Source organism: Pararge aegeria, chromosome 5 (genome assembly GCF_905163445.1).
Source record: "Pararge aegeria chromosome 5, ilParAegt1.1, whole genome shotgun sequence".
In the NCBI taxonomy this organism is placed as follows: Eukaryota; Metazoa; Arthropoda; class Insecta; order Lepidoptera; family Nymphalidae; genus Pararge; species Pararge aegeria.
Window position 1 is genome coordinate 7423853 of NC_053184.1, and position 72089 is coordinate 7495941.

The window sequence follows — 72089 nt, forward strand, 5'->3', positions numbered from 1 at the left end:
AGAAGTTACACTTTTGCCGTGTGTGAATAAATTGCACAATATTTGTTTGACTTTTCAATGCCTGTTATTGTTATATACAAGCTACTGAAGGAGGCACCACTGACGCGCGCACTCAATGTGTAAGCCGAGACGACGGATTTATTTTGTTGCGCTCTGAGTGAACTCACATGGGAATAAATAAATTAATATTATATGTCCCGTCTATTTCCACTAAGTTTTCTTTTTCTACTTAAGTTAAATTTTCATCTGATTTTGTTACATATTCTATCCGATTTCTTTATATTAAGCATACTCAGGGTATATACTGGCACTGCGATAGACTTAACAAGAACCAAACATTGTAGGACCCGGTCCGGTGCTAAATCCAGCACTTCGTTTTACACACTAGACGGATATATGATGACTGTATCACTCCTAGATTAATGAGGCATTGGAGGCTTTACCAGATATGTAAAGATAATTATGTCTGTCTAACCTAATTCCTAGTGTGTTACGAATAAAACAAACTGTTTTATTACTAATGTTTAATGAATGTACGCAGTGTTGATAAAAATAATACCAAGAGTACATAAAATTACAGCAGTGTTATTTGTACTCTTCTTCTCAGAACTCTCTCGTTATAACATTCCGAGCTTCAGTCATCACGCTGACTGCTCCATTACAGGAAATTTTAGTAATAGTGGAGCTTTTGTGACATACCTCGGCCGGGTATGTAATATAGCAGCATTGTTGCATGAGTTTTAACACATACGCCTAAAGATGATGGACACAGGGCGGTATGTTGCAGAACGTGCTCCTTGCATGCCCTGTAAGGTGTTGCTCTGTTTATAGGCGAAGGTTTTCCATTTACCATTAGAGCCATCTGATTGGTCCGTCAACTACCTACTATAAAAAGAAAAAAAAAACAGTTAGTACCAAATTAAGTGTAATCATGATAAACAAGAAAATATCTGGACAAGGAAACGCTTATTTCTGAAATCTCTACCAGTGACTCAAGTGGGAGAGTTAAAGAAGGATAGAAAATAGATATTATTTTTGTTGGGTTCAGATCGGCTTGGCTTAGGTTAGGTTGGGACGACAATTGTGGAAGATAATTTGTGTTTTAATAAACAAAAAAATGTTTTACTTTAGTCATAAAGAAACATGTTAATGTGTCTTTATCAGAACACACACGAAATAGCCTTGAGACTAATTAGTTTTAGTATTATTCTAATCTTAACCAACCCGCATTAGAGCAAAATGGTGGGTCTTTGCTCCATTTCCGTGAAAGAGGATAACAGCAATAAATAATTAGGCTAGTGATCAATACGAATACAGATTTTTTTGTGATTAAACTATGGTTGTCATGTTCAGTTGACATTTTTTACCTGTGCTTTACTGTAATAAATATAATCTTTTATTGAGCACAGATAAACCTATTATAGGGCTTACCTGTCAAGGGCATAGCAATAAATTGTGAAAGCATACATGGAGTATAAACTGAGTTCATTCACTGTATATCGAACCGACTAAAACCTAAAAACAGTTTCGAAAAAACGAGTCCAAAACGAGTTTCGGTGTTTATCAATATCAAAACTTGTATTTTAATCAGCTGTTTATAAACCTATATCAAAATAATTTGAAATCATACTTTAATATAATATGAGGTGTTTGTGAGATCATATTTTAATTATAAGAAGACCCGAAATTATTGTTTACGGGGTTCGACTCCATCTATTTTCATCTCGCGCAATGAATTTTGGAGTATTGATCTACACGAATTATTGTGTAGGTGTCAGTTCTGATTATGAGAAGGAAGGACGAAAATGAATTTAATAACTTTGATACAATAACAAAAATATTATTAACAACTATAATATCTAACTAACTCTTAAATATCTAATTTAAACATTATATTATTACGTTTTATATCCTGAAGATCCCAATTCATAGGTTTTGAACACATCACTGAGTGGGGATTACTAAGCCAATAAGACAAATTCTGGTAGTAATCTGCACTGCATTCGTCGGTTTATTAATTTTTAAAGTAACTCTGGAATACTAAGCTACCTTTTTGTCGATAAAATATAATTTCCTAAATTATCTTTTGGGTAACGTAACCATCTACTTAATTATTTATCCACGCCATTTGATGGACTGAAGTGCCGTATGGTGACGGAAGATCAGAATACTGTTGTCACCATCCCTCCTCTTTCCGCGGCTGTCGTACGTACTCTGTGCTACTACTACCATCTACTGCTGTTTGCACAGTGTGGTGATTAAGAGCAAAACCTCCCGTTGGGACAAGTGTGTGGGTATGTTCAGTATAGGCTCCGAAACGGCTGGACTGGTTTCAATGAAACTTTCAGGGAATCTTCCGATTGAACTGGCGAGTAATCCTGTAAAGTTTGGTGACGATCGGAGAACTCCTATTTTTGAACTGTCAAACTGTCAAATACAGCTTTTTTTTTACTATGATGATATTCTATTGTTGGGTGTACATGGGTGTAGATAATGACCTTCACCCGCTCGAGAGGAGAATAGAAGAGAATGAATACGGAGAGAAATAAATGATTTAATATATTATGAGACTTAAATTAAAAATTTAATGATGTAAGTTTATTGTTTAAATAAAATAAAGCAAAATCTAGCCCGGCGAAGCGGGCTGGGTACGCTAGTAATATTATAGAAATAAATAGCGCAAACAACACAAACGTTTCCGAGAATCAACTACAACCCAGCAACTAAGATTGTGCGATCCGTATATAATGTTCTTCTATTCATTATAACATAGTCGAAAGAGTTTAAACAGAACTTTAAAACAAACAGACCATTATATTTATTTTTGTTTTTCAAATTTATAAATAATGTGGACAAAGATCATTAATTAGTAAATCTAATGCTCTCAACTAAATTAGTGTTACTTGCACTTGGCATTGGCAATAAAGACGGTAAATGAGTAAATGCTTGTATTTATGAGTCGCTGATAAGATAACGTACCATCAAACATAGTGACTGGAGTATCATAAAGCTCTTGTTTCGGACTGGCGACACAGTGCCACCAAAGATCCGATACGCGATGGACCGTGCCACCGCGCCAGAGTTAGAGAAAATAAACGCGAATGATCACGAATATGGAATCGCTAATGAAAACCCTAAGCATAAGGTTTACAGTGAAGTTCAGCCGACATATTTACCATTTTGGAGACAGGTGTGTGACATAAAGTATGTATTACTTCACATCTAGGTTGTTTGATATAGATAGTGAGTTATTCATATCATTATTTACTTTCGCAATCATAATTTGTGACAAAAATGTTTTCTTTTAATATCAAGATTGATTTGTGGATGATTAAATATTTAATTTAGGTTTAAAATATACGGAAAATGTTTAGTTAAACAGTTGACAGATAAAAGTAATATGTTTGAGATGAAATTATATATGTAGACGTGCGAAATCCATGCGTGTTACGTCGTATTTATATATAATAACTTAACGATTTTATGAAAATTATCAATTTAGAAATATCGATTAATGTAACATTGTTCTTATTTTAGTTAGCTTTTGTTTTTAAATATAGTTAATTTAAATTTTATTTCAAATTTATTTATTTTATGTTGATACAACCAGATATACAATTGTGGTTATTAGGTACAAAGTGAGTATTTTCGTGGACAAAATCAAAAATTGCTCACAACAATGTAAGATAATAAACTTATCTCATCATTTCTATAAGTACTTGGTATAGTACATTTTGTTTATTGTCTCACAATGCGACTTAGAGAGCAACCTTTTAAGCCGATGTTTTATTTAGTTTTATTGTTTATAATATGTATTCACGAAAATGAAATATTTTCGTCAGTGAATTCTTGTGCTTAATACATTTAGACATGTGCAGTGACAACCTTAAAATCAGCTGTGTTTAAATTGGGAGTGGAGACACAGTTTAATATGACAACAGCAAACAGGTAGCGTTTCTAGAAAATATTAAAACCACAAATTACCCACTCCTTCATATACAAATATATACACGTTGAGATACGGTTTTAAGACATGTTATTTTTTTTAAAAATTATTTATAAATGAAAATTGAAATGCACGTTAATTGGAATTATTTATCTAAAATGTAAGACAGTCACAGTCTAAGTCTTGTATAGGTGTTACTTTTGTTCTTGAAAAATGTGTGGGACCTGTAAATGTATACCTTTTCCCTTTTTTGTTTTATGTATATTACCTACATACATTGAGAAGCGGTGATAACCCAGTGGGTAGGACTTCGACTTCATTTTCGTAGGGGCAAGTTCGAATCCCAGTACGCATCTCTAACTCGTTTTGTGCGTTTTAAGCAATTCAAATATCACTTGCTTCAACTGTTAAGCAAAACATCGTGAGGAAACCTGCATACCTGAGAGTTCTCCATAAAGTTAACAAGGGTATTTGAAGTCCACCAATCCGCACTGGACCAGCGTGGTGGACTGCGACCTTAATCACGTCTCATTGTGAGAGGAAAACCGTGCTCTGTAGTGGGCTGGTAATGCGTTGATAGAATAATGATGATGATGATGAAATTACCTAGCTAATAGTATTTTAGTAGTCCTTTTGTTTAACAGAGAGATTTATTTGATGGTTTTTATCTGGTTTTTTCATATTGTAAAAACTGGGTTCTTTTAATACCAGTTCAGTCTTTTACGTACGTAATTAAAGTAACTTTTATAAGTCGTATCGAAAACATATTTGAGCGCACTAAATTCTGGAACTACCTGTCGGTTTTAAGCGATATACCTTTTTAAATTTTTACCACTAAAGGGGTTTAAATATAGAAGATGAATTTTTGTATGAGAGGCCGTTATTTTTCAAGTTATATCGACGAAAATTGGTGTTTAGGTTGACATTTAAAATAGTTAGGTACCTACATTCAAGTCTGAGGATTCATCAAATTGCAACTCCTGAAGAGTTTATAAATAAAGAAATAAAATAAAAAAGCCATTTATTCTACTACCATAATTATAAATAACTCTTAATATTAGTATTATTGTTGGTAATTCACAACTTTTTTATAAACATGATACACAATTACAATACTTACTCGTACATAAAGGAATGCACTAACTTATAGCATCTACACTAACAAATTTAAATTATTATTACTTCTGCGTTATTTACATTCTGGACCTTAGAAATAAGATTATATAATTATAGTTAGGTCTCTGTGATTTAAGTTTTTCCGTTTGGTACGGTGACGGTAGCAGTTGCCTTCTTCAGGCGTACGCCCGAAGAGATTAGGCGTGAAAAAATATTTGTTAGAACCCACTAAACTTAGGAAATAACAGTACATAAAAAAATCGTATTCGATAGCACATTTCTTGAGGAAAGCAAGCGGGTGTGGCTACGCGGTGCGTTGGGGGTTTTTTTTGCATTTCAAACTTATTAGAGGTGTAGTAAACATACGAAGTCACGGGGGGCCGCTAGTAGGTTCAATAATAATGGATTAGGTACTGAGTTACCTATTTTATTTATGACTCTATGCATAATAAAATATCAACTTAGATACAGCGCAATCTTATCAATATCAGTTTATATTCTTACACCGATCCTCTCAAAAAATTCCGATGAACTCTGTTTTTGTAGTTTAATGTAAGATAAAACCAGTTTCGTTTGTTTTCGTTTATTTAAATTTCACGCAAATGTTTTAGTGAAAAATTTTAATCGAATGTGCTATCCAATATGCTACCGATACCAGGTTATTGTAAACTAAGTTTAATGGCCCCGATTTTATTCCGCATCTTTCCGTTTGGAAAATTCGTACCTTGTCAATGGATCGATTTTGTAAACAATATTGCATTTTTGTCCTTATTTATACTTTTTTGTTCCTCGGGTTTTATAGGAAGAAATTAATACCAGACTGAGCAAAGCGTGGCCTTGTTTAGCTGTTTTCAAAAAATCCGTACTAAGTAATATTAAAAAAAGCGAAAGTGTTTTTGTTTATTTAATTTTTTTCATAATATAAATTTTACCGATTGACTAGGTAAATTCAAAATTCATTTATAGTAGTTAGTTTATAAGCACTATTGAAACGTGAAACAGTCTGTGTATAGTGACTCTACCACCGGTTCGGAAGGCAGATTCTAGGCAGATAGCAGATAGCGTGAAACTGAGCAGATTGCTTGTTTAGTTTGACACTCCATCGAATTTTTCTTTCTTGCGAAAGATTAGAGCGTTCTGCTTCGAAGCCAACCCAAAACTCAAAATCACTCACTTGGTATTTTTAAAAGACCATAAATAATGTGTACAAAGTCGCGGGCACCAGCAAGTTTTAGTATAATGGAGTTTCAATTAATTTTAATTCAATGTATTATCTATAAATAAGTTCTTATACGTACAAGGTAGAAACAATTGTAAGCGATATCAAATACAAGTAGTTTACAAGTTTATTCAATGGTTATAAAACTATGTCGCACCTTAAACAAATGCCGTCAATAGGTACGTTACGATTTAAAAAAAATTACGTTGTCTATTTTAAAAGATATTCTTATAGATACCATACTTACATTCAGTAGAGCACCACGTTCCCCCTATTATTAACCACGTTTCCACTATCCTATCCCACTGATTGGAAATGGGCTTAAGTTTCCAGTCTCATTACTGCTTAGACCAAAGACGTTGCTCCAAGGCGAGTTGCCGGGTTTTCCAGCTCCCTCACGCCTAGCTTAAAATAATTATATCTTCTCCCATTGTTTTATTCACTCTTTGAGCATGGGCGCTTGGATGAAAATAATATCCGAATTATATAACGTGTACAATTATATAGTATCAAACAGGGGTAAACTTCTTTTTTTCTCAGTTGCCGTGCTTTGGCAGGTGGACAAGTAAAATTTATCTTTCTCAGTTGATATAATTGGGAGATAATTGCTTTTCTACGTGTCTGTGCGGAATACACATAGATATATATATATACACAGAAAATTAACTACAGAAAAATTGCTTTTATTTTTTTTATTCGACGGGGAATCGGACTCATGGCCTCGTGATCTGTAATCAAACATGTTTACCACTAGCTGCAGTTATTAATTATAAGTTCTTTGTTACATTATTTACATTAACAAAATAATTGTAAATAAAGTTATTAACCTTATTGGATTTCATAAATTAGATACCTATTTTTGATATGTGTATGTGTATTGAAATTAAAAATGCACGGAATGAGAAAATCAAAAAAGAAACGAATTAATAAAAAGTTGTGTGTGAAACAAAATAAAAGTTACATAGGGTCTTAGGCCTACCACTCCATTGCAATAGTAATTGACAGTTATTCGTGGAAATGAAAACAGCAAAATGATTGTGGTTCCAAAGAATAAAGCTTGAATTCAATAAAATATACCTCATCAATCACAATTATTTATGTATATAATTATATAATTTAGAGAAACCGGCTGGGGCCACCAATGGTTGGTGTCTAATAAATCCTAGGTAGATACGAAATTATAGATATGACCATGGGCCCCAAGGCTGCTATTAGAATTGTGTCTGTGGTCGATCAACGACAAAAAAATTAAATGATAACGTATATTATCGCTAAGCCATTTTACAATAAATAAAATATATATGGTATAGATAGAGTGATATCTAGTGACAAGCCTGTTTCCCAGTACTGTAACTAGATGGCGCTATTTCGATACAATATAAATCGAAGTTAACTTTCACGCGATCGATTAAGTACATGTATGTAGAAAATCTGACTAAATGTGGTTAAGGTTAGTTGCCTTTAGAAATTAAATAAAAGGTAAATGAATTATGAAAAAAAAACAGAAACATGCTGCAATCAAATCTCTTTTACTATTTGATATACACATAGTATTTTACAGTAATTAAGGTGATTTGTTTCTATTTTTTTTCTTAGTCATTTGACCTGGTCAGTAGTGCGTCTAACCTGTGCCTCGAAGATTATTTAATGCTTTTGTTCTCCGTACTTATTATCGCTATCTAATAATAATCGTTGAAGCCCACCGACCCGTATAGGAGCAGCGTGGTGGGTTTATTCACTAAAACCTTCTCTCAGACGAGAGACCAGAGACTTAAATAGAATGCGGATGATCAAGAGCTAGTTCGTAAAATTTAATTAAAAAATAAGTACTTCTTGATTGATGAATGTTTTTTTTAATGTATAGTTTAAATATCGAAATAAGGTTTTTAATTAACTCTGAAAGTATGGTAACCTGGTTTATAATATTAGATACAAAGTCGCTTTAGTCTTGCCGCGGAAATTTGATATACGCGTATCAGATAATCTAACAAGCACATTGTATTTAGATTTGTATTATATTTGTAATGATCTCCGATTTTGATATTTATACGATGTTTTTATAATATGAAAAACGTATTATCGGCAGCATACTATTTTAACAGTAATTAACGTGATTTGATTAAATTTTTTGTATTAGTCGTTTGACCTGGGGAGTAATGCGTCAAACCTGTGCCTGCCGGTCAAAAATCGACCATAATTAATTTAAATTATAAGTTTAAATAAGGTTCTATTCTGAAAGACAATACTTTTATAATCATAGATTTAGCCAGAATACTTTTAATTTGTCTATTCTTTCAAACAAATTAAAAAAAAAAGAGTATATACACGCATGTGTGTAATGTTTATTTATTGATTTAATATATGTTTTATAAATCACGTAGGGTTCAGCCTGCGAAAAAGTTTAATTATTTACGACATCAAAAATAACAGTTTTTCTTCACTATTTAATGGATGTTATTAATACATAGAAACCTTCCTCTTCAATCACATCTTTTAAAAAACCGCATCAAGATCCGTAGCGTAGTTTTAATAGGGATATAGGGACAGAGAAAGCGACTTGGTTTATACTATGTAGAGATGCGTAGTTTTTAAAAAGTATTAGCATTCTGCACTAATTTCTATATAAACTGCAAGTGTGGGAAATTTCATACTCCTCCGTCTGCGCATTTTTTGTATAATGTAGAAAAAGCTTTTGCTTCACGTATTAAGTAGATCTTTATAATTATTTCTAGAAATAGGTACATACTTTCGAACTGACAGGAGTCGAACTCGTATCTTTGTCTATCGCAGCCGGAGTGCCTTGACTAATTCGGCCAGGGCTTATTCTCCCAACAGTGACGAAAATGTAATACGTAACTATTTTCTTCAATCTTTTCGATTGTGATAAACGTCTAATGTTAGTAGTGTATCCAGTAGCGTGCATAGAGGGTATGCATAGGGTATGCAGATGATATAAAATGAAGAAAATCTCCAATAAGAGTTATTAATAACTTAAGAATAGACATTGTTAGAGTTATGAAAAACCTACCTTTAAGTATTTACCTACCTTTAATCATTTTATATCGTCTGCATACCTTGTGCATACCCTCTATGCCCGCAACTGAGTGTATCATACATTAATAAATATAAGTAACTATGTTTTATTGTCTCAACATCATTATTATTTAGAGCACTGCTCTCATGCGAGATGGCGGGTTTTAACGAATTATTCTTGGTTGTTAGATATTCGTCTTGTTATCACTATAATATAATAATTTATATAATTTGCTATAATATAAAGTGGTCTTACAGGCACAGTCCTGGCAAGTTCCACAACCTTGCCAGTTTCGCAGCTCAGGGTGAGAGATTTTTTTCAGTAGTAAAACCAATACGCAAGAATTAGACTTTTTGACCTGTAGTTAAACAATTTTTTTTACTGCTTCTGCTTTATACCTGCATCCTCCTTTAAGACTGTTATTTTGTCATAATTTGAACTTCTCTTATATTTGGCGGTCTTCGTATTTGATATATTTTTTTAATTTAGCTTGCTTATAATTTTAACGTTTAGAGAACCTTCCAAACTTTAACACCAAAAACAAGTTATATTTAAATTATCTTAATTAATATATCATGTTTTGAGCTCGTACTAGATGAATAAACGACTATATCAACTCGTTTATTTTTCAAATTTATAACTTGTACCTATCAATCTCTGTTATACTAAACCGATATAATACTTATGTATTTTTTTTATATTGCTAACTAATGAATTTAAATAAAGGTCTTTAAATAATAAAGGTCTATCAAATCTATGATATTTAGTGTTGATGAACTCATATAATTTACATTTATATTGTAATTATATTAAAATATTTTTATTTCTCATATCTCTGATAACGGTTGGCAACATTGATTGAATCACATATCCGCTGCTCTTTGATCTATTATGCAGTATCGATTCTGTAGGTATATAAATATTGCACATTAACACGCGTTGCTAACAGTGTCATTATGCCATTAGATTTTAAAAAAGAAAATTAAATTGTTTACTTCAAGTCAACTACACTCCCATGTAACAAATGTGTGATTTTTTATCTACGTTATTCAACCACGTGAAATTTAACTTCGATGTATATGGTATCGAAGGAGTACCTACCCTCTAGTTTCATACTGGCTCTAGGCCATAAAGTTGGTACAATGTACTATTAATAAATACTTGAACTGTGTCCTGCTATTATCAGCTGTCTCGTATTAAGTTCAAATATTCTAAAAGCAGAGTGGTTTATAAAATAAACAAGATTTTTTGCATATAAATTTACAAAAAAAAATATAATTACATTTATAAAATTAGTTTATTTAATTCTTTGAATTATATTAACCCCATAAAGTTGCGTGCATAGAGGGTATGCACAGGATACGCAGATTATATAAAATTATAAAAATTTCAGTTATAAAAAGCCAACCCTGACTTTTAATAACTCGTACTGGAATAATATAACTCATTTTATGGCATTTGCATACCCTGTGCATACCCTCTATGCACGTTACTGACCCCATACTGCCTTCATTTCTAAATAAGAGTTATTAGGAAAAAAGCAATATTATAACTTTGCCGGGGTCTGAACTCGGCCCTCGAAAGTACTAACCACTGGGCTATCACCGCTTTGATATTATCATTAATTAATTGTTTATTGGTCTCTACCTCATTAATTTCTCTTTTATTTACATTATAAACATTCACGAGCTAGATGTTTCATATACCTACCTAATTTCCGTGTCAACCGCTTTCGAAGAATCTTTTAACTTTTTAAAACCAGTAATATTATAGGACCGTTAGACGGAATGCAGTATGTCATTGATTAAAGAAAAGTTTTAAGCTAAAACTCGAAAAATCAATAAAGGACACGATTTGTGGACCCATGCGCTGGTCTAGGGGTCTAAATATATGTGCAGCAATAATTGTTTTATGTTTGGATTTTATATATTTTATATTAGTTTTTATTGTTTATAGTAGTTTCTAGTCATGTCCATTGCTATATTTTTTTACAGAAAGAAATCGTTTAACAGTACAAAGTACAGAAAACAGAAAAACAATCACAACACTGCTTATACAATGTGGTCTTTATCTATAATTTGATAGAAAAATATCGTGCCATCTAAGTTTTGCTGATACAAGTTTGTAAGTCTTTCCTTTACGCCTTCACTAAGAAACCTATCAACTTGATTTTATAGATAGAGTTATTCGAAAGAGTAGTTCCCACGGGATTTGAGTAAACCGCAAAAAACGTGGACTAGTTAATTAAATTGGTCAAATATTCAGATATGTTTTACTTTTGGCCGCGACTTCGCCCGACTTTGTTTCCCATGAACCGCTGAGCTGTACCATATGAACCATAATTGGTAGAGTTTATATTTGTGTTGCCGCTTGAAATAATTCATAATGTTCGGGCAAAATTATCGTTTTGCTTTCTTCCTTAAATTGACCACCCCCTAACGTATTCTTGGTTTTTGGTCGATTAGTGTTGCATAAAGCACCTTGCTAAAATAACCTTGGGTCTTATAAATGAACGTGGCATAACTTCGAAAAGTCGTGCATTGTGTTTTCTCGCTCTGCACGGCTATCATGGGCAGGAGACAGTTATCTCCCCGGGATAAGGATAAAAATGTCTTCTCCCACAGCTTTATCAACTGTCAGAGCACAGGCAAACAAATGGAAATAATTATGTGTAATAATAAACGGGGTCAAACTTCTGCTATTGTATGTTCCCGTGCTTCAGCTAGTGGACACCAGTGGCGTGCACAGGGTTTTCGACCAGGGTATGCATAAAGCCGGTACATGGCATAAAATGGAAAAATTCCCCTCCAATACAACTTTTATAAAATAATTTGGGTATGCAGTGCTTTTGTGCATGTATGAAATGCACGCCACTGGTGGACACGTACATTATATCCCTTGGGGATATAAGCGGGGGATATAATTTTTGTCTCCTTAAAAGGTAGACCATCTTTCAGTTGACTACCTCCCAGTCGCACTTCGTCTCCTTAAAAGGTAGACCATCTTTCAGTTGACTACCTCCCAGTCGCACTTCGTCTCCTTAAAAGGTAGACCATCTTTCAGTTGGCGACCTCCCAGTCGCACTTCGCAGTAGGCAGCGCTGTGGTTTTAAGTGGGAGGTACCTACTCGTATGATCCCCGGCAGTGCAATTTGGGAATTTATAATTTCAAAATTTTCCCTCGTCTGGGTTAATGGGAGACGTACCGCTTAGCGATTTAGCGTTTGGGTACGATTTCTTGTAGAAACTGATTAGGGTTATATAATATAGCTGCCACATCCCTTAAAGGATAGCCCTTAGACAGTATTCAGTAGACTGTATCACCACTTATCAGCCAAAAAATAACAAAGACGTCATCATCATATCAATCCATTACTGGCCCACTGCAGGGCACGGGTCTCCTGCCACAATGACCAGGATTTTGGCCGTATTCCACCACGCTGACCCAGTGCGGTTTGGTGGACATCACACGCCTTTGAGAAAACTCTCAGCTTTCCAAACGATGTTTTCCTTCACTGTTGAAGCAAGTGATATTTTAATTGCTTAAAACCCAAATAATTACATTCTGCACAACTATTCCGTTATGCCAGGTAAATAAGGCCTTTCGTGTGCAAATGTCCTACTCTCAATTAGCTGATTATTTCTCGTCTCGTCAGTGGTCTGTAAACTCATAGATTAAATATAACTGCTATTCCTCTAACAGGCTAACCCGCTGTTATCCTTGTCGGCATCACTACTGATCACTTTCTATCAGAAGAAATAGCAGTAACGGGCTTATTTTAAGGTATAAAATCGCAAAATATGAAACGCGTTTTCACTCTCGAAGTTTGGACTTATGTTAATTTTATAACTGATTATAGATAACCAACGATATTCTGCGTTCCAAAGTCGAAAAAGAAAGGTGCCCGTGACATAAATATGTCACGCAATCATTGTATTTAAATATGACACCCGCAATAAATAGATCGTCAAACGACATTATATCACTATTGGATATATATGATAGGTAGGTATGCATAGTTAAAATATACATGTTAACCTCTACCTATACCTACTAGAATCATGTGAATGCAGTTTTGCTTTTAATTATTTTATATTGCAAATTAAAAATATTTAAAACGAGATATGTGTGTATATTTATTTATGAATACATCTTATATCTTTAAACGAGCAATTCTTGTATACAGGATGTTTGGTGCATCGTGTGCCAAATCGAATCTGATGATTGGAGGGGTCTTTGGCTATCTCTTCAGCCCTCGTAAAAAAATCTTGCTCAAACGGTTTTTTTTATACTGATTTTAAATTGTTTTTTTAAAAATTGTAAAAATTCTACATTTAAATTTTAATAAAAAATAAAGTTGTTAAGTATTAATTAATTTTCTTTTTAATCTTTAATTTGTAACGTTTTACGCTTCTTTTGAAACTAGAATTACACGCCAGCAACATCTAGTTTTTGTTTTACAGCCCCGCAAAGTTTTTTTTACGTAAAAAAATAAGCTTGAACGTCAACTTTCGGTTTTAATAAAAAAAAAACTAAAAGTGATCATGTTCTTCCAATTTTTTTAAAACATCTCTGGACTGTCCCCTTTCTAATGGTGTGCAATATGCCATGAAAAGTAATTAGTAACATCACTAATTTTCAAATTTTCTAAACTTGGTCGCAATTTTCTAATATTCAACAGGTGAAAGAAAAACAAGGGTTTGCGTAAATAACACTCACAATTCACAAGGCAGATGACATTTTCTGTCTCTTTCATAAAGTTATACGCCCGTTGTTCGTTTAAACAGGCAAAAATAGTTTTTTCACTCTAGTGAAGCGAAATCTATCTTCTATTCCTAAGGGATTCTTAACTTGCACAATTTACACCATTGGGCACCGAAACGGCAAAACCCACATGCCAAAAGACAGCAATCTTTTCAAAGACGGTTTAGTGTGAACGTTTGGGCAGGAGTGATTGGGAATCAGGTAATTGGACCGCACTACCTGCCTGATAACTTAAATGGCGATAATTATTTAGAGTTCCTGCAAAATGATCTGCCGGAATTATTGGCCGAGGTGCCCGTGTTTAATGAAGATGTGCCCATAGTATTTCAAAATGACGGCTGTCCCGCGCATTGGCGTTTAACTGTGAGGGAATACCTCGATAATGTGTTCCCCAATTCGTGGATTGGGCGCGATGGGCCTATTGCATGGCCTCCACGTTCCCCAGACTTAACTCCGTTAGATTTTTATGTCTGGGGACGTGCCAAAGAGCTAGTATACGCCACAGAAGTCCCAACGAGGGAGGTACTAATACAACGCATAGAAGCGGCCTTCGGTACAATTAAGAACGAAATACGGCTTCGGACTACAACTGTAACAATACGTCAAAGATGTCGGGCCTGCATTCGAAACAGGGGTGAACAATTTGAGCAGAATTTGTAAAAATTATGAAATAAATGTTTCAAATGCAATGTATTATTTTTATTTCAAGTAAAACCTACGAAATTTAAAAATTTTACCTGCTTGTGAGTTTTATTTACGCAAAAACTTGTTTTTCTTTCATCTGTTGAATATTAGAAAATTGTGACTAAGTTTAGAAAATTTGAAAATTAGTGATGTTACTAATTACTTTTCATGGCATATTGCACACCATTAGAAAGGGGACAGTCCAGAGATGTTTTAAAAAAATTGGAAGAACATGATCACTTTTAGTTTTTTTTTTATTAAAACCGAAAGTTGACGTTCAAGCTTATTTTTTTACGTAAAAAAAACTTTGCGGGGCTGTAAAACAAAAACTAGATGTTGCTGGCGTGTAATTCTAGTTTCAAAAGAAGCGTAAAACGTTACAAATTAAAGATTAAAAAGAAAATTAATTAATACTTAACAACTTTATTTTTTATTAAAATTTAAATGTAGAATTTTTACAATTTTTAAAAAAACAATTTAAAATCAGTATAAAAAAAACCGTTTGAGCAAGATTTTTTTACGAGGGCTGAAGAGATAGCCAAAGACCCCTCCAATCATCAGATTCGATTTGGCACACGATGCACCAAACATCCGGTATATTAATTGTAATTGTAATTGGAATCTCGGAATCGCCTCCAACGATTTTCATGAAATTTAGTATACAGGGGTTTTCTTTTTCGGGGAGGGGGGCTAGCTAGGATTCATTTCTAGAAAATGTCATTTTATTCGTGTTTTATCGATAAATATATAAATAATTGGAAACTCGGAATCGGCTCCGACGATTTTCATGAAATTTAGTAGACAGGGGGTTTTAGGGGCGATAAATCGATCTAGCTAGGATTCATTTATATTGGAATCTCAGAATCATTTATATTGGACATACGACTATTTGTTTAACTCGACTCATTCGCGGACAAAGTCGCGCGGGTCCGCTAGTATGTATTATGTATTATATTTTTCTACTGATATGTGTATATATGGACCACCTACCTATTTTCTGTATTTGTTTTTATACATTTTTGGTTGCCTGGAAGACGTCGTGACGTAGCGATAAGGCCGCCAAATTGTATACGCTGTTTTCATATTGCTTTTCAGTTTTAAATACTCTTTGTGGTGTATAATAGAAGTATATTTATTCTCCCCTATGTCTGCGTCTTCGCCATTGTTGTATTAAGTTTATTCGCGTGTACTATCCTTCATCATCCATTACCGGCCCACTACGGGTCTCTCTTCAGAATGAGAAGGGCTTAAGTCATAATTCACCACGCTGACCATGTGCTGATTGGTGGACTTAACACACCATGAGAACATTATGGAGAACTCTCTCGTTGCAGGTTTCTCACGATGACCCTTTGCCGTTAGAGCCAGTATATTTAATTTCTAAAATTAAAAACGAACTTAACTGGGCACTGCGATAAATTGGACGATTTGTGTAGTTGTAGGTTAAGCTAAAGTTAAACTCAATACCGTGCTAAATTTATGCTGCCAAAGTCGTCAGCGAAAACGTGGTCGCTTACTATGGGCCTCATAAGAAGGCTCAGTCACTCAGCGAACAATCGAGAGAGCAATGTTGGGAGTACCTCTACGTTATCAGATCAGGAATGTGGAGATCCGTAGAAGAACCGGAGTTACCGACTTAGCTCAACGAGTCGCAAAGCTGAAGTGGAAATCGGCGGGGCTCATAGCTCGGAGAACCGATGGACGTGGGGTTCCAAGGTGCTAGAATGGCGCCACCTACGTTTACCTGTAAACGCAGCGTTGGTCGGCCCCCAATGAGGTGGACAGACGACATCAAACGAAACGGCTCCCACCGCTCGAAACAAGGACCTTGGATTTTGGAACTCCCGACAAAATACATATGTTCAGCAGTGGACTTCAATCGGTTGAAGTGATGATGATGATGATGAAAATCGTAAGTGAAGCAAGAGATGAAAATTAAAATCAATATTCGTTTCTTTTCAGGCCTTCATAGCTTTTGGTTCCTTCATGATGTCTTTTAGTGCGGGGGCGACGGCGGGAATCTCGGCAATCCTTATTCCGCAGTTACAAAATGAAAAAGGGCATAATAAATATCCACTTGAAATGGAGTCTTGGCTGGGTATGTTTATATTGTTGTTATCTTATGTACCTAGTAATATTATTATCATCTTCAGCCTCTTAGAGTTCCATTACATGGTATAGGCCTCTTTTTTCATAGAAGAGTAGATTTAAGAGCTAGATTTACCACACTACTAAAATTCGGCGTATATAGTAATCATTATTTTCATATCAAATCCTTTATTTCGAAATATTAAAAAAATCTATAGCATTTTGTGATTTCTTCAACCATTGAGTCTTATATTTCTGACCATTGATGTTTTTTTTTTCAGCGGCCATAGCATCGCTAGCGTTAGTATTTGGAAATATGATATCTGGATATCTAATGGACAGACTCGGAAGAAGAGCGTCTCAAATATTATTATCAGTATTTTACATAGGAGGATGGACAATTATTGGTTTTGCTGGCAACATACATTTTATATTGCTTGGAAGATTTATAACAGGATTCTGCCAAGGATGGCTAGGTCCTTTGGGGCCAGTTTTTGTCGGTGAAATAAGCTCACCCGCATACAGAGGATTGTTTTTGGCTGGCCTGTCTTTAAGTATAGCGTCCGGAGTATTTATGTCACATCTGTTTGGAACTTATCTGCATTGGAGCCACGCTTCTCTGCTTTGCGGTGCATTTCCTTTGATTGGATGTATTATACTATATTTTGCACCAGAGTCACCCGCTTGGTTGGCATCAAAAAACCAAATTGAAAGGTGTATACAATCTTTTCAATGGTACAGAGGCACTAGCCCTGCGATGAAGCTGGAACTCGAGAAGATGATAGCAGACCAAACAAAAAAGAGGGAAGAAAAGAGCAAGATTAAAACACTAACAGATAACATAAAGAAACCTGAATTTTGGAAGCCGCTGTGTATAATGATAGTGTTCTTTATAGTTACCCAGTTATCTGGTATTAACGTCATATGTGCATACACCACCAATATAATGGAAGTACTAATAGGTACCGACAAGAACACATATGCTGCTATGCTAGCAACTGATATTTTACGCGTAATTGCATTGGTTACAGCATGTATTTTACTGCGAAAAATAGGACGACGTCCCTTAGCTATTTTTAGTGGAGTTTTTACAACCCTATCCTTAATATCTCTAGCGTTTTATCTTTATCTTATTGAACTGCGTATTATAAGACATATATCTCCTTTTGTATCCTTAGGTTTAATGGCAATTTATGTATTTGTGTCAAACTTAGGAATATCTCTACTACCTTGGAATATGGTTGGTGAATTGTTTGCCACTGAAACAAAGGGGTTGGGTTCTGGGATAAGCGTCATGATGACTTCACTTTCCTATTTTGCGACGATCAAAACTGCTCCAGCTATGTTCCAAGGATTGGGTCATCACGGTACCTATTTGTTTTATGGCATTTCTACTCTATTAGGTACAATATTTTTATATTTTTATCTACCTGAGACTAGAGATAAAACTTTGTTGCAAATAGCGGAAGAGTTTAGGTATGGCAAAAAAGGCAAATCAAAAGAATTAACGAATTTAACAGCCGCCTGATTATGAGTTGTTTCAAGTAGGTGACATGGTGATAAAGGAATATAAGAATTTTAAAATATTAGTCATAATAACATGGTCATTCCATTATGTTAAGACGTATTATATTTTAAGTAGAAAGCAAATTTTAGAAATGCTGCAAAAGCATGGTAAGTTTGACTACATTTTTACGAAATTCTTTAACGATATAGTAAGAAGGTACCTGTATCTAATTAATATACATTATTTCATTATGTAATCAAGAAACATATTGTAACTGTCAGATACATTATTATTACTACTTAACCTAGTGAGATAAAATCATGCACCAAAGGACATTGTTACACATTTTTAAGTTTTATTGATTATTACAAATTGATATTAAATCTAATAAATAGTGTAGTGATAAAACTAGATATCAATTAGGATGTTTTCATTCAGTTTCCAAATTATGTAGCTACTTATTCGAGGTCAAATACATTAACTTTTAATAGTAACCTTCAATGCGATAAGATTAGTGCATCGGATAATTTATCAAAATCACTATTATTGATAGTTTAGAATACTAAGACACGATTATTTTTCTTGAAAATGATAGAATGGGCCATTTGTTTATCAAGGGGTAGTTGGTTATGCATCGGTGCCCTATTCGCTTATAAAAACCTGAAGTCTATTTCACAGTACGTTAGAGACGGACAAGTGGCACGCGTCGTCGCTAAATTACAAACATCTTCCTGTTTTGACACGTGTATATAACCTTTTAAGTGCACACTCCACGATGATTCGCTAACATCTGTGAACCACTTCTTCGGAAACCAAAAATTCCCACGTTGGATGAAACGCGACGGGTTTTTGTCAGAAACAAAAAAATCAGGAAAACAGCTGGAGAGTGCCTACGGTGAACGTCTATTTTAAGACAACCTCCATTCACGGAGATAGTTTAAGGAACAAAATGAGAAGATTAAACCTAAGTTAAGTTTTAAAGTCGTTTAACAAACTTTATTTAGGAAACAGATGAGTTTTGTGCACTTGAGTATTTTATAGCGTTTATAATGCAATTCTCTTAACAATGACATATATATATGTTTGTCTCGCAAAGTCGCCGTTAGTTACGTATAATGGACGTAATGATCTTTTTACGTAACCTTGTCAAACTCAAAGTTTTGCTTTAAAAAGACCGAGATGTTTTGAACAAAAATCTATTTACAAGCTGACTTAGTATGCTTATACTACGAACCAAAATACATCAAATGATTAAAATAGTACCTACAGTTCAAAAAATGAAAAGAATTTGAAATTATTAATGAGACGAATAAAAAAATGCGTGGGATAGCAAAAAAAAGAAGGCTAATAAAATCGAAATCGGAAAACGAAAACTTTTATAAGGAAGCTTAGGGAACGCGTTAAAATTACCTTTTATTTCCACGTCAAGTAGTTCCTGTGCTTTCATTTGTTTATTCCATTGTGCGTAATGCATATCATATCATAGTCTATGCGATGGTTCGCTTGGAGCGGAACGAATATTTAATAATAAGACACGTGGCAGAACGGAAACTGTACACGTGTTATCAATTAGAGTGGAATGGTATAAAAAATTTAGAATAATCCAAATGCTCACCCTTAAGTGGGCGGAGTTGTTAACAAAACACAAGCAGGGTTTTATTGAAAACTTTGTTGACCTATCACGATTGTACGGCGAACTAACTGTTACCCGATTCTTCGACTATAATGTATCCCATATACATTTTTTTTCACTACAAGTTAGCCCTTGTCTGCAATCTCAGATGGCAAATGATGATGTAGTCTAAAGTGGTGACAGGCTAACCTGTAAGAGGTATGGCAGCCATATTAAACCCATACCTCAAAAATCTCAAAATTAGGTCGTCAAATAGAGGTCCCAAATTTTCTTCTTGCCAAATTATGTTATGTCCGTTTAACTGATATTTTGTTTAGGCATAGTACCTAGTCTCCAATCTTGCTGCCAATGCCGCCTTGAAGTAAACTTTTATATATTTTAGGGCTTTAAAACAGAAGTTTGCAAATTTTTTGGTGCTTGAAGTGATCTTGCATGTAGTTCAAGGCGCCATAATTAGAGGATACTGTAATAATGGTTATATTTAATAACAGCATGGTTCCTAGATTCTTTCCAATTTAAAAAGTATCCTACGTTCATTTCGAGGGCGCAAGCTATATCTATATTTCATGAAGTTCGTGTAACTGTTGAACCGAATATAACGATATGTAACAAACACTTTTTGGAATTTATAATAATTGTATGTCTCTGTATAAACATTTTAGATGAAGATAACAACTACCAATTATCATCTTGTTTCAATTAAATGAAGTTTCCAACTTTGTTTTGCTGAACGTAGTATATTCCTATTCACCATATTGCGCAATGATTTGTACTTTGTATGTAATACATAATGTTTCATCATCTAATATTATTATCGTCCTCATACACTTAGATAGTGTAGTTTTCTAAGATAAAGATTTACAAAAAACAGCTTTTCTGTAAATCTTTATGCAAAGAAATAGTTTGCATCCTTGAGACGGCTATACGCTAAAAAATTATCCCGGGAAAATAAAGGGTTCCTACAGGATTTTTATAACCCAAAAGGAACGCAGATGAAGTTTCGTGCAACAGCTAGTTAGTAATTGCCTAATAGATATATTAGATTGAATAAATTGTTTCATGTGTTCTCCAAGATGAAACAACGCAATTTTACTAACATCGGGGATTGAGTCGTCTCAGCCTACGGTGCTTGATCTTGATATACCCGTAGTTTGTGCAGTTTGTACATTATATTTAATACCAAAATAATACAGAATATTAATTGTAGGACATAGGAAATGACAGCAGCATACGGGATATTATAAAATCGATTTAGCTATTCAGGAAATGGTTTCTACCTATATGTAGATTTTACATATTTCTTGGGTTCCGTTGTCGACAACTGTTACTGTGTGATAGTTTCGCAATATACCTGTCTGTCCTTCCGAGGCTTACCTCGTATAATGGAATAAAAAGTTAAAAAAACCATTTTATTGAGGATACCTCTAATAATATGATTAGTTTTTTTTTATTTTCATCTATCGTAATATAGTTTGTGGGGTCGAAACTAAAATAAAGCCAAGTTGAACCAGCCTCATAGTCATTGCAAAAAACTGATAGAGTTAACTCGTATGGCGTAAAGACGTATGATTTTAATTGAAAATTACTTAGATGAAGTTGTTAAGTACATGAACTATGTAAAACGATGGAATAATAACACTAGTATAAAAATCAACAAGACCGGTTTTTTTAAATTTAATTCGACCAATTTACAAGTTTACGTTTAAGTGCTCTTTTGAAATACATTATGTTAAGTAGACAAGTTACCTTAGGTACATGTTTTTAAGAGTTCCGCAGATACCTAGGTACTATTACATTATTCTTTGTAATCGTTTTAGAACGAAATAATATCTTATACTTATCGTCTTATTGTGATGAATAGATGTTGTTTTAATAAACGCACTGGAAAATTACTCGTAATTAAATGTAAACATATTTATATTGGAGATAAAAAATTAGTCCAATATCATCCATTCGCTGAAAGAATGCGTTCCTGTCAGTCAGTTGGTCATAATATAAAAAAAAAATTACTTATATTATAACTGCAATAGTGTTTTCGTTTTTATCCTGCCTTTACGCACTAACTATGCAACCATTCGACTAGATTTTTCAAATAGAGTTAGTAGAAATTACGAAGAGTAACATCGGATACTTTTTATTCCAGGAAAGCGAAAGATCCCACGGGATTTGTTTTAAACCATAGAATACGCGGACGAAGAACGCGGCCAGCAGCTAGTAATATAATAATTACAGTTGATATGACCTAAACACCGTTATATGAGGTTTAAAAAAATTAGTTATCTCCTTTATTTTCCAATAAATTTAGTGTATAAATTAAAATATAAGTATAAATAGTTAAAATGTCTGTAAATAAAATATTAGCAAAGCGAAATAAAAACAATTGTAATATTTGTATCGCAAAGTAAGACACCTCCAAGTTACAATGCCGATCTTGTGCCTGTCCATACACATTTCCATCCGTCCGTTATATAATTGCCAGTGTTTTTGTTAACTTGTCATCATTTTGTTATTTGAAAATTATTTAAATTTCAAATAACAAAAGTTAACAAAAAGAGCCAGAAGATGACAAGTTAACAAAAACACTGGCAATTATATAACGCGTGTTGCGTCCGGGGTTACATACGTAGGTACGATACATTAAATTAACAGTAGTAACTTGAAAATTATTAGCATATACAATTTGTAAATATAAAATTAAATTTTGTGATTGTAAATAAAGTGATATTAAGTTGGTTTCTCTTAAGTTTTTATTGCTTTATGCCTTCCTGGTAAGTATAATAAAATAAACTTTGATTATTGACTTCAACAGTCAAAGCCAAAGTAATTCCGATTGCAAGCGTGTTGTGCAATTTAAGTACTCCTTTAAAACAACTACACAATCAAAGTAAGCAAACATCTTTAAGGTCATTTATCATTACCATACGTATATTGTAGCACAAGTAAAACCACGGTATCGCGCTGTCATAAGATTGATCGATTTGATACTCTAGCTGTTTATTATATATTTGAATAATCCAGGGGGAACCGTTAGTTTTCACGGGATAGGTAACGTAGGTGATTGCCGTGATTAGGTAACGCAGGCTATATTTTAAATCTTCCGGGAACTGGAATCTTATGTACGTCTCTAGGATGCCAGCTATAAGCGCCCAATTTCACGAAGATTGGTGCACTGGTTTTAAAATTTCGAAAATCTTAATTTTGATTGAGCGCGCTAAGTTACCAGTCGATTTAGTAAAATCTGTTGGCATATCATTGGAAAGCCCAATTCTTGAGATTATAGGTATGCTAATGAAAATGCAGCTTATGGGCATTTTGCTGAGTTTTGGCGAGTGTTTGGGCGAAGGAATGAGTAAGGTAGAGTTCGCTTTGATGATAACATCGGAATTGGCATGCTAATGAAAAAGATACGGTGCTGTATAGTAGAGCAACGGGATGGCGATGAAACGCGGTGGATCGTAGTATGAAACTTTGCAGATGCAGGAGAATCTGAAACTGAGTTTTAACGAAATGTTTAAAAGTCACCATTTTCATTCTCGCAGCAAGATTGTGATGATAAAACAATTGGCTGATGACAAAGGTACGAACCTGAAGAGTCGAGCAACAGGCGCGGATGCAACGCGGTGGGTCGTAGAGTAAAACTTTCTATGGGAGTTTACTACACCGGGAAATCGCTAGCGAGTATTTGACATATATCAACAGGGGTCAAGGGTTTTACTGCAAGCTTTGTGCAGTCGAACATTCAGGTATAGGTATACGTTAGTCTGCTTGGACACTCCAGATGGTGAAGCCGTTGATGTACGTCCACAGAAAATAATGGTAATATAGCAGTTTCCTAAATTGCTTAAGTGAGTTTAATTATTTCACAGCCGTGAATTGTATTTAGATTTCGGATTAGCATAAGTAGGTATCTTTGTTTTTTTAACGAGGTTATTCGTCTATACTATACAGGTAAGGATCATCAGTTGTCCTTTTAGTTGAATATGGAGTTTGAAAAAATTATGAATGAGCAAGTTAAAGATATTGGATACCAGTTCCGTTGCACATTACTCACTTAAATTAACTAAAGAGATAGCGCTGTCCTTTTCAAAAAAGGACATAGTATAAAATATGGCTCTACTTTTCGATATGTCAATTTTAGTTCAGTGATTTGAGTACAACAAAGTCGGCATTAGTTACCTATATAATTTTAAGTTTGGATGCTTCACTATTCCATTTTTCTCGTATCTTATTTGCAGTGGGCAGCGACCCTGCTTTCTGAGTCCAAGGCCGTGGGTTCGATTCCCACAACTGGAAAATGTTTGTGTGATGAACATAAATGTTTTTCAGTGTCTGGGTGTATATCTGTATATTATAAGTATTTATGTATATTATTAATAAGAATATTCATTAGTCATTTTAGTACCCATAACACAAGCTACGCTTACTTTGGGGCTAGATGGCGAGGTGTGTATTGATGTAGTATATTTATTTATTTATAAAATAAAATTATAAAACGAAAGTATGTTTGTAGGTTCTTTAAAGCAATAACAAATAAAAGATCCGCGTGATTTTGCACATAAATATTTAAACGAGTTGGAGAGTAGCAAAGGTTACTTTTTTATCAAGAGAAAACGATTCCACGCTGAATAAATCGTAATGCCAAACGCTAGCATGATACAAGTTAAAAATAATAGGTATCTGGATTAAGTATTAAAAATGATAAGACAATAATATCATGGAACTGTCCACAAAACACAACTTTTGAATCCCTAAAAGGATTTCTACAGATTCAATGCGTGGCCTTTGCAATAACACAAAAATAACACTCGTTCCGAATTTGATACGAGCAAATGCATTTTAATAATTTAAATGTTTAGCCCGACATGTGCACGTGAAGAGGAAACATGGTTGAATTATGCGTATACGTGTATAAGTAGAGACATTATATGCAACACGGTCTCGTGATTCCAGACCGGAGATATGTACGATTGGGGTGCCGCAAGGGTGCTTTAGGATATTGTTGGTGTGCAATTCAAAGCATTTCGTAGCTGTGTAGGAACTAAGTTATTTGTAGCTTTCGAAATAATCTATCTTTCCAGTGCTTATGTTTGACATATTTCGTGCAGACCGCGCGTGTCCGCGCGTATGATAAACATGTTTGACATCACATGTTTGTAATCTATGACATCGAAACCTTACTGGGCAGAAGAAACCTTAGGTTTATGAAGTGGGTAAATAACACTGATAGTGGTAAATAATTAAACTTTTTAAATTCATAACTTGATGTATCCCATATATTTTATTAAATTGATTAGCATTTTAACAAAGTTACTGATAATTATTCCTATTTAATTAATAAATACTTTTCAAGAAATAATTAAAATTATATTTGATTCACAGCCAATGTTCAAGACATTTTTTTGGTGGGTAATATGAAATAAATACGGGTGCATTTACACTTGCGGCCCCGATTTCTGACGTGATCCAGACGTTGACCCTTACCACGTTCACGGGGGCGTTCGGACTAAACAAAGATTTGTACAAAATTCCACCAACAGTCAGATTAACGTCGAACCGAGCCGAAGTCCGAGTCCTCGCAGGAGGCACCCTCTGGTCGACTTCTCCCACTAGCAACCCCTCAGGTGGTTATTGGCAAGTGTTCACCCGAAAAAGAAAAATAATACACTTCAATCTTGCATGAGACTCTGAAATGAAGAAAAATGAAGAAATGAAAATAAAATATTTCAACATCACTGTAGTGTCATTTTCGTTACATAAGAGGGAAGAAAGGTTATATAGCGTTCAGAGAAGGAGAAAAAAAGAGAGATTCAAGATGTATATTAGGACAATATTTTGTATAGAGTTTATTTAATAAAATTCTACATTCTACAACGTACATTATTTTTTGATTTTGATGTGTATTCATTCGTAAGTTTTTTTGAACTTCCAAATGTTCGTATAGAAAATATTATGTTCGTGATATGCAGTACTTTGCAAAATATGGTTTAGGTTTGTTTTGTATTATCTTTAATTAGTACTCCGTACTAGAATTTGACTAATGAAATAGAATAGGTTAAAGTACTTGCTTATCAATATTAATAGTAAGTACCAAATATTGCGATTTGATTTGATGTCGCGTTTCGTCGCTCGGGTCATCGGGTCATGTCTGTTGACTTGTAAGTATGTTTCCACCCGTAATTATCTCTACCCTGGTTCTACCAACACGTGTTTATTAACTGCGTCGCAAAGAACTTGTATCATACGTTGTCACTCAAGCACTTCGCTTAAACACGTGTATTGCATAAGACATAATAAGGGGTTCCGAAATAGAACAAAGTCATGTGTGATTTAACCAGGAAATGAGATAACATGGTAACTTTTTGAACTTAAAAATATAATGAGTGGAAGTTTTAGCATATATGTATTGGGTATTTTATATGTCGAATTCATTCTATGTTAGGTAGATACTTATGATGCGCACATTACATGAAAAATTTGTACATGGTAGTAAGATGATTGCGAGAACTTAGAACTAAAGCTACGAGGGTTCAAACGCGCCCCGTCTTGGAAGAAGCCCGCAACAAACTTCACTGGGTCTTGTTTTTGTTATCACCATCTCACATTGTCATTTAAAATAATAAGAAGATCAAGCCTGGTTACTGCAATAATTCACACCCAAGTTTTTTTATCAGTTATGTAATAGTTTATACTATAATAGGACTTTTCTATAAGCTTACCTAAATTATTTAACTTAATTCAAATCCATTAAGCCTTAGGTCTTTAGTTATAATTTATTATGGTTGAGTAACAAAGATAAATGTCTTTACTAACTTCGACAACTATGCAAATAGTTACGTACATATATATGAAATATATGGAAATATCTTTCTGAGATTTTGAAACGACTGGGTTGACATTCACCTCATTTATGATTATATATATGTACCTAAACAAAGGCATAAAACAAACGCACTTTAAAAACTCCTTGTCTAATAAAACTAAGGCTAGTTTTCATCTCTGATTAGAAATATAAATAAAAAAAACCAAAAACTAAAGCCAATTTCGATGGAGGATGAATGTTTTAGTCTACTTTGTGCTGCGGAAAACAGGAAAACGAATGTCTGATTGTTTCTTTATCATAATTCTATTAACATATCGACCAGTACTCTTACGCGAAACCTTACTTTGCCCGATCGAAATCGAGGAGTAGTAAAAATCGGAGTAAAATGGGTTTTATTCATATTGTGTTAAAGCTCAAATTTGCCTAATAATTTTTAGGTCGGGCTTTTGACAGAACGTTTGTGAAGTAGAACACAGAAGTAAAGGACTTGCGACCCTAAAACGACAAACATTAGGTCCGTTGGATTTCGACGATACGGAGTTTAATGCGCTAAGATTTCAGTACACGTATAAAATTTGTGCGCTCGCAATCGAGGAGTCGTTTTCGAGTATGGAAATACTCGAACATAACAGTAAAATGTATCTTATTCATGTTAAAGCTATTGCCTATAATTCTTCAACTAGGGCGTTTGGCAGAACGTTTGTAAAATAATCTAAAAAAAGTAATGTTAGGTCTATTTTACTTTAAAGGTAAATAGTTGGATGTGCGAAATAGACGCTTCGATTGCGCTTTACGATCAGAATTTGTAAAACTTTACAATAATTGCAAGCTATTATTTAAATGTCTAATTTAAAAAAAGTTCTCAATTTATTTTCACTGGGTTTCATAACATATATAAGTTTTATTATCTGTGTTATATTTAAATATTTAAAAAACAACAGCAATAGTGTAGGTTTTCTGGTTTTGCTTCGCTATCTTTATTCTATTCTCTAGGTATACTTACATATACCTAGAGAATAGAATAAAGATAGCGAAGCAAAACGTTTTAGTCAAAACAAAGAGTCATCATTGACGTCGTATTATTATGTGGTGATTTATAATGTAGTTCACTAGTTTATAGCCAACTAAATACTTAACTGCACTCATTTGCTCTAATGGAACATAAAGGAATCGCTGTGATTAGTCGAGCTTATCGCTCAATGGCCTAGGCAAATAGTAATGAATAGAGTAAACAAAGATAAATTTAATAAATCAAACAGCGTTATTAGAACTTGCAAATTCTTATGATATCTACTGGAATTGACGAATTCTTGGTCACGATACTCTATTGACTCTATCAATGTAGTATCCCAAGATTGAACCGAGTAAATTTTGGAATTTAATATCAACCGGTTAGGTAGGTCTTGATAGTTTTTTTTTCCAACTATTGAGGAATTAACTATTTTTCGTAAATTCAAAGAAACTTTCTTTGAATTTACGAAAAAAATTGTTTCTCTGTTTACGAGTTGTTGCTGGCGTCTTCGTTCGCATGGAAATTTTGTACAGATATGCCTATGTCATCATTAAAATCATATGAACCTATTACAAACCCACTACAGGGTACTGGTCTCCTCCCACAATGAGGTAGGGTTAAGGCCGTAGTCGACCACGCTGGCGCAGTTTTACGGGATACAAAGTACGTACTCTATGTGATATTCCAGCATATAATCTACATCTGTGTTGCACTTAATCTAGCACCGTATACTCTTTCTTACGTAGTAGAGTAAGTTATATTAATTTTTTCTGGTTTCGTCTGGTGGGAGGTTTTGTGCCGTGGTCGTGGTTACAACCAAAGATGTGCCGCGATTTAGAGTTCCGGTGCGATGTCGCGTAGAAACCGATTATGTTATGACTACCGTACTTTCTACCAGGTAAGCCCACCCGTCTTAGACTGCACCATGACTTACCACCGGGTGAGATTGCAGTCAAAGGCTAACTTGTAGTGGGAAAAATCTGAACTACCGCATATTTATTGTTATAAATTTGGTCCACTAACGAATGACTCCACGACCCGGGAATCAAACCCAGACTGCGTGATTCGTAGTCGAACATGCTTTCCCCTAGCAGTTCATTCAAGTCGAATTATACTAATTACAGTCAAATGAATGCATATGCCACCGTGACTTTAAAGTTTTGTGTAGTTAATTTAGTGCAACTTTTTATACGAATGTCGAGTATATCGCCAGATGGCGTTGCTTCGCATGCCGTATGGCGGCATCATGCGCTGCTGGGATTCTGGCAATTTCTCTGTCTATCTCAGATTATCTCGTGTACGTCTGTTGCAATAAAAAGTCGGCATTTGAGTATCTACATGAAAATAAACTTTACGAATATAAAGTTAACAAAAGTCGACCATTTCTTTCCTCCCTTATAATGAAAACAAACTTTTAAGAGTAAAGAATATTTTTATTGTTATAATATAATAAATAAATAAATAAATAAATAAATATACTACGACAAGTCACACATCGCTATTTAGCCCCAAAGTAAGCGTAGCTTGTGTTATGGGTACTAAGATAGCTGATGAATATTTTTATGAATATAATACACATTAATACTTATAATATACATATAAACACCCAGACACTGAAAAACATTCATGTTCATCACACAAACATTTTTCCAGTTGTGGGAATCGAACCCACGGCCTTGGATGCGGAAAGCAGGGTCACTGCCCACTGCGCCACTCGGCTGCCTAAAAATATAACTAGCCCGCGTATATGGTAGTGTGTACCGTTAATATATTTTTTTTAAATCTTATATATTCTTTATCAAATCATCCTACAAATTATGTTAAGATTGGTTCAGCGGTTAAGCCAGACAAACAAGTAGTCATCATAGATTTAATATGTACTTACTATTAAATCTTTAGGTAGCATAGATTTCATATGTAATAATCTTAAAAAAAAAGAGAGACAATCTCAAAGCGAAAAATTTGCCAGAAGCACTTTTTAACTTTGATTAATTTTTTAAAAAGATAGCCTTATAAGGTAAGGGTACTCTGTTCTCTATATAGGAAGGCTTATAATTAGCTAAAAAATATCTATTTTTAGTTATGTCATCCTAAATAAGCGACAATATGAAAAGATATAACTCGTAATAGAAATCAGCCATATCACAATAACTCCTATCTCAGGTTCCAAGGGTCGCATAAGATTCTCAGATTATAAACGTCATCTTTGAACACGTGGATCCTAGAGCAGTATGAAAAAGTGCTTATTCAGTTTTGTACGTTGTAAGTTGCTAGTTCCCTAAAGCAAAGTCCGTTTTTTTGCCCGTTCCCATGAACCCTGCGACAATGGATGCGACCTCGATGAAAGAAGCACCGAAGATCCACGCAAGAATAAATATTACAACAATAGGGTGGCTTCTTTGACTTTGCTTCGCGTGTGTTAGATGGATGGACTCAATTTAATACTTTGGAATTATGACGTGCTAATGTACCTACTCTATTTTTACTACAAAGTTATTGAAGGAAGGACAAACCAAAAATATATGTGTTATTCTAGTAGAATTATGGAGGTACCTAATGATTTGCACACTAGTTAATAGACTAGTTTGCAAATCTTTACCTCCATAATAGAAATGGCTAAATAATGAATCATCATCATCACTTCAAATAATTGTCCGCTGCTGGAAATAATTCTTTTAGAGAAGCTCTAAAGAATTAATAGATACAGTATTTAAGGATACGATAATATAAGAATTAAGGTCAAAGAATGCTGCACTGGTACTCGCTCTCTCATATGTCATATTATAAATTTGACACTTGTTTTAGTAAAAGCATCATTTTTAGTTTACCACGGATATGCCTCATCTTTGTTAAGATATGGAATTATACTTTGGGGTCATGAAACTGACGCAGATATTGTGTTTAAAGCACGGAAACGTTGCATAAGGTTGATTTATAATACTGACTTTAAAAATAGTTACAACTATCTGTAACTGTCCCTGTTCAGGGAACTGAAGATTCTCTCCCTGTGTGTTTGTAGTATATTTACGAAATCCGTATTTTTGTCCGTAAATATACACAATGTTTCAAACTATAGTCCACTGTAAATGCATGTTCCTGAATAATTTAAGTTAGTCATTAATTAATTCATAAAATAAAAACATCTAGTAACAGATTTGTCAGTTTATGAATTCATACTCATTCAACTTAAATTATTTGTTTATTTTAGAACAATTAACTTCTACGTAAGGTGGTAATATTTCTAACAATCCTAAAGAAGGAGACGTTCTTTTTTAAAGAATTTATTAAAATAAATACGTTATTATATGCCTAAATATTGACTCGCTTACATTTTAAATAATAATTAATACCTTGTGACTAGTCGCATTTTTGGAATATCACTGCGGTCATGTATCAAAATTTGTCGTTTTGACTACGACACCCAAAATAACAAAAGGCGTAGTGGCTCCTAACGGACTTTTTGATGCATCGATCAGGATTCCTTCCTTGTGTAAAGGTACATAGTATACCTACATAATAGATTGTAGATTTTTATGTTAAGCTAAAGTTATATTTCCCACGCGTATATATTACTAATCAGCACTTTCATATTATTATTGTTATTACTAGCCTATTAACATCTCACCGCTGGGAATCAGTTTCCTCTTTTATAGGAAAGAAGTATTAAGACGTTAAACCCACCACGCTGCTCCAATGTGGGTTACGGAGTTTTAATATTTCTTATTCATGATAGATATATCATGACACTGCTGGGCACAGAATTCTTCTCTCATAGAGAGTATTTTTAGAGCGTAGATCCACCATGCTGCTTCAATGCGGGTTGGTGGGTCTGAGCTATAAAGAAGGATTAACGTGCTCCTCAAAGCCCGAGGGATTTGCTGATTTCCAAAGTCCGTTTTGGCACCGAGAATTTACTTGACAGAAAAACTTGGAGCTATACTATCTGTAGTCGGCAATTCTAACCACTATACTAAAGTGGCAAGCATAATATTGAAGGTCCAAAATTGCCTTACTTGTTCATAATAAGTACACCGATTGAATATGACGTAAGCAACCTTCTTTGGCACAAAGATAAGTATACAACGTAGTTTTAAGAGAGCTATTAGAAGTAATTACTATTATCTACACTTAAAAAGAGCTGGTACTTAAAAATACACTTGTCTTTTAACCACTTCACACAGCCGACCATACTTAGTTTGCAGTGTACCTACTCTGTGGCGTTTTCCAAAAAGATAGGAAAACAATTTTAAGCCGCGTTTTGCTTCAAATTATATTTAATATTTCACTGTACCCATTGCAGCATTTTCTAGAAAAGATTTTCATCGTGAAATACTATTACATCAACGTACAGACAGTCATTATTGGATAGAAGCAGGCGGGGCGGTACTTTGCTGAATTCCATGAAATGCATTACTTTTATAACTTACATTTATAACTTCTTCGAACTTTGTACTCCACACCAAACAGATCCCCTAAAATGTACGTCGGGGCATCCCTTAACATCTCTTTAGCCCTTAAGAGATGTTAACTTCAGCAAATTATATCCAATATTCATCGCATATTATTAATTAGTTTATTTTATCTTGAATTTCTTTTCCCCATTTCAAAAGTTTGTTTAATTCGTTACGTCACAAATTTAAGAAAAGCTACTTCTCAACCTTATTCAGATAAGGAAAAAGTATTATAACTATTAGAATTTTGAAACGTCATCTCAAATCAACATTTTGTTTTGAAATGGTGGATAAAATTCCTTATTGTTCTCTCTAGTGTAACTAAAACACTAATCACAGGGAACAGTCCCTGACGAATGGGGTGGAAAATATTTAAATGGAAGCTAAAATACCGTGCAACGCCTTCTTACCGTAAAATATGATATTTGATGAATAAAAAGTTTTGAAGAAATTAAAATTCTCAACGCTCCCGGAACCGGACGCATGTGGAACGCGGCGATGTATTTACAAACTTTGGCATACCTTGCATTTTTGGACCGTTTCAACCTTCTGCCATCTCACGGAGTCGAAGAATATAATAATTGTGAATTAAAATTTTTTTTTATTAAAAAAACGTTGCTTATCAAAGTTATAAATTTATAAATTAAACTATTTTTTTTTTAAAAAAATAAATATACTACGACAATACTAAATTCGCCATCTAGCCCCAAAGTAAGCGTAGCTTGTGCTATGGGAACTAAGATGACTGATGCATATTTTTATGATAATATGTATATAAATACTTATAATATCTGCCATACATATAGCGGTGATAGCCTAGTAAGTGAGGTTAGGGCTGCAACTTCCCTGTCGGGGGGATTGAGTTCTATCCCCGGTACACAAATCTAACGTCTTCACCTCTTTGAGAGTTATGTGCGTTCTTAAATAACTTGCTTTATCGGTGAAGGAAAACATCGTACGGATAATGTTCTCAAAGGTCTTGAAATCTAATAATCTCGTAAACTGCGGCCTAGGCCCTTCTCATTCTGAGAGAAGACCTACGCCCTGTAGTAAGTGGGTAATGGGTTGAAATGATGTGCTGGGATAAGAACTCGGCCCCCACAAATTGAAGCCATCTAACCATTAGGCTATCACCGCTTTTATTGACTTGCATAAATTATATCAGTGTATGTAAAAACGTAAAATATTTGTGTTGTAATTGCCCTTAGTTACTAAATAAATAATGTAGTTATTCTAAGAAGTAAATATCTTCGGAAGAGTTTAAAAACGGTGCTTTGCATAAAATTGATTAACATTACTGGAACTTTGAGTTGATTGTTCTCTCCCTTGGATTCTTGTTTTTTTTTCGGGTAACGGCGGCGCATTACAATCATAATAGCGATACTGCCTTACCGTTAACGGACCGATCTGTGAGCCCAGTTACACAATTCTGGTTTATGGGAGGAGTTCTCTTTTTTTTTAATTCAGCAGTTTGATTCTCAAAGAGTCCTGTTCTTTTTGAAGTTGCACAGAATCATTGTTTCTTCTTGATTAACGATGTTAAACTTATTATTTATTAATCCATATGTGCAGGCTACATTAAACATATAAATTAAACTAATTTTTTAGCACCGTTTACTGATAAATAAGTATATATTAATGAGATGTGTGTATGTGTGTGTGTATTTAACATGATATAAAAGATTTAAATCATTTGGTTATGGAGATTATAATAAATTATTTCTATCGCTATATTTATATGAATAGGTATAGCGATAGAATTTTTGCTTTGATATTATATCATATTCATTAATAAATTCCAAAATATATTGAATGTGTGTCAACAAACCTTTTATTCGTCAAATTAATCTTAGATTAACTAAGTTTAACAGGTAATAGTGAAATGGGGCTGGCGGCATTTTAAACACAAAGCTTTTAAAGTAGGTCATTTAATGTTAAGCATTTTCACTGCATTAGCATAGGGGTATGTTTTAAGGGGTTGGTATTTGAGATGTGTCGTTAATAGTGTGATTAAGGTTATTGGATGACGAAATTAGTTCAAGATAATGAGTAATTGGGGGAATTTCTTACGGTTATTGGATAAAAAAACAACAAGGTGTCAATAAAAGCATTTAATTTATTACACTTAAAATATTATTAACTAACATCACATTATTTTTATGAAGGCACAGTTTAATATTAAATAATTAACATAATTTGTATTATTAGGTGCCGTTTTACTTATTTATGTACAAATGAAGTTACATTACACAGGATATAAACACTATTTTATTGATGACAATGAATAACCGAAAATAAAAAATAAATTATTTATAATTTAACTACTCTTGATTATCTACTTTATTATTTAAACACAATGTACAAAATTTATTAGATAAAATTATAAATAGATCTACTAGAAATATGTCATGCATTGGATATTCAGATGTATTTAGTACTTTAATTATTCTAAGTCATACATACAATTAAAACTATATCGAGTGACCGTTAAAGAACACCTTGCGCTCGCGCCGAGTACACTCTTTGGCAACGACAGCTGTATGTTTTGTTCGATTTAAATAACTACAATATATTAAAATAGCAATAAATAGTTGAGAACTAATTTTTCTAAGCACTAAACATTAAAAAAATACACAATTAATGACCATTTTTGGACAGCGAACGAACTTGTCTAGTTTTTTCTTGCCACCATTTTAAAGTTTCCTCAAACTGCTCTCGATCCTCAGGAGTGACTTGGATGTCTGGAAGTTCTTTTTTCAGCTCTACATCACTGTATTGTTGGTTGTCGAGATAATTATCCGATTCTTCTTTGTATTTATATTGGTTATGTAATAATATAAGATCAGGATTGATTGCCTCCAGTGGCAATCCTGAGTCTTCTTCAAAATTTGAGTGAATCTGTTGATGTATAGTTTCCGCATACTTCACTTCAAAATCACCCTCACTTATAGGCACATCCGTTTCACTGCAATAGCTTTGTTCGGGGATAACTGAGAACTGCTCGGCTGAGGAAGGAAAGGGAAAGTGGCCGTCAATAATATGTGGATTTACTTCTTCGTGTCCTAATAAATCTGAAGCAGGCGTCATTGGCTGTCCAGCACCTTCATCTTCCTCATATAAGTGTGAAGTGGAAACTAATTGAAATGTTTCGGACGATTGCAGATCAATATAATGCTGCGTGGGCATTCGATGTAACGTTCCATCTAGTTCATCTTCATCCATATCGTCGTCGTCCAGTGCAGGGGAGTTGAGTGAATAGTAGCTCCGTTCTTGGCTATTTTCTCTAGGCGACGACGATGCCGGCGACGGGAAAGATTCCATCGAAGGATGAGAAAAGTTTTCTTTGTCAGCGTGTCCAATATTGAGAAGACTTTCCAGATTTCGAATATATTCCACAGCCATGCGTAATGTTTCTACTTTGCTGAGCTTCTTATTTGGCCCTCTGTTGGAATTAGCATTTTCAAAAGCTGCAGCAACTTCGTCGGGTATATGGCGACGTAAAGCAGAAAATCCGTCGTTGACTTGACGGACTCGGTTCCTTTCCCGCGCATTTCGTCGCGCCACTGCTAAAGGTGTTGGGCTTCTTGTAGCTTCATCTGGTACACTTTCGCGGAGTTTAGGTCGTTTCGTGGATATATTTGGACTAACGGAATCTACATGCACTAGAGGCGACACTGAAACCGTATTCGGCGGTGAGTGTAACTTTTGTTTTTTCCGCACTATAATAATTTCACGTCTAACATTGTTCCCGTCATTATTGCTTATGTTCACGGAATTATTCACGGATTCTTGAAGCACCTGCGCTTTGAGTGGCGAGTTGCGGAAAACAACGAGGCCGATGGAACTCATTTTGATGATGATTCGGATTTTTCACATGTTATAACTGTTTGTTCTTAATTAGTTGTGGTTTTTGGGAGATGAGATCACGTAACTTGTTAGTGAGAGCTGTTGGAAGAACGTAATGAGGTTTAGGTGGCGTCAGGGCGCCGGCCTTCGCGGGAATGGCGCGTGCCACGGGCCGCACCTGGGGTGGCTCGCGGCTCACGGGGGGATCAACAGGGGTAGGTACTTACGTTTACTAGTTGCACACATGCCCTTTATAGGGTGGGAGAGCAGGAAACTTTCTACTTATCGATAATTGAACAACGAAAACTAGCTATTGCGGGCGACGGCGTGTTTTAAATTTTAAATATTTGAAACAAGTACCCAGTAGGTAATTATAAAAATCAATAAAATGACTAAAATTCACAAACGCGTAAGAATTTTGACTACTTTCGAAATTACTTTCTAGGGTCTTATGTAGAAATGAGCTTTTTGTTATTTTATAGGCATATAAAATTGCGGTTTTATACATATTTGTAAGTGCCTTTTTAAAATTAGGGGTTAAAAACACTATAAAACTATCATAACTTAAATGCAATATTAACAAAGTTATATTGAAATATCCAATAATGGAAGGCTTTATAGGTAAAATTTGTTAAAATTTACTACAGCAATTCCTAAAGTAATACTTCTACCGACATCGATGATTCAACCCTACTCATCCCTAACAACGGACAATAATTTCAAGGGGTGTCGCACCCAACTACTACATATCTCATGTGTGAGTATCTCACGCACACATACAGTGTATCAGATGAAATGTGTACAGATACACATGTGAAATAACGGGCTTTCAAACCGTTCGTGTGTTCAATGGAATTTTGTATGTGCAGGGGATGCTAAGTGCAATTTGGCTGAATTATAACTGAATTCGTGTAATAAGTTTAGTTATAACGTTCTACAGCTCTACTTACTTGTATCTTGAAGCTTTTAGGATTAATGCATTACTATTTTATGCGGAGTTATACTTTTTAGGGAGTTACAATTTTAGCTGTTGTTCGTTTGTATACTTTCGCTATATTATACATTTTTTATGTTTTCTTTTCACAGTTTAAATTCAAGATGGCGTTTGCCACAATCACGTCTGGTGCAAGGAATATTTATTGTTTTGTTTTTTCTTACAGGAGTAGTATCTTTAAGTTCATCCTTAAAATTCTTGTTTTTTCATATAACCTACTTTAATAATTAAAACCAACGATGACTGTTTGCGCTATAATTTTATGTCATCTTTAATTCATTGTGACCCTAGTTAATTAGAGTTATATTTTAAGATGTTAAATGTTTATATTTTCAGCGGAAATGTCCTGTTAACAGTTTACTTGAGCGAATCATGGAATGTCCTTATTAATAGCTATCAGAATTATTAACACTTGCTCTATTATGTGTGTTTGTGTGTGTGAGCTCGCCCACGACAGCTGCCTAACCTTTTATGCTTTTGTGTAGTGGCACGCGCCGCTCTATAACTAAGTATTATTCACTATCTATAAAACTAGGTATAAAATACGTTATTAATCAAAAAGCAACTTTAACTACTTCCCATTAAGATTTATTTCGAGCATGTACGATTTACCTACGTTATTTTAAAGATGTAAGGATTTTGGTTTTGACAGCTTCTTCTGGAGAGTCAGGCATCTTAGTTCTAAGTCACTTCCTCATGACTGAAGATCGTGGCTCCTTATTGATATAGCCTGCTTCACTACATGTTTCCATCTCTCTATCGTCACGTGGCATCTTTCCTTTGATCTTACCTGTGGGCTCCAGTTTTTCTATGCCTAGGTACTGTTCGAGTCTTACCTGGCTATGTCATTGAAGTAGGTACCTACTCGAGTATAATGTTGGATAGCCGTGTTTGCACGGTCAGCGTTTAAATATTGAGATGTTGGTCAAATACTCGGTCCAGGTAAAGCGTAATTGAGAACAGTAAGATCTGAGTTTTATAAATCTGATGTACAAATTAAAACCTACAGATCATATGGATAGACCCAAAAGTCTAAATAGAATCAAATGAGTCTGATGACCTCTTAATACTGTGCTACATTAATTGTACAACGAAACGAGTTTATTAACACTCATAAAATATGTTTATTTAGTTTATTAAGACGCCTTTGTTTTTTTCACGGCAATGTTGGTTTAAGAATAACGGCTTACAAAAGTATTCAAGGCGAGTAGAACCTGCTTAGTTTTTGTACAAAATACTGTGATTGATGAACACCTATTAAATTTCTTCATTATATTTCACTTTCCATAACAACGTAATTTACTTGTCCGAACGTAATTTACTTGTGACGTAATCTCTCTAAAAATACTCTATAGTTATAGTAGGAATTCTAGACATGGCTTAAAAATTTCGTTTTATTTTAAGAAAAGAATCCTTCTAATACTCCAAAAGTGCATCCTGTAATTCAAGATGTAGATTTTTTTCGGCCAATCCGCTCAGTAAGGTGAGTCCCGCCATCTTGCGAACATGTGGGTTCCGTACGCGGTGCACGGATTAAGGCTATATTTAGCTTAACCATATGTTAATGGCTCTAGAGAGGAAGGTGTAGCAAATCCACGCTAAGGGGGAATTGCATGTGACTGCTATTGAGAGTCCAAATATTTTTAAACTCTTTTTTTGTTTATATTTTGAGTCGTTTTTATTTATAGATTATTATAACCTCAAGGTTTTGTAAGACTTTCTCTGGCTAATCATCAAGAACGTCGTTCTAACGTAACTAAAATCGCAATCTTGATTTAACCAACATCGCATCGCATACAACTAGTTGCCCGCAACTACGTCCGGGATTATTTTAGTGTGATATTATGTATCCTCCAGAATGCAACTTATTTCTATTGAAAATTTCAATAAAGTAAGTTAACCAGCCCAGCATCGGTAAATTCCCCTTGTACCTACTGGTGCCGGTGAAGAAGCTGGTGGGTACACGGGTAGCTTCCCCATCGATAGTAAATGTATTTTTTTTCAAATGCAGGTTACCAGCTGCCTGGATGATTTTATACTAATTCCATCTCCTGTATGATTGTGAACTACGACTTCGCAGGTATGCAAAAAAATATGTGTAAGATCTTACCGTACTTTCATGACTTAGTCGGCAGATGACGGATACTCATTGCTTCCTCAACGCTTTCCTAGTATTATCAGGAACTTGCCTTAATTTAGCTGAATACAGTTCACTCCATTAAAACTTACAACATAAATACCTAAGAAGGCTATCTTTCTCTCTAAAGTTGTCAGAATTGGTATTAATTTACTTTTGCTTGGGAAGTAAATGTTGAAAAGTTAAGATTTTGTTACGAAACATTTGTAAACATTATTTTTTTCTTCTTAGGGAACTTCTTCGCCTAGCTTATGTTGGCAGCCCACTTCGTATACTTCTGTCTATTCTTCGCATGGTGAAAATGTAATGCAATACTTGCGATTCAGGTTTACTATTTCATTTTGGTTTATAGCAATAATTATCAAACCAAATACCAAGTAGATGGCCCACCTGATAAGTTTTAAAACAAGGCAACACTGGCATCTTAAGAACTATATCCACAAAACGACACCCTCTCTCCATCAACCTGTGAGTTGAGCAATGTGCCTGTAAATACACCGGCAACCACGTCCTTCGCAGTGAAACAGATTAATAATATAATAATAATAATCTCTCAGGCAAAGTCCATAGTGATACATTTAAAATGACTAAATTAGAAAAAAGCAATAATTAACAAATGGTCTCCAAATCAATGCTGCAATGCAATTAATTAATGCTTGTAGGCGGAAGAAATAAGCATAGCCACAGACGAGCTCTGGCAATAAAAAAAATTGTCTTCAGTCTGATATATTTTTATGGAATATACCATAAACTTTGTTACAAAAAGTTACTCAATATACCAAGCCTGAAGGTCGATTCATAAATGCTTGCCATTTGATTTAAAGACTGCAAAGGAAATCAGTTGCCTGAGTCACCCCAAAATCCACCTAGAAACAGAAATCTAACAGGAACTTAAAGTCAAATAAGATCATGAATAAGATTGTAAAAAGAGAAGAAAAAACTAACAAATAATTCTAACCTGCCCATTCATTAAACAGCTGTGTTTTGTAAAGCTATACTCCCGACCGAGTTACCTTCTAATGCAATAACCTATCTCAATACAGGTCGCCTTGAAATAGCTCGCCTATTGAGAAATCCAGACGCATTATTCCTTATTATGCTACCGCTTTACCTGCGAATAATAAAGTGAATAATGTAATATACGTTGTTCATCTTTATCCGCGAATATAATTGCGAAGCATAACATTAGATACACGATAGACTGACGACATAAACAGAGTGAAGGGTGCGGAAGGTTGAGGACATTTTATTCAAACTTAAAATTACTTCCAACTTTTCCAGGATAACCAGTTATCAACATGCTTTAGAAGTAGCAAGCTTTTTTGAGAATAGAATTACTTCGAAATCTTTAGTACGATTAAACATATCACTTTGTTTTGTGATTCAGCAGGTTAACGAATACAAATTTCCTAATACCTACTAGGTATACTTTATCACTCTTTCCTGATTTAACAACAGAGGAATACTGTACACATTTACTCTAAAGTGATTTCTAAATATTTTTGAGTCAGTTTTCTAGTATCGTTATTTGGTAAAAAAAGGAAAAATATGAACATAAATAAAACAATTATTAATAAAATCATATTTTAGAAGAGGCTAACACATTTTAGTATCATAGCATATTTTTAACCCCCGACGCAAAAAGAGAGGGGTGTTATAAGTTTAACGTGTCTTTATGTTTATCTGTGTCTCTGTCTGTGGTATCGTAGCTCACAAACGGATGAACGTTTTTTTTTGTGTCATAGATAGTTTTATCTCGAATGTTCTTAGCCATGTTTTATGCAAGTTCAAATATTGGTACCGCGTTACTTCCATGACATCGAAAGTAAATGGTAAGGTAACCATGACTTTAAATATGACATGTTGAGGTAAGGTTTAGATTTCGAAGGTGTCTAATTAAGTGGGATCAATTAGGCTCAATTACCAATACGGCGCGATGCGTCAATATGTTAGTTGCTAGAGTTTATTTTTTGTGCCGAGGGGTTCTTTAAATATTATTTTTTTATATATTAGGTACTAATGGTGTTTCTGAAACAAAGTTCACAGACTTTAAACAAAGTAGTACATGTTGATTTAACGTTTAATCACTAACATTATCACAGATGGAGCAGAAGCATTACAATTCAAATAATGGGGAACCTTCAACTTGAGATTTAAATAAGCTAAGGTTAGTAGCACAAAGCAGGTATACAGTCTGAATCTAGAGGGCTAGATTTAAATAGGCGCTCATTGAAAATCTGTGCAAGGGGGAATATAAAAGCTTAATATCCGGTCTCCAATGTTGTAGGATTTCGGATTATGAATTCATTCCTTAATATTTATTTTTGAATATGCGCTTATAATGAGTTTATGGTTTGAGTCGCAATTTGTTTTCATCCATAATACGTTTGTTAATTTATTTTGACGCTGAAGCATTAACGATTTATTGCTACAATAACACATTATAATTGCTAATGTTTGTTCTATTGATTCATATGTTAACTTATTTAAATAGAGTGAATATCCAGTATTTTTATGTTAATTACAACGATATATTTCAACATTGAAAGTACTTGGTTATACGACAGTTTTGGTAATGTGATGGTTTCGTAAGCTATCATAATAAAAAACAACTTAATTTGAGTTCCACATTGTGTATGTTCTTTGTTTGTAAGTTTAAATGAAGGCGATTTGCCAGTCCATTATAATTGGACTGGCATAATATGAACTAAGCATACAAAGTTCAAAAATATCTTTATTACTCATTTTTTTTTGTATAAGCAAAAATTAAAAGTGACCTGGCAATCATGAAATAAATTATAAAGTATTGCAGAAGCAAAAGATTCAAACAAATCTACAATTCCAGGACTAATTGAAAGTAAAAAGTTCGAACAAACGACTTCCCATAATGACGGGTTTACGTTCCCTTTCACAATAATATGTAGAGCAAAACTAACAATAATAGCATCCAGTGCGCTTTCAATTTGTGGTCCAGACACAAAAAGCTTTTGAAAGTGATTGTTTCTCTCCAGACGAGCTCCGTTCAGAAACTAGCCCCCTTCCTTGAGGACCTTCTTACTGAGTTCGTTTTCAATGAACTTCTTACATCCTATAAATGTACGTTTGCGTTCAAAATACTTTCTGTCGTTGCAATTTTGTACATTATTTACAATCACGTAAGGGAGTTTAAAGAAATATGCAATAACTTGGTTTTCTTCGGTGAAAGAACAAGATCGAGTCTGGTAGCTGTTCCGTTCAATTTAGTACTTTTCAATGGCGAAACCGTTACATGTAAGTGTTTAACAATTCTGTATGCACGCAACAGGGATTTCAAGGTGAATTTAAGACCAATGACTTTATTCACCTGCCATCATTTTCTTTACTTTCTGTCAAATTATTTCAAAAGTAATTTTACTATGTGAAAATGAAAATGTTGATATGAAATGTGTATATGAAAATTGTTGAAAGTGATCTGGCTTATTGTTGTTAGATTCTACGTTGATCAACGAAAAAATATTAAAACTGGCAGATGTTTAGGCCCGCGCCATCTTATTTAACTCGCACACTAGTAAACATGCATCTCACTTCAATGGCAGGGATTGTTGTTGTAAAAGAAAGAGAGAGAAACTACATTAGGGGTTGCACCAAGGGTTTTGCCACGTGACCTTTCTCAGCAACGCTCACTCACACACGAAAAAGAGAACCCTTGATCACTTTATTGATCCCAAAAAAAATCCATGCGATAAATTCTTTTATTGGGCCCATTTGCTTTCGTTTGTAAATGCATTTTCAATATAGGTAATTAGGTAATACTTATGGACATCAAAATTACATAAAGTATGTTATCTTACAGTAAACAGTTTTAACTATTATTTCATTTCTAAAATGAGGCAAATTCAGCTCGATGTGCCTTATTTATTTTACGAGTTGCAAGAGAAGGGCTTTTAATAGTGATGTTGCAGAAAAAGCTACTTAGCCATAAAAGAAAATCTTTAAAGTTATAAGTTATATAATATGATATCATATTATACTTATTAACTTCCGACAATTTGGTTCGTGTTTAAGAAAAACAAACTACTGGACTCGCGTATCAAGTTACAATACTTAAACTGTCGTCAGCCACCCACACGGTTTTTTTTCCTTTTTTACCGCACTTTTTACGTAACTAAATAGATTTCCTGTTAGAAAAACAAACAGAGACATTTATTGACTTCAAATTTTTCGTTTTAGTAAACCTCGTTGTGAATGAATGATGGATTTTGAATGACTCTACCTTTGACGGATGGCGCTTCCGATGGTCCCAAATTATACATCCTTACATCAAATACAGAAATATAAGCAAAAATTATACTCTTATTATCACAAACTATAATTACGCTAAATTATGCGATGTTACGCTACTGTTAGTGGGCGGTCTACAATATCAAATTTTGAACTACCTCAGAAGGGATCTCACAGGGTTTATCTGTTCATCAAAAAGCGTTTATGAGAAATATTGTATCAAGTTTTGTGAAAATTTTGGGCAAACATTGAATTGACGGGGCGTAGGCACCGATATTAATCGTCCCTTGTCTGTGATGGTACGCTTTTATGAATTACCGAAAAAACTCTCGACCGTTATATCTACGATATTCACTCAAAAATATAGACTTTACTAGTTGGTCTAAAGCTGTAGATAAGCTTTACTTACTTACTCTCAGACAATATTTTTCGCACTATGTACCCACATGTCCTTAGTAGATATTTATTTTGTATTTCAAAGATTTCTTATGCAATTGCCTCGTTATCAAATAGGCTCACCTATTTTAGGATAACAACTTCCTGTATGATCGAGCTCATTATTATTGTTAGGTTTTGAGTTATTCTACAATTAATTTCGAGCTCCTTTCAAGACATTGGCGTCTCTTCGCGCCTTGGAAAGTATGTTTATCCGCTGTTCATTTTATGACTTACATATTGTGATAATATTGCTAAAAGCCCACCAACCTGCTCTATGGATCTTAGACTGGGGATAGATAATTTGACTTTTCAATTTAAAGACAAAAGAAAAAACAGTACGGATTTCGGATTGGTTTGAGAAAATATTTTCATAGTAATAATTCATGGAAAAATCAGATGGTCCACCTGATGTTCTTATCACGGGATAAGAAAAGTACAATTACGGGGCACAGGGTGGTGCTTTGTAGGTTCAAAGTGCAGCCACTTGTGCAGTCATAACATCCTTTACTTATATTAAAGACCAGAACACTGCAATGCTGCTTGGCGGCAGATATAAGCATGGTGGCAGTACTTCTCCGGACAAGCTCTGTCACTTTTGGAACCCTCGTAGCTTTAGTTTTAAGTTTACGAATGTGGTTATCGCCATCATCTCACTACCGTGTAATTCTTATGTACGCATCAAAAGTGCCACCTGTGGGCCTACTTGAATAAAGATATTTTTGACTTTGACTTTGACTTTGACTGCAATGCTGCTTGGCGGCAGATATAAGCATGGTGGCAGTACTTCTCCGAACAAGCTCTGTCACAAAAAGCTCTAAGTACTACTACCAAATATTTCAGTTCAGGAAATAATTATTATTCTTAAAGAGAGCTTTAAATAGCCCCCAGTTATTGAAATAGGAAGGATTAAATAAAAATGTTCTCCTCAACAATATATTTAGAATTTGTGGTTTGTGTGATTGAATTTTTGTGATGTCTCATTTTTTGCTTCTCAATCATTTGATAGAACAGAAAAAAGAGATATCTATCTTTGGGGAATGTTTGAAAGAAAAAAATGCACGGGACCGCACTACTGTGGACACCGCTTTGATTTACGGGAAATAAAAGTTTTGGGACGATTTAGCGTGGCAATTAAAATATTTAAAGAATCACCCTCGGTGGGTGGTGGGCGACAGTTCTCACGAGCCTATTAAATATAATTTTATTTGTTTTTGTCCTTTTTTGTGGGCGGCGAAATGTCCTTCGATTTATTGCTGTGGACATATTATTTTCGGTACTCTTTGGCATGCTTTATGTTATGCAATTCGGTACGGTGGCGCTACGCAATTTTTTATTGCAACTTTACTTCCTATTTTCGTAACCTGCCTTTTTATGTAACCGTTCCCTTTGACTCGAGAACCTATAAATTATTATTTTTGAGAAAAACATTGACATTTGTTTTGTTTTGCCCAAAAAATTAATTTTGAATAAGGGCTTATGTGTAGGTACAGTATTTTGAAATTGAAGAATTTAAAGATTGACAGCTTGATTAAAACCAAAGATAATTTAAAGTTAAGCTGAAATAAACAAAAAAAAATCCTTGACATTAGGTACCAACAAGGTTTTCAAAGTATATTGTTCACTAAAACTATAATTAAAAGGAATAGAATTATCGGCCTAGATTTGACAGAGAAATGACTCCATTTCTTTGTCAAATCTAGTTTCGGAGTAATATCAAGTTAAATGATAATTGGGTTCCAAATAAAAAAATAGAAGTTGGTCGTGCGTCTCCCAAACTCTTAAAGACTACTCTTTCCCTTTTCCATTGAAAAACAATTTCAATATTAATAACAAATAACTTTCATAACAAGCACTAAAGTATACGCCTTATGTATTACAGTGATGGCTATAATGCAAAAAGCCGTTAAATGTATAAATTTTTGCCCGCTCGATAGTTTAAAGGATCTTACGAGCATTCAACAATTATCTACAAGCTTGTAAATTGGGAGCCGTACAACTTGTAATATCATGACAATCAATTGGCTGTAATTCAAAGAAAATAACCCTTTGGAAGTGGCCGTTTGTCCAAATGTCAACATCCATAACCGCGCGATGTTATCAACGACGCGTATACTCGGAGCATTAAAATAAATTCTATTATAAACGATTTGTGAAACGCGTTGTCAGCATGACGCGAACGGGGTTTAGTGAAAAACTTTTTACCCAACAAAGGGTATAATAGTTGTGTCATGAGACAACGTTGTGATGAAATGTTGACTGCTCTTGGTGAGATCGCAGCGTGAGGTGAGCGGAGTGTTCACCGTTTGGAAGCTTGGAAGCTACCACCCGCTTAGAAATGTAGCTCGGAATTAACATTTATCGTTCATTTTTAACTCTTTGCATTAAGTGGATGTCGGGCCGAGGCAGTAAAAGATGAAATTATAATAGTTTATCTTTATGGTTCGAGTTGGAACGGCGCATGTCATCGGTGGGGATGGGTCGTTAGTATAAATTTGCTCGCGCTGTTTAGCCAGGCATAAGCCATACAGGGGCTTTTAAATCACATCGCGGTGAACATGCACGGTGTGTTCTTTCTATTGCAATAAGTTTTAGAGGCGTTATCTTGAACCGAGGTGTCGGCAAAACGAACAGTTTAATTGAATAAAATTAGTCAATAAACTGTGCATGTCGAAGTGTACCACAATGGAATACCGCCTCCAGTCCTCGTAAAACAGCTTTATTTACTGGAGTCTCCTTTGGGAATCCACATTACGAAGTCTCAATACACTTTGTAGCATTTACATGTGTTCGCTCCGTGAAGTAAGGCGACAGTTTATGTTTCAACGCTTCTTGCTTTTATTTCTTGATCTAAATAACTGGAGTGTGTAGGAGGCATAAATTCAGCAGAATTTATAATGCCTTCAGTAAATACTAGATGCAGGAACTTAAAGTCACTTAACCGGTGTTGACTTAATAAAGTTTGTTTTAGCAAGTCTCTGGTTAATTATCCGAATAGCTGATTTACTTTTCGTAATGAGAGGATTCTTTTTGCTGTTTTCTTCGGGAACTACTACTGGACAAAATAACAAATAAAAAGTTCAATTTATGGTTGACTGTAGCTAACGAGATGGTTTTTAGTCTCTACTTTAATATACCTAGTATACTTAACAAGTTGTTCCCTGCGACTGTGGCCACTTACAGTTGTGAGTAAACAACATTTCTAAGTATACTTTTCCTACATAAACTTTCATGCGCCGTTTTACAATATCCCGAACTTCCGCGTCGCATCACCTGGCTGCGCATTGTATTCGTTCTCTAGGATGCTAAGAATCGAGCATGATATTAGCCAGTCGTACACGTAAAGGTCTAGGGTGCGATTGCCAGACAGGAGCACTTTAGAAAATTATTATTTAGGAATTTTCCAGAATTTTTTGACTTTATCATGTTTGTCCACTACCAGTCGAGATTGCAGTCGGCGGTTGCCTGTCTGTTAGTTGGTTTAACCTAACCTCACGCTCCAACCAAGCAACCCATCAGCTTATTTTTTGGCACAGAGTAAGTTAAAAGGACGGAGAGTGTATGTGCCTGGTACGGCTGGTAGGATACTTTTGGTTCTGGTTTACAGAAACTTTCCTATTTTATTCATAAATGTCGTCCTTCCTTCCCGTCCTCACAAAGTAACCATACGCTTTTTAAACAACGGGTAACACCGCGGGCTGCAGCCAGTTAGCTTATTTTTACAACACCAATCAGTCCAAAGTGAAAAAAGAAAGATGCGTTATAGTGACTTATTGTTACATACCGTGTTCTTCTGTTTGTTAGTAAACTTAAATACATATCCATACAACTTACCCGAATTCCTGATGGTGAAAAATGGAGAAAATTTAAATTTTTTAACCAAATTACCTTGAAGTAATTCACACATACCGATCCACAATTTACACACTTGAAATGTGAGAAATTTTGAACCTTAAGACGTTAACCTTTTTACTTAAATCAGAGTTTGTACAGATTATCCTAAACAACTAAAAATCCACTCTAAAATTGCGAAAGTGTCTGTTTGTTTATTTGGTTGTTTTCAGTGCTCAAGTAAGTTTGGCACGTATCTAAACATCTTGCATCTGATTTTTCGATTCCAGAAAAACACAACGAAAACGTTTAAGCTTGATTTTAAAAAGCAGATTTTTTACCTATACTCTATTGGCTCATCCAGGGGCAGAAAGGCTGTCTCATTTTTTGCGCAAAGAATAAGCCTGGCTGTTCAGCCTGGAAATGCAGCCAGAATTCTTGGCACTATTCCACGCGTCTGACATGTACAGAAATTTATTTAATTATAAGTTTTACTGTAATATTAACAATATATAAAAATCTAAATTTATATTCAATGCGACTCCAATTACGAATTAAGGATTGGAATCGAAAACGAATAGTGTAAAGGTTTTCGCTATTACCGATATTGGCCAAGTGACAAATGTTTGCCGGTTCTTTGTCGGCGGCTAATGAGACGCCGCGTGAGCCGGAGACAAATTTATCTCGTAAATAATCTCCAATACATCGATCTGTGCCTTTAATTTATTCTCAATATCGATACCGTAAGTCATTCATGTCTTTATTACATCATTTATTCAAATGTATTACCGCAATGAGCGATATGATTTGTTGCACATCCTTTTGAAACAAGTTTTTTATTCGTATTGGTTCAGACTCTCTCATTACTTACTCTATCGTGTCTATTTATATTACTTTATTAAAATGCAGTAAGATCTATCATCGTATTCATTTTTAATTTAAATTTAAATTTAAGTTTCATAAACTGAGTTGTTAACTTAACGGCGTATCGAGACTCAAGTTAGACCTTCAATTTTAAATTTACTAAAAACAGATGACAGTATAAAGATGAGAAACAGTCATTCAACGTCTTTAATCTCATGGGAAATGCCGACAACGTCTAAACAGCGTAGCAACATTTTATTGAATCACCCACTTAACGCATCATTGCTCTCTCTAGACGACTAAGACTTCTGTATACTAACTACCCTTACTCTGCGCTTATAAAAGCAACATTCAAGACAAGTCGTATTTCTGAAATTTAAATAATTATCTAAATAGGTTTACAAAATCAAAAAATCATCATCAACATCAATAGCTTGCCTGGGCTGGGTATGCCCATATCCACCACGTCGGGCAGACTGGTTGCTGATCGCAGTAGAAAGTAGTAGAAGCACAGAGCTGCTGCCCATTTTCCCTTATATTATTCTCTTAGTCTTCTCGTATCACACACGTGGCACGAGGAGGGGTGATGACGACTGTATGCTTATTTGCTTTCACCACACGGCACAATTTAAATTTAATTCTTATACAATGAATGCAACTAGAATATAAACTAATCTTACTTAAAACAATGTAGCTAGGCACTCTAGTACACATATAAATAGCCCATGTTCATATTTATAACGTCCGATGAAATAAAATCCCAAAAAGTGTATTTATAAGCAATAGGTATAGGTACCACCTATGTTTCTCATGAATTGTTATAATGATATAAATCTTAAATCAACGCAGCGTTTTAAGTGTAAGGATTTATATTATAATCTCTACTTCATTGAAATTATTTTTGAATCGGAATTTATCTAGCATTAAGAGATGGCTCTGAAATTTTTTATGCCTCGTTTTACACCGTACAAATGTACTTAGTTACTTTTTATTAATACTCCTTTCAAGTACATTTTTAAATCCTACTCTTGTAGTTATCTGGCTTTTTGTCGGCTGCCCGTTTAATGATCAGATATATTACGCCTCATTTCTCACTACAACGCGCCATAAGTTAAGAGTGTAGCGTCTATTTCATTAAATCCGATAATCGTAATGACGAACTGACCTTAATCACTGCTTGCATTGCGGATTGCAGCGATATCGTGATTGCTTTATCTGAATTAAAGTAATCGATTCAAGTCATCACTCCCGGCCCCGTCATTTTACTTTTAATAATACTTTTAAATCTACATTCAGCCGTTGAAATATTAATAATTATCTGTAGGTATCTATGTGTGGTTCACCGGGTAAAACAAATACGTCTGCACTAGCTGTCGCATTTATTAACGAAATTAATAGAACTAATAATAATAATAGTAATGAATATAATAAATATTGTACAGAAAAAACAGTAAAAAAATGAAAATTTTATAAAGAACAAATACGAAAGTGACAGCTTGCGTTTTCGCTGGCCAGTATTGCATCATAGACTTGTTTTTTTTATTCTAACATTAGTAATTGAAACTTTACAAATATTTATGCTAAAGGTTTAATTAAATAACTATTTGTTGTACCCGTTTGTGCTAGTTGTAAGTATTGTTAATTGGTATTCTATTAATGTCTAGTTTTAGATTGATTGTAAGGTATAACTGTTGTTTCTATCTGATAACAACTAAAGTTGCTTCGAACAGATTGTTACAATTAATTGGCTCAGCAATGATAACATCAGAAGTACAACGGAACTGACCTGAAACGTATTTCTACTTTCACTAAACGAGGACGCGTTATTTTTCCCATTATTTTTTATGACAAATAATAGAATTGAATAGAATATAATAAATAAATATACTACGACAATATACACATCGCCATCTAGTCCCAAAGTAAGCGTAGCTTGGTACTAAGATAACTGATGAATATTTTTTTATGAATAGTATACATAAATACCTATAACATATAGATAAACACCCAGACACTGAAAAACATTCATGTTTATCACACAAATATTGTCCAGTTGTGGGAATCGAACCCACACATCGGCCTTGGACTCAGAAAGCAGGGTCGCTGCCCACTGCGCCAATCGGAATATAAACCACTTTTATGAAGTGGCTATATTAACTAAAATATGATATCAAAAAGCATTGGCAACTTGGAAACGCTTAAACAGAAATTCTTAAAACACACAGAAACTCCTTTACAGATTAATTATGCTGTAGTTAAAGTCCTCCACAAAAATGCTCTTTAAAGTCCAATGGCTTGAAGGCACGTTAAAGTTATTTCCTTAACGAGTGCTCCTGAAACCTCAATTTGGGAACACTGATATATAGAGACAGAAGCTTGCCACACGCCGTGTTTTCAACCGCCAATCCTTTATGCAAATATGGACAATGTCTGTCTGCTCGCCCTTTAATACAGTCATCATATTGAGTGGGCGTCAGTATAAGTGTCCAATATGTAATATATTTACTTGGTATAACTTTATACACTGTCTGTGGAATCAATGAATGAAATTAAGTGCATCGTACACTTTGTACCTGTTAAGATACGACTCGTTCAAAATAAGATGTTAGTTAGCTTTAATCAGAACATCTTCCCCCTTCACAAAATTTTTGAAATATGGAACATGGCATGTTTTTTAATAGGAATCATCCATGGATATATTTTTGTTATTTTAAAATTCAATGTTTTTAGTCATTAGTCTAGTCAGTTTTTCGTCAGCTGGACGTTTTGGCCGTTGTTAGTTACCACCCTTCCGACAAAGCAGTGGCGCAAAGGGATTTAGCGTTCCGGTACGATGTCACGTATAAACTGATTAGGGGTATAGGTTTAATATAACTGCCATAACCCCTTACAGGTTAGCCTGTAATCATCTTGGATGAAAAAACACACAACAGTCACGCCACGTTTACAGTCCTATATCTAAGTATGTCATATTAATTATCATCTTCTTATAATATTCCTCCATCTTGTCGATTCTAGTGTACCTACCTACCTATTATTCTCATAACAGGGTGATTTTTTTTCTTAGGTATGAATTGTCGGTTAAACTTTTGACACAACTTTAAGCATGTTAGCAGGTTGTTAACAACCTCGCGACCGATCATTATTTACCGACCAAACAACGATAAGACGAGCGAGCTCGAAGATTTTCGGTCCACTTTTTGAGATTTGGCAACAACATTTTTTGCTTTTCATCTGTTTCGCTCCGATATCCTCAAAAGTTTCTACCACCCGTGTTCTAATAAACACTTATCGGGATGTCATCTTAGGAGCAAAGAATTATGGCATATTTAAACAATTTATTGCCGCCGCAAAACAAGGGAAGCTCTGATAAGCCTCTGGTTTTGCGATAAGAGCCTTAGATCTGAGTTGGCGAAACATAATCATACAACGAAAATATAAACTTCGAGATATTTCTTTGGTGTTTTTTTTTGAAAGTTTTAATTAAAATAAAAACAGTATATTTCCTTCAGAGAATGAAGATACAAAAAATGACAAATATTCCATTTTAAATAGCTAATGAGTACTAATGATCTATATTTTAAGGATAATCGCAGAACTAATGTTATTAGTTGCATAGGAATTGTTTGATTGAAGTAATTATCGTCTTATTGTTTTCAACGCTCTGATTTGTGTCCGTAAAAAGACTAAAAGGTATACATACGGATTTGTGTAATTTTCTGCTACGGTCAGCAAATTAATAGTTTAATTTTAAATATTCTCATCTCTTCTAGACGATACTATTTTACACTTAAAAAAAAATCATTTTTTTGCTCCAGATGACAGCTATAATTTTAACTCGTAACATTTTTTTCGGTTTCTTAGTTCGATGGAGTATCGATTGCAAGTGGTCGTTTGAAATTTAATCTTTTCTGCGGACCGTGAAATGCAGAGCGCGCTTTGACGTCTTAATCCAATCAACCAAATTAGTTATAATGTGTACTACGGTCGTTGTGTAGCAAATTATTAACAAAACGATGGCGCTCAAGCGCGTGTCTCAAACATTAGCATTTGGTTGAGGCAGGTCGAAAACAATTTAATATCATTTCTAAATTCGCCTAATTTATTACTGTTTATGTAAATTAGATACCTACGTGATTTTAGAATATTGCTGGTTAATTTAATTTATATTGGAACTAGCTGCTACCCGCGGTATCGTCTACGTTTATTTTTTTTTTCTAATAATCCCGCGAGTAGCATTTGTTTTCCGTGCCAGATTGTCCTATGTATTTATTCCAGTTATCCCTTTGGCCTACATCGGTTGTGCCATTATATATAGTTAAAAAGTAATTATTTTATCATCCTGAGGGAAGTCTTAGAGTTGGTAACAAACAATAAAAGCAATAAGCGAAAGTTTTGCAGAGCAAATTGGCAAACTATGGTATCCCCAATCCCAGGCAGGAGCCTGGGATTGAGCCCGAGACCTCTCACTTATAAGGCCTCTAAGATTTGCTGCCCTCCCTCGCCACTGAGCAGAGGTCAATAAATCCCACTGGGAACGATTGGTTTCCCGAAATAAATAATACCTATAAATAATACTCAGGACGCAGGCTATAGCTGTTCAACTGTGAAACCGTAACAAAAGCTACATTATTGAATCAATGTAGGCCATGTATTTTTCTGGAACAAGTAGTCTATATTTAGAATGTAAGCTATCATCGTCCTCATCATTATAAACACCTTATTCCAGGCCAGGTGGTTGCCCCACAACAGGGCTCGGGTCTTCTACTAGAATAAGTAAAGTTTACAGGCCATCACGCTGGCCAAGTGCGGATTGGTGGACTTCACAGGCATTTGAGAACATTATGGAGAACTCTCAGGCATGCAGCTTTGTTTACGATGTTTTTCCCACACCTTTAAAGAGAGTGATATTTAATTGCATTAAACGCACATCAATAAGAAAAGTTGCATCTTGGAATAAGCATGGATTACGTTATTATATAGTTTTTATATTTTTTTCGTAGTTATTTTTATAATCGTCACAATGTTCCTACCATTTACCTACAGCCGTGCATATTTTTATAGTTTTTTTACTGACCCTTTATATTCAAATGTCTCTTAAGTCAATTATTTGTATAAATAAGTAATAAATGCAGCTGTTCCGTTGGTCTAGGGGATAACATGTTAACTACGGATCAAGAGTTTCTGGGCTCGAATCCCGGGTCGGGCAAAACTTGTTAGGTATTGGTAGGTCATTTTCAGTTCCAGCCCGGAGTTAGGAAATTGGCGGTGTGAATCCTTTGCCTCGGAAAGCACCTTAATTCGTCTCTCCCAGTTATTATCACTTACTTGTTATAGTAGTCCCACCAACCAGCATGGGTTAGGATTCTAGCGACGAAAAAAATGACAGAAAATAACGCCTAGCCAAACTTAATAGCATGATGAGATTCGTGTGTCAAAGTAGTCAATGAAAGTTGGTGTGGGAATAAAATATAACATATCAGATGTCGCACGCAGAAGAAGAAGCAGCATACTCATAGTAACCTAAATTAAATCTCAAACTGCACCTCCAGCGCGATTTAGCGATATCCAAACCTATAATTGATAAAATATATTACTTGCTATTAAAAAACTAATGTCTCACTCTATCTTTTAAGGGTTACTAATGACACCGAAGAAGTGATGACCAGCGTTTCGGTAAGAGTCACTATGGATCTATTATTAATACGTACTTTTTTCTAACCGCCTCGTTATCTGACGCGGGAATCCTTTCAATCCATCCATTCTATTGTTTTTGAATCACTTTTTTATGTTGATATCAATATTTTTTCCGATGGGTGTAACGATAAAACAGTGATTTGTTCGGAACAGATATCGAAAGAAAGAGGATGCCTTTAGGCCCCTTATGATGCGTATATCATTTGTCGGCAACCTTTATTTTGTATTGAAATGTTTTATTGTTACATTTAAACTAGTTTATTTTGGAATAGCGATATCTTTGGTGTAAGATAAACAAATTTATCTCAAGCTATTTCATTTTTAATTGAAATATCGTCTCCTGTGTAGAGAGGATTCCAAAAATAATTTGTTAGCCTTATAAGTTGATCCGACACTAATTTTATCCTAATGGACCCTTATCGGGTTTTACAACTTATCTTATTTTATGTAGATACAAAAACGGAATTCGCATTTATAACAATACGGGATTTTGCTAAGAAGTGCATAAAATATCATCGATTTTTATGGCGGCCGGTTTAGTTGTTCGAAATGGTTACGCCATATATTTCGCCTCTAAAGAGATATCGGCAGGACCGCTTGACCACATTTTAGGGATTTAATGACTCCTAAATTTAATATCTAGATGTGCGACATTTTATTGAAACATTTTCAAGCGTAGTAAGTATAGATAAATTGTAAAACGCTTTAGTGATATTTTTACATTAACATACTACTGTTAGTACAAGTAGCTTCGTAAGATTATCTTTTAAAGATAACGGAGAGAACAATTTCATGTCAGTATTCAAAATTACCGTTTGTAATTTTGAATACATACTAGTAACTTTTGATTTACGAAAAAGTATTTTAAGATTGCCCACCAACCTCTACTTAATAATAGAAACTGTCCTTTTGGTCAGCGTGTTCACCTACAGATCACGAGATCTGGGTTCGATTCTCGAGTTGCGTGTCAAATAGTAAGCGAGCTATTCAGTCAAGTTACTTTAGTTAGGGTTAGGTATTGTGTTGATAACGATTATAGAGATTTGGTTTAAGATATTATTGTGCCATAAAGGAATTTCAACTTAAATGGAACTTACTAGGCTAATTTACAAAAAGAGGGTAATCATATAAAATTGCATCTTCGAGCGAACAATAAATAAATTGTAAATTGTAAGTGGGGAGTTTTGAAGCACCATCCCATCAAAATCATATCGACGGTCAACTGCTGACGCGAGCCGCGGCTATGTCACTGCATAGGTAACATGGACTCATCCACAACTAGATGTGACAACAGAAACTGCTACTTGGTTATTTAGTTAGGTAATTTCTTTGTTTCTTAGATAGAAAATAAGTTTGATGATGTTTTAATCGGCGAAGCCTGCCAAACTGAATTCGAAAGTGTGGAAGATCTAAGCTGTAAATATTTTTATATCATCATAGATAAAAAATACCCTTCAGCTGGATATTACTTCTATTGACGCTTACATAAAACAGTAAACTGGCAGCGTAATAATAGCAAACTGAGTGTTCAGTTTATATCAAGTTTATTACATATTTCTTTATTTAGAAATTGTTGTTAGAGTTAAATATTCATTTTTTAGGTTATGAATATTTATTCGCAGGCCCGATCACGCATGTAATTGGTTAGGTTGAATTATAACATTGGGCTTGATAACATTACCATACTGCTTAAATCAGCCTAGAGACATATTTTTGTGCTTCGTCGGCACGCCATTGCAGGATTCCGTAGGTACGTTGATATTTTTTAAATAATAATTTTACTTACGTAAACGTAACGATGATATGATCTAGTTTATCATCTCTCTCCTTAGTTAACTGGTGGGCACAGACATCTCTCATTGGGTTTATAGGATTGAACGTTTGAGCTGTCCCCATGCAGGTGGTTTGTGATAGTTACCTATATAGATACGATACGTTACGATAGTTAGGGAGGAAACTCCAATTGCCGGACTTAGTTATTATAGTGTAATTTATAATTTCTAAAACTATACTATACTATACTAATACAACATCTCCTGAGGATGCTCCGGTGTCGGACAAAACGTGCGTAAAGAGTACATTGCCCTGGATTAGGTGTGGAGTATAAAGATTGAAGAAATTATAAATTACACCATATAAATTCTTCTGCTTTTAGCGGAGTATAGCAAATTAAGCTTAATGCTCATAATATATATATACTACGAAAATACACACATCGCCATCTAGCCCCCAAGTAAGCGTAGCTTGTGTTATGGGTACTAAGATAGCTGTTGAATATTTTTATGAATATAATACTTATAATATACAGATAAACACCCAGCCACTGAAAAACAATCATGTTCATCACACAAACATTTTCCAGCTGTGGGAATCGAACCCACAGCCTAGGACTCAGAAAGCAGGGTGGCTGCCCACTGCGCCAGTCTGCCGGCAAATATAATATAATATTCCATCAGGTGGGCAATCTGTTAAATCGCCAATTGTTACTATTAAAAAAATGCCTTCATCAGCTTGAGTTGGTAAAATATAAAAAGCTACTTATTTAAACTTAAATGTCTGTAGCGTGGTTTCGCCGCTAAGGAACCCCAAATTCATGCTGATTTTCATATTGATGCACTATCTATCTAAATGCGCAAGTTTATTACCTACCACGTGTGTCTCCACTCTCCATAAATTTTATATGTTAATATTTATTAAAGAAATGCACCTATTAATATACATAAAATTGTATGTATAATGTTGGAACATTTTTAAAATTAGGTTGATTCAGTCATTTGGTGCATATGTTTTGATACCTACGTCTCTAACACAAAATGGGTACAACACAAACAAATGATACAAATGTTTTTTTTTAATATTTTTTTAATTATAACTAGAAGTTCGCTCTTGACTGCAATCTCGCCTCAACAATTGATGAAAGTGGTATGTTTGGGTAAAGAGTATATAGACGATTTGTTCGTCTATATATTCATAGTTAAACGAGCTATTTAGAAAAATAATCAGAATAGTGGCTGGTCGCTATGCCAGCTTCCATACAAAAAGTTTCGATCCACTTTACAATGAAAAATTTTGGACTGTTTTATTAATCGACAAAAAAGGAGAGGAGGAGAGGAGATTTCCCAAATACGAGTAGGTTGTATTTTTTTTTCTACATTTTACTTGTCACCGGCGAAGAATATTTTTAGATTTGCTATCTCCAGCAGCACGCATCCAGGTTATATCTAATCATTTTATGCATACTGTGCCAGAAAATCCGAGCGTGCGGTGGGCGGTGACTGCCCAGTAGCATTCGGAACTTTACGGACTATAGCGGGGCATGTGAGGCGCGCGGGTGAAATAAGATTTTTTATTTGCTTTATACCCACTCTTAAAATAATAATTTATTTCATGCTTTGAGTTTTATAACATAGTCAGTTTTTTTATTTTAAAAAAAATGCAGTTGTTGAACGGGTATGAAACTACGGACATATAGGTTTTGCTGGTATTCTTACCTATAAGTCAACTAAACTGTGTTTTAATTAATTAAGACTTCCTATTCATATATAACTAACATAAACGATTAAAAAAGACATTAATATTATTTGAAACGTCAAAATATTTTCTTTTATTTCAATTTGATTTATGTCCGTAAAATACCATTACGTTTCAAATTAAAAATGTAATTTTTACGCGTGAATCGATATGCATCACATTAAGCGATACAATTATCTATACCGATTATCGATTCCACGCCGTATGATTGATATTGGCCCCGATGTTTTGGTATACAAGTTAAAAGGTTGGGAATTAATAGAGCTGTTTGTTTTGGTGATGCCAGCGATCCGGCGCCGCGGGCGTCTAACGTATTCGGATGTTAAATGAGGTGTTTGATTGTTTGTATCAATTGTTGTAAAGGATCTTGTACATGTGTTACGGAGACCCCCTCTTTCACGCATAGAATACTGGAAAAAGGATTAGTTTCCCTGCCAAGGTATAGCGGCGGAACTTTTCAAACGCCTCCCGGGTTTACAAGTTGCAATTTTTTTCGGATTGATTTCCGATGTTAAGGCAGCGTAACCGAGTAAGACGGTGAGCTTTGGAAAACCTCTAACAAGAGTTTGAGCCCCGTTGCTAAGAGATTGAGAGCCTAAGAACGCACGAACTTCAGCTTTGGCTATGATTGACACAATTGAAGCGATCGTGTGAACCTACGTTCGCGTGACGTGGGAAAAGGGTCTTCGATGGCGATAACGAAATTGATCAGATCGTCTGAAGATCGTCATCCAAATGCGAGTTTACGAATTGGATGTTAATATAAATGTTGAACATGCTGCTCTATGATCACTCGCAATCTGGGATCTAAATAAAGTACGCTATGAAACGTCGGTACACAATGAATAAGTCAGTTGAATGTGCACTCGCTTTAACGGCTTATGCTTCTGAATTTGTTAGCAACCGGTTATCATCAGACGAAAGTTTATATAGCGTTAATGACAAAGAGTGTATTCGAGCGAGATTTAATAGATGATAGCGCGAGCACCCCGTCGTATCGCCTGCAGCTAAATATCTCAGTAGTTATTGAGGTAGGTACAGTGGGTATCGCGTTTAAGTTACAGCTTCTTTATCGAAATATCAATACACTTTTGGTAATCAATGATTAAGAATAAATCCAATTTGATACTTTAACTACTTTGATACTTTTACTAATTTGCAATGTTTATGTAGCAATAACGTTGTGTTTACATCCTACCTGCTTACTAAAGTAAAGATTTATTATATGATAGAATCACCTTATAATAACGCCGTAACTTATTACCTCTACTCACTACTTCATAAACTACCGATTGCAAACATTTTTTCATAGCGGGCGTTATATCCGTCAAATGGTTTGAGCTGTGCTTTAAAATATCAGTAAGTCAGTCACCTTTTTTACTCTTTAGTATATTAATTGACTACCTTGTTTGTCTACAGGTTCCAATGCATAACTACCACCGAGCCTCGAAGAGCACGTTGAGCCAGCCAGTTTAGTTATTATCACTCACATAAATATTTTTTTACAGCCCGTTCACCTACATTGGAACTTTGTTAGGTATATTCTCTACAACCCTATCTTTAAGAGGGGAGGATTGGGCCTTGTAGAGTGACACCTATAAACTGATTATAAACTAATAATAATTTATTAAGACAGACTGTACGTACTTTGCTAAGAGTGGACTAAGTTTTGGTAATGAATTTATTTCGTTCTCTCAAAATTTGACAGTTCTCGTTTATTTTAATAAATTATAATTATAGCCGGATAATTTGAATATCACCGTTTGAATATTAAGAGGGTCATGAAAGTTATACATCGTTTAGATATTATATTATAATTTATTGAGTGAAAGATTTTGTGATCGTGTTATATTTAAGACTGTGGGAAAAGATTCTTAAAATGAACTGATGTTACGTTTGTTCATCTGAGATATGTTATGTGACACAAATACCATAAAGTAATCCTTATGATTTCATCTTTCACCTTCGCCTATGCCTACAGCCAACATTATTATTTGTCGATGTTATCACTGGATAATTTTTTTTTTTGAGATCTATAATTAATGTCTTATATTCATTTCTTTCTTATTTTAATACATTGAAAGATTAACGACTGTTCCCTCGTTATTCAAATATTGTTGCCTCTCTTAAGTCATAATATAAATGCTATAATTAAACAATCTCAAACGACACAGAACAATCACGCAATGATTGGATTATTGCGGAAAATCCTTAGACTCTTCAATCGTTTTATGTAGCTCAGAAAAAATAGCCTGTTCTTACCCGTAGTTTGTTTTGTTTGTATATAAAAACAAATACCATCAGTGTTTATTGTAATAGCCGAAATAGGTTACGATCTTAATATTCTTAAACGCTTTCTCTGAAAACTCGTTGCCTATTACTTATCACTATTTAGTTAGATTAAATAAAGATAACATCATTTTTCTATTAATTAAATACCTACTATTAGCTTTATTAATATATTATGCCAGATAGGAGGGCTTTTAAAATTAATTCGTACTCTTACATACATTTTAAATACGATCTTTATGATTACATATTTATTATTGTTTAAGATGATGGTATAGCTACGACAAATTTGATGAATAGGTATTTGAAAAATCTATTGCCGTTGCGCTGAGCCTGCCTGTCTTCCCTCGTAGATGTAGCTCTGACCGATTTTACCAATAAAAATTTGGCGAGATCGACGTTTCGTATTCCCCATTCCCCTTATCCAAAACTGAGCCGATTCAATTATTTTTGGCATGAAAATTACGTCTAGTTTTCTCTTTATTTTTTCACGTTATTATTTTTTTTATCTTGGTGGTAAAAATTGTTTATTGATCATTTTAGAACTCAGTTCATATTTTTTAAAGTATTCAGCTTTTCAAAATAATTAAAAATGATAGCAACATGTCAACACTACTTACACGTACTTTGATTTTACGAAAAAAAAAAAACCATTGTTCTAGAGGTTCTCCAGGGAGGCAATAGGATGGACCTACATTTGTATATAAAGTCCGCCTGTACTTTCCTTTTAACATTCAGCGTTTGTATGATACGCCCATGGTGATACTAAAAGTTGTAATAATAATAATAATTGTGTTTATTGTGTCTCATTTACAACGGATTCTTATAATCTAAGGAACGGTTACAAGTGTATTAGTTAAAAACTGTGTTACAGCTATTAACGCCCACCTCCGCGTTTAATTAAATACAAAAAGACTAAAACAAAGAAAATTAAAATATTACAACAAACTAAAACAATACAATTTTAAATTTTTATAATGTACGTGTACGACAGTATGTGTGTATGTGTGTATGTGTGTGTGTGTGTGTGTGTGAGAGTGTTCGTGCGTGTATGTGCGTGTAAGTGTTGCGTGTTTTTGAGTGTTTTGCAAGCTTTTTCAAGCAAGATCTGCAAAATATAATGTCCCACCATTGAGTAAAGGACTTTTCTTTCGTAGGAATGAGACCCACATTCGAGAAGCGATTACACGCTTTGTTATTGTCATATACACTAAGCTGGATACTAAGATGGATGGATGCAGTATTAATTTCTTAGCAGAACAACTAAACACTTTTTTTTGCCTAGTGATAGTAACTAGCACAGACGTTAATATTATTTACGAGACACGGGATGGGCCAATTTCTGTCTTCCGGGCTTGTACCACAACGGGTTGTTTTTTTATTCATCTACAAGTCGGCCCATGACTGCAATCCAGTGGCGTGCATAGAGGGTATTCACAGGGTATGCAGATGATATAAAATTAAATAAAATCTCTAGTATGAGTGATAAATACTTGAGGGTAGGATTTTTATAACTCTTACAATGCCTATCCTTAACTTTTTTAAAGCTTGTACTGGATATTTTCTTCATTTTATATCCTCTGCATACCCTGTGCATACCCTCTATGCACGCCACTGCTGCAATCCCACCTACAGGTATGTGATGATGCAGTCTAAGACGGGTCGATGCTGTCTATACTTCTTACGGACCCACGAATCAAATCCAGGCCCTCGTGCCCCATATTAAAACGCGGTAACCACTGGGCCAACGAGGACGAATGTACCTACCAATACGCTTACAAACTATGAAATATTCTACGAGTAAAACCACGCCATTTCAATGCCTGTACCTAGACACTTCGACATAAGTATCCGCTATAAGTCCTGCCGTGAAAAAACCATAATAATTCCAATTAACCCTAATAATAGGCTTCAGGCACATTCGAGGCAGTGCGATTAAAAAGACAAATTCCATAACCACTAGACAATAGTAGGTTGCGAGCGTTCCTCGAGACTTGACTTTATTAATAGATCGACCGGTAGCTCCGTACCCAGAGAATATATGATTAACACAAAGGCGATACATAATAAGAGATATTGGGACCCGTTTGGGAGCTATGGTTAATATGTAACCACAACAGGTCGGGGTATCCATTACAGAGATGGTCACCATTAGGCAGAGTTTTCCAGGATCTGTCCTCGAAATACCAATAAAATTATATTGAGACCGTGTTCTTTACTATTATACTATCTTTTATGAAAGCCTAACCCACTTGTTCTGTATTCCCATTTTCCTACTTATAAATGTAAAAGTCAAAGCCGCTGCGTGAAAGGATAAACCAAAAATCTTTCCAGCTAGCGAAACAGTGGTCAAGGTTACATTTATGGCTGACTTTACCAGTCCTAGAAGTAGTGGAATTAAAGTGACATATGGCAAAACTTACCTAACTACCCGAATGTTTTTGATGAAATAACGGTCATTGGGTTTTAAAGGGTTATGTCCGGGATAAATTGATAAGCATGGTAACCCTGATTACAGGATAATGTTCGCGTGACAGACACGCGCCTTTAAGATAGCATAGATAAGATAATATTGTAAGTAGCTATTGAGACAAAGAAACAAACTGATAGTCTTTATTTACAAGGTTTTTAGCAACCTGTTCTCGTACACTGTTAGAGTTAAATATCTTACTGGAATGTATGTAGTTTTTGTAATTTATTTTTGTAACCTAACATAACCTAACCATACATAATATTATATTTGCATAAGACTCTACAGCTCCATTAAATTACTACTTTTTTGACTGCTATATACGTAGGTACACTTCTTAAAATAAACTACTTAAAAATGCACATATATTTTTCTGTTGTTTGTTTTTAAATGCTGAAGTCTACTATTCCGCACTTGGCTAGCTTGGTGGACTGCGGTTTTAAACTCAACTCATTCTGAGAGGAGACCCATGTCATGTTGTGGGCCGCTAATGAGTCGATATTGATTATGTTATTTATCGTAACATACCATATATATCTTCTGAAATATTATTATCGGAGCTTAATTCCTAGAAAACTACTAACTCGTAGAACTTGTGTACGGAATGAATCATGTAATTTACATATCTTATCGAAGAGGTACTTAAAAACATACGATTTCGATGTCGCGTCCTTTATGTGTAGTATGTAGCCTTTAATTAACGAATGCGTAGATGTCGATCTGGCACGTGACCGCGTGTATCAGACAAGAATCACTTGGTGTGTGCTTTACAGCCGTAGTTCGACCACACTCACTAGTGCAACAAGGACTTTCAGAAACCGTATGTACGAGTATATTTTAACTTTTAAAATATCCACTGTACCACCAGAGGTACGGCCAGGGGTACGATGGGACTGCAGCGATTTTGATCAGCAACGCAAATATTTCATTACAAATCAGCAATTAAAGTATTCATCAGCAATCAGCAATTAAAACGATTAATTTTTGTTAAATTTATTTTACTGATTTTCCATATCATGCCACTACCTATAAAAAATTGGTACATATATTAATTTTAGTAGTATTAAGTCTGTAGATCTCGCCAAAATACAACTAATTGGTTTAATCGCGGATCATATTCTCGCCAAAATCATTATTTCCAAATGTGCCCGAATTGACGTAACTTTACTTAGTAAAATTATAAAAACAAATAAAACTCTTCATATTCTCAAAACCTTTCATTTGATACCCATACCACACAGGGTAAATAATTGTTTAGCCATTTTTCTAAGTCCGCCATATTTGATTTAAACCAGTACCTTGTAGGTACTGGTTTGAATTTCAGTTGTTTGTTTAAAACTAATTAAAATGGCTAGTTAAATAAAACGCTCGGTCTATAAGCGCCGCTTTAAAATCCGCCGCGACTAACGCGTGCGTGCGTGTTTTAAGAAGCATAGTTTTATTGTTATTAGCTTTTGCCCGCGGCTTCGCTCACGTTAAGTTCAATTTTTGATTTGGTAAACTTTAACTACAAAGGTTTCAAAAAATGTCTTGCTGCAATAATAGAAAAATATGTACGTAAATTACTTAGAAAATCAGAAACTTTCATATAAATTTTCATCCCCTATTTGATGCCGTTGAATTTGGAATTGAATAAAATTGTAGAACACGTATTTCTTTATTTTTAATCGAAAACCTGAAATCAAAGTTTCATGGATGTAACTTGAAAAATAAATTGATAAATGAAGGATTGTATACAAACTTTCATCCCCCATTTAACCCTCTTAGGGTTGGAATTTTCATAAATCCTTTCTTAGCGGATGCCTGCGTTGTAATAAGTATCTGTGTGCAAAATTTCAGCCCGATGCGTCTAGTGGTTAAAGCTGTGAGTTGATAGATCTGTCAGTTAGTCAGTCAGTCAGTCAGTCAGTCACCTTTGCATTTTATATATATATAGACTAATTATTTTTCTAACTCGAAATTCACAAAAATCTTGTAGGTATCACTATATTTGACATCTGTAAGTTTATAGTTATAAAACATTTTGCATGCCCTTTACGAACTTAACGAAAATACTTCTACTACCACGCTCGTTAAAGGTAATTTCACACTACATTATTTACTGCTTTTAGTATATTAAATGTTTGCTTGATGTAAATTGCCCAATTATTGTTAAGTTGTCCGTAATATATACAATATTAATGGTGGCATCATTAATCTTTATCAATATATTCATACATTTGCATGCAATTTTGGTTGAGAGGGCTTACTATTTTTGTCTTTAAAGTGCTGCAGCCAGATGTGGTTAGTAAAGGAATTAAACACTTCTGTAAAAAAAAAACTATTAAAAAGGCAGAGAGTCAACTAAAAAGATAGACAGAAGACTGGAAGAGTCGATTTGGAAAAATCATACCTGTTTGAATTATAAAAGCCGGCCACATAAACTCTTGTTCATGTGTATATATTTGTTCTCGAGAACGCATCGCTATAATATATATTTTCTTAAAAATTATCACGACATCCGCGGCTTCACTAACATGTACTATTTAAGCGTCCAGTTTTCCTAATAATATAAGAAAGGTCGTAAACCAACCAACAAACCTTAGCTCATACTTATAGTACTACAACATTTTTCAAGATATCATCAAGCCAGATACCATTATAAAAAATTTACCAAAATCAGTTCAGCCATTTTATCATGAAGGGTGATTAATAGCATTGTGTTTTAGATCTATTCCATTTTCTTCTTCTTCTACTACTGGATCGGTTTCCGCACTAACAACTTCTTGTCTGTTGTACGCAAAGAAACTTCTTCTCTGACGGAAATGTAACTTGAGCAAACAAGCTTGCTCCAGAAACCTAGTAAGTAAAAGATCCAGGCTTTTTCAGATGCGATGTTGAGAACCTAAGTAGTGTTTGAGTTGTTTTGCTACGCTCTTTTACTCCAGCAGCTAGAGTTTTAGTGTTTTGTCCACCACCATGCAAGTTCTGCACAGAGGACGGTCGGTGGCACCTAAAAAAATGTTGTTTGCCTGTGCCCTGTTACAAATCTATCTTATTATGAGTAGTTTTTTAGTAGTGTTGATTCAGACCCGGGAATGTGTCCTTAACCTATCAGCCAGTAGTTTTCTCTCACATTCGGGAGTAAAGAACTGTCCCATAGTTAGCTTGCTTATTTTTTACTAATAAAAAGTAGCGTACGGTCCGTTACAATCACAATACATAAACACATTGAACGAATCCGTTACTCCAATATTGCGCTACAGGTTTACCAACCTAAAAAACACACTTTTGCATTTATAATCTTAGTACAGCTCTCCAAAACAACGTCTCATTGGTATTTTATCCCATTTGCATGTTTCCAATTTGTATCCCTTTCGAAATAACAATCAAATAGTGACCGTGTGCTCCTGGAACCTAAACTGAAATCACCGATGCCTAAATTTTGATCAGTGTAAATACAGCTAGGCTACACTAGGAATAAACGTCTCACGGGCTTTATTTTTTGTACATTTTTAGTATGTCGTGTGGTGGCGGCACAAAATACAGTTATCAACAACCGAACTCTTCCAGTTGATGTTTATCGAGTTGACTGAGGGCATAGTACAGAAAACTTCTCTGCTGCTACTACTATCTCACTGTTGAATCACCAATCCACTGGCACCGCATGATGATTATGGGCAATGTGTTGGAAGAGGCCTTGCGTTCAGCAGTGGACTGAGATAGTGTATTGATGATTGATGATAATTTTAGTGGCTTTTGTCGGTGTCTACATAGACCATAAGTCTATGGTTGGGGACTTTTTATAATTCATGACATGAAGAACACTTATAGGAAATTTATGCCGTGTTTCAATTATAAAAATTATAGTGACGCCGCCGTAAGCACGATCCCACCTCCTCTCTAGGTATAAATATGGAATAGATATTTAAAAGCTCTTTCGAATCGATAAAGATCTTTTCTCTATTCATTTAATAACGACACCCACGTTGGTATCTTGCGATATCAAAATAACAGCTTCGAGATATCATAAAGGCACGGGCTACATGTAAACTTTACCTGTAAATTTTTTAGGCATTAATTTTATTCCAATGTTACATAAATTGACCAAATCAAAGTGTCGTCGAATTGTTTCAAATAAAATTGTCGAGGTGTCTTTGAAGAATCTGGCAGATCGCGTGTACAGTCAGATTCAGAGAATTGGTTGACCCATTCTGACATAAGACTGTTAGTAGGCTGTTTTTTCTTCTAACAGACATCTGTAATCAGTTTTTCAGTACCTGACTTACTAAGTAAGAGTAAGGTGTGCCCATCGGTATGATCCGGTTATTATACAATGTTATTTGCAAAAAGATTACATAATATCGCACTACATATCATTGTACATAAGAACAATTAACTTAATGTTTGATTTGTGTTTTTGTGAGTCCCACGTATGTTTTCTACTTCCGATTTTGGTTCGAAAGTGACATATTTGTTTCTATATCCATTAGGAGACGATTGAGTACGTTTTTTGTGAAACCATTTTTATATTTAGACCACTCGCGGAGCAACCTTTACGGTTATGGCGATGAAAAGATATTAATTAAGTGAACGGCATTTACTTGGACATTTATTTGCAGACCGAACGGCTGTACGCTATAGCCCAAGAGATGACAAGAACATTTGAGACATCATAATACATACTTAAATTTTGCAAATGATCAAATAGCAGTTCATTCAATAATCCTGAGCTTAGTTTTGTCCCACTGTTGCTCGCAGACCTCCTCTCGTATGAGACAGGGATTTAGAGTCTAGATCCACCACGTTGCTTTCATGTGGGCGGGCTTTAACTACCGTTATCGCAAATTGTTAGTAGCATATAAGACGTATAGGAGAGATGATTTGAGAGCATAACCCTTTATGCTCTCAAATCATCTCTCATGAGAGAAGACGCTGCATATGCTGAGGACGATAAATCGACACGGTACACATGTCGTCCCTCGGTCTCTTAGATTATAAAAATGTACGCAAAACCGTGTTAGGCGGTCATTTTAGTACGCCAGTAGGCCAGAATCTTGATGGTTGTTTTCACGGTATTACAAATGTGCTGGTACATAATAATTTTGCTTTATCTCATGATAAATACACAGAGGCGATTGTAAATAACTTCCCAATGACATGGGATGTAATTGGTTGCGCTTCGACATCGATCCGACGCCGCCGAAGTTATTGCTAAACGAAACGCTAGTGAAATAATTAATGACATGCATAAAATATAGGTCGCTATATTTGTTTTGTTGACGGAGCTGTTAAAGATTTTTCAAGTAATTACTGATTATGATTCCTAAGATCGAAAGACATTTTTAAAAATACATTATATATATCATGTTAATGATCGAAGTCGGTTGATTGATCTACGGCACACGGTGATGGATCAACATCATCAACATTATCATCACATCAACCCATTACCGGCTCAATACAGAGCACAGGTCTCCACCCACAATGGGAAAGGGTTAAGACCATAGTGCACCACGCTGGCCCAATGCGGATAAGTGGAGAACATTATGTAGAACTCTCAGGCATGGAGGTTTACCTTCATCGTTAAAGCAAGTGATATTTTAATTACCTAAAACGCACATAACTTAGAAAAGTTAGAGGTGCGTGCTGGGATTCGAACTCGGCCTCCCGAAAGTGAAGTCGACCTCCTACCCAATGCGCTAACACCTCTCCCGGGGTAAATAGTATCAATTTAATCCTGAACAACCTATTAGTGTCCCACTACTGGGTTCGGGTTGCCTTTCAGGTTTTGGCCGTAGTCCACCACGCGGGCAACGTGCGGATTGGTGTTCTTTACACACCTATGAGAATATTATGAAGCTCAGGCTTGCTCAGTTTAATATTTTTTTTCACGGCTAAAGCAATTGATATTTTAATATATTGAATTAAAAAACATATTACTCTGAAAAGTAAGAAGTGTGTTTCGGGGAACGGACTCAGTCCTTCGGATAGAAATGCCGAAGCCCTGTTTGCTAGGGTATTACCGCTTTTTTAATCACAAGCTTTACAAGCAATTTCTGCACTAATGCACTAGTAAAAATCGCGATATTTATGTCCGACTAAGTAACAAGTTGGCAATAGTTTAGTATCATAACTATGCTATCACAAGCCGAATTTAAATATTGACTGAGTGAATGAATGAATATACTTTTATTGCACACAACAAAAATTACCTACATAAAAAAGGAAAGTCATTGTACATAACGTATTGATATGATATTAATAAAGAAAATCATACTGCTCCAGCTTCCAGAATAAAAAAAAAATCGTAACTGTTCCGGCTGACTTAAGGCAGCAGCAAAAAGAGTATAATTTAAGCAGAAGGCAAAATTCGAATGGACTTATAGTGGCGGAGGCTTTATTAATTTCTCTGAGCAAACATTCGTTTATATAAAGCGCAAAAAAAACGATCTAACCTTGCACTTGCGATGCCTAATGATGAGTATCCGCCAATTAAGGCGCTTCGCTGTGCAGAAGTGAGCAAAAACTAGCCTGCACTTTCAGAGGCGCTACCGAACTTAATTGGGCCCAGTCGGTTATTGACGCGTATTGCACTAAGCCTTCGAAGGTCACTTGATAAATATTTGATTTTTTTTATTTATGTTGTTTATTTGTCTGTGACATACAGATGTATGTGTCGTTTAGGTATAATACCCCACTGGACCGGCCCTAAAGGGGGAAATGAAAAACAAGTAGACCCAAATCGAAATTGGCAGAACGACATCAGGAATATAGCAAGGGCAGAATAGGTGGTCCCTGGAAAGCTCTGGAGCCGTAACGGGTTCGTAAATTACGTACCAGAACAAAATGTTATAATAATGCACAACCAATAGGTATTATTAATACCTACCATTAGTTATTATAATGCATTACTTTTTTTATAAAATTGCATGTGATAGTATTAAATTGTGTACTTACTTTCCTTCTATTATTCACACATGCAACCTTAAATGTTTTTTTATTATAAGATCTTACCTGATTATATTATATTATGTACGTACTCAATATTCACACTTATTATGTGTAACGAGGTCTTCCACTCTTTAAGTTTCTAATTTTTCTGGACTACTAGGTTGTAGCGCGGTTGCTTAGAAAACGTCTACTAACCCTCGCCTTGACTCAAGTGGTAAGTGGCAGAAGTAAAAATTCGCTGTAATTTATATCTATATGTAAATATCTATCTCTATGTAATTCGCTATGTATATCTATATCTATATGTAATTCGCATAATTATACACTTTAACAATCATTTTTCTATGAGAGATGAAAGCGGAACGACCTGCTTTCAAGCAGCCTTTTAATTAAGAAATTATACCAAATATATCGTAAGCACGATTTGGTAAATATACCCTGCCACGCTTCGCTGTGGCACATTTTGATTGAATGGATGAGAAAAATAGATAATAACAATCCTTGATGCGCATTATATAACATCGTAAAATTTCAGCTCGATCGGTGCAGAAATTTTTGAGTTTTTGAAGCGTACACAAACCAACATTTTTATATATATAGATTTTTTAATACATTGTTTAAACGTAGGCAAAGGTAAATGTAATCTTACCTTCGGTATCGTGTTAAAAGCGTATAGCCATCCCCACGAAAGATTTCTGAACTTTTCTCAGTCGATATTCAGATTTAAGTGATAATTTATGTCCATCCGTAAGTCGATTGTTTAGAATTTTTTGTTTTATAAAGATATTATTAAAATAAATATATTGCGAAGCTACTATTAGTATTCCTATTTCTTTAATTTTTTTAGATAAGTTAAACAATTAGATCTTGCTATTGTGAAGCATAATCCTATTTAGGGAAGATATTTCCAACCATAGGTCATTCAAAGAGATCGTCAATATTCATGACCAACTAAGTTAAAAAAGAACCATAGAAGTTTGAGCTACTCGTAGGAATGTGTTCTTATTAACATTTTTCAGCTGTGCGGTTGATTCGAAGGCAAAAACTAGTTATATTTACAGTATATTCTATACTTAGACATGTAAAATATTTCTAGATCGTTCTTATAAATATGTCGAATTGCGAATCAACTTAACTACCAGTACTTACATAAGAGATCCATAGATTTTTTCACGTCATGTTACATGTAAATTATTTAGCGTAGATCCTCAAGTTTATTTTTTTGCCACAAGAATGTTATCTAATTATTCGTATACCTACTAACAAGGCAATATGGTGAATATTATAGCCTATGGCGTGCTACTATGTTGTAATAAATAAACGATTACAAGAAGAAACACACGAAGGAGACAAATAAATATTTGTCTATTTATGATCCTACTAGATGTGCCCTGCGACATCGCACGCAAATTATCACACTACAACCTTACTCAATAATTCAGATACCTAACCCGAGCAACAGCTGGCCTAATAGCAGCAGCACATATAAGATAGATAGCACTGCATAAGCAACGGTGTGCTTGATTTCGGAAGTTTGACTGACTAACTGACTGACTGACTGACTGACTGACTGATTGATTGTCAGTTTTTAGGTTAATACCTATGACACTCCACAATAACGTAGCTTTGTATTGGTGAAATAATTTTAAAAAACGGTTCGTCCTCACCACCTGGTGTTCAGTGATGATGCAGTCTCAGATGGTAGCGGGCTAAACTGTAAACTACCAGACCTGACCGGGGAAAATTCAGAAATTATAAATTCCCAAACTGTTCTTGCCGGGGATAGAAACCCCGGACCTCCCACTCAAAACCACTCACAGCTGCGCCAGGAAGGTCGTCAAAGTCGCGTCGTTCTTGTTTGTAATTTAAGGTATTCCAAGGCGGCTTTATGATTAGAGAACACAGATTGTATAAATTGTGTTTCCAATTTCAAACTTCGAAGGAAAATTCCAAAGAGGTTGCCAATTACAAACGCTACAAATGTTAAAGCTTAGACACCGAAATTGGCATTTGGAAATGTCATCATGCAGTAAGCTTTTAGTTCGCAGAGAGTGTTGTGATTAATGTCACTTACCAAAATTCACTAAGATCCAGAAATCTTATCGTATTGAGCATTCATACAGATAATGCAATTTAATGTCAATATTAAGCTATTACTAATAGCACGGATTGACTACAGTTTTTTTACTTAACGAAATTATATGCGTTACCTACTTATAAAAATAAACTATTTGTATAATTTTGCTTGTCTGTCTGTTTGTTCTGCAGGGTGATTACATATCTCATGACAGGCTTGCGACAGGCGTAAATCTTGCAATCTTTTTGTCAAACGTCATATTTGTTTTTTTTTTTTTTAAACGCAAAAGTGATGTTTGACGTTTCGAGTGAGATTTACGCCGGTCGCAAACCTTTTGTGAGATACATAATGACCCTGCCGGATAATCTCTTAATCAGCTAAACTGTTCAAAAACAAACTAAAAACACAGCTCAAAAATTTAAAAAAAGGCTACTTTTTATTTCATAAATCT

At 34.7% G+C, this 72089-nt stretch overlaps 2 protein-coding genes across 3 annotated transcripts; one reads left to right on the plus strand and one right to left on the minus strand.

The window, feature by feature from the left end:
* Positions 1 to 3032: 3032 nt before the first annotated feature.
* LOC120623660 (facilitated trehalose transporter Tret1-like) lies at positions 3033 to 22331 on the plus strand. 2 transcript variants are annotated; one of them, XM_039889820.1, is made up of 3 exons: positions 3033 to 3190; positions 16726 to 16861; positions 17133 to 22331. In XM_039889820.1, exons 1-3 carry the CDS (start codon positions 3059 to 3061, stop codon positions 18377 to 18379), a joined length of 1515 nt encoding a protein of 504 aa, XP_039745754.1. In that variant the 5' UTR covers positions 3033 to 3058; the 3' UTR covers positions 18380 to 22331. The 2 variants fall into 2 exon arrangements, with proteins under 2 accessions (XP_039745754.1, XP_039745755.1); XM_039889821.1 differs by having other exon boundaries at positions 3055 to 3204.
* A 12580-nt stretch (positions 22332 to 34911) lies between these two features.
* On the minus strand, positions 34912 to 36123 carry LOC120624077 (achaete-scute complex protein T8-like). The gene has a single exon (XM_039890413.1). The coding sequence runs from the start codon at positions 36121 to 36123 to the stop codon at positions 34912 to 34914; it is 1212 nt and encodes a 403-aa protein (XP_039746347.1).
* Positions 36124 to 72089: the final 35966 nt, after the last annotated feature.

Excerpts from the sequence above, each read along its gene's own strand:
- LOC120624077 (XM_039890413.1), bottom strand. The coding sequence starts at position 36,123 with ATGAGTTCCATCGGCCTCGTTGTTTTCCGCAACTCGCCACTCAAAGCG.
- LOC120623660 (XM_039889820.1), top strand. The coding sequence starts at position 3,059 with ATGGACCGTGCCACCGCGCCAGAGTTAGAGAAAATAAACGCGAATGAT. Across the intron at positions 3,191-16,725 it reads ATTTACCATTTTGGAGACAG|GCCTTCATAGCTTTTGGTTC; the intron begins GTGTGTGACATA and ends GTTTCTTTTCAG. Across the intron at positions 16,862-17,132 it reads TGAAATGGAGTCTTGGCTGG|CGGCCATAGCATCGCTAGCG; the intron begins GTATGTTTATAT and ends TTTTTTTTTCAG.